Genomic DNA, 64,331 nt, shown 5'->3' on the forward strand with positions numbered 1-64,331 from the left:
ATTATCTTTTTAGGGATAAACAGTTTTTATCTAAAAATTTGTTAAATATATATATATTTTTTATTAATTTAGTACTCAATAACTTAAAAAGATTTAGAAATCAGGATCTAACTTCGTAATTTTGGCAGTCCAACCTATGTCACGTTTTGCTTGATACTACAATATTAAACTACTGCAGTTCCCACAAACGGTTGGTGACCGTCAGTCCGCTAACGGCACAAACTCAGATTAGTTGCACGTTGCAAACTTGACTTGTTTGAAAACATCCAATTGAGTGCTTCTTTGAAGTTGGTTCACCATGCTACTAACACTAAATACTAGGCTTTTTATCTGCTGCAGAATTCGAAAACTCATGACATGGCTATTTTTATATATCTTACCATAGTGTCCTATTTGTCTAACCCACCCATCAGGTACAGCATGTACCACTAGACAAAAGTTCTTGGGCTAAATCTTACCAAACAATGTTAATTAAAATAGTGTTATTGTAGAATATCCCTAACGCAAAAGTGATACAAATGGCAGAAATGCCACCATATGTCTTTTTAAAAAATTACTCTTTAGATTTTGTACCTATTTTAAGGAACTTTGCAAATATAACCTATGTAACGGACAATCATTTTCATACGCTCTTCTTCTTCTTCCTCCTCCTATAAATCTTCTACATATTTTTTTCTTCCATTTGAAGTGATTCCTATAATCCTTGTAGTTTCTTTAATAGGTGCAATTTGTAGCTTGAAAGATAGACCTTCTCGGTATAATATATATATCAAATTATTATCAGAATGATAAGAATTGTTTGAAAGACCCAATACGTAGTTTTTTATGAAAAATAAAAAACGAAGAATTGATATTATGACTTTATTGACCTGGCCAGGAAAAAAAAATTATATTTTATTTTACATCATCCCCAAAACAAATTGCACTTGCTTAGGTTAAAACTGTCCTATTCATCAAAGACCCTTTCCAAATCCATGCAGGCAATTTGCATTTTGTTGGGTGATCAACAGGAGCAAGAAAGCAAAGAATGCAAATTTAGGAGGAAAAAAGTGATCGGGCATGGAAAAGAAAAAGAGTTTTAGTCATGACAAAAAAGTTTGGAATAAGAAAGCAAAGGGTTTTGATTAAAGGATAAACTTATAAATAATTTAACAAGATATATACTTTAAATAGCTAGTATCAAGTTGTGGTTATCTGGGAAAGCTTACAACTTTAAATAGCTAGTATCAAGTTGTGGCTATCTGGCAAAGCTTACAAGCAATTGAACCAACACAACTTTAAATAGCTAGTATCAAGTTGTGGCTATCTGGAAAAATTACAAACAATTGAACCAACATAGATTTCCTATTTTTCCGGTTGTATAATAGACCCAACGCCTAATGGGTTGGAGACTTCAAAAGTTTAGCCCAGCCGAACCCTTTATTTGAAAAAGGCCTCGAAAATAAAATGTTAATTACAGCAAATATAATGTGTAAATATACCTAATTGTTTATTTCATTTGGATAGCTAAAACCGTCACATTTCCTCCTAAAGATCATTCCTAGTTATACCTTAATATTGAAAATCCTGATGACCCATCAATTATAGTATGTTTATTGTGTACACCACATTTATTAAAAGAGCTTGAGATAAGTACAAAAAATTTATGCAAAGAAAAAACGTAACTTTCTTGAATTCATTGTAATATCGATTAACGAATTTGAATAAATCAGCAGACGCTGGACACACATTCAATCACCTTTTAAATCTACACTGTTAATTCATCTCGTCTCATAAAATAAAATGCGTTTTGAATATTCTGCATACACACAACCCCTCTGATTAGATTTAAAGATAATTTTCGAGATAATTAATATAACATAGGAACATGTCTAACAAATCTAGAACCATGGTACGTAATTTCCAAGGCATACTTGCCCCAATAGCCTCAGTAAGTTTGCTTGCAATTTGACAGCATGAACGAACTTCATACATTGCAAATTTCACCTCTTCCTCTGACAGAACCAAAGAGGATTGCCAGTTAGGACGCATTGATCCAAGAATAATAGGTCTATTTACATCGAGTCCAAGTGTACTATTTAGCAACTTTGGCTTCTTACGAACCATAGTAGCCAAATAACTAATATCCACTGTTCTCTCATCTATTATTTTCGAATAACCTACAGAATTATGTTGCTATCTTTCTACGATCTACAAAAGTTATATTTGTGTCTTTCGGGAGCGTATAATTAAGGGAATTGTGAATCCCATTAACAGAGGTTACCATGCGCTTAAAATCAAGGATCAGGCACCGTTTTTTCACATAAAACAGCAACAAATCTCCACCATTTAGGACATCAATTCCAACAAATTAAATGGATTTTTACATGATTCCAATTCGCTCATTAGGTCGTCAATGCCATCGGACACAGTGGCATTACAATCTGCAACTCTTGTTACGACAGTGTCATGACCATGTTTCACCTTGTAAATGCTCATTTAGAGAAGCCAAGAAAGGGGCAATCGATCTGACATTTTCTCTACTCAATTGCTGGTAAGTAGGTCATTTCTCATTACTGTTAATGAGTATTACTCCTATTATATATTGGTAATTTGGACATATCAAGAGTCACATTTTCTTGTTGGATGTGCCTACCAAATTCTCTTTACTTGATTTAGGATTAAGTGAATCAATAATTAGGGGCTTTAATTAGCAATAAAGTATTCCCTCTAGGTCATGTGTGGTACTTTTTTTTTTTGGGGGGGGGGGGGGGGGGGGGGGGCGCAGTTTTAATTTATTATTCCCTTTATTTCTTTTTACTAGTCTCTTAATTATACTAAAAACATTTCATTTTAATAAATTAAGGCATCTTTTTTTTCACAATATTATCCTAAACATTAAATAACTATATAAAGTATTAGTAGTCAAAGTTAAATTTTCATAACACAACATGTTCAATTTGGTAAAACAAACCGTTAATAAATGATTTCTTATAGGGAGTATCAAGTCAGTATAGAATAGAGATAAGAGTCAAAAACACACCCTAACTATCACTTTTTTTTTTTTTTTAGTTTCATACCTAAACTATCATACGTAAGGTTGAAAAAGCCTCTAAACTATCACTATCTAGCTTTGCAAAACATACCTTAACCTAAATGTGTGAGCTCACTCTCCAAAAGGCAAGTGAAGCTAAAATTTTCTCAAAAAAATTGTATAAGTAATGTTATGGTGGCACCTACATAAAAATTAAAAAATAATATTTTTCTATTAAAAAAAATCTGGATTTTTTAAAAAAATAATAATTTTTGTAAAAAAAATATCAAAAAATTTAGGAAATCAGAAAAAAAAAAGATTTAAAAAATGGAAAATTTATTTTTTTTAAATAAAATAAGAAAACTGATTATTTAGTTTTCAAAATTTTTTAAAAAAAATTCAACTTTTCCATTTTTTAAACTATTTTTTTTCTATAATTTTTGATAATTTTTTACAAAAATTATTATTTTTCAGTTTGTTTTTTAAAACAAATAGTTTTTTTTTTTAAATTTCCATGTAGGTGCCATTGTGACATTATTTATTCACGTGGACAACACTTGACAACATTTTTATATAAAATGGAGAGTGTAGATCACATGTCATTCAAGAATAATTTGAGGTGTGTTTTGCAAACTAGATAGTGATAGTTTAGGTATGAAACTAAAAAAAAAATGATAGTTGGGGTGTGTTTTTGACCCTTATCTCTGTAGAATCAGTAAAAAAGGAGAAGAGGGAATAGCTGACAATATTTTTCCATTGTCCAAGGTTTTCGCAGAAAAAATACACATTTCTTTTTCTATTTGGCGAACGTGGTCTATTAGTTGACAATATTTTCTCCATTTTGAAAGTCATGATAGATGTCATCAATCCAATTTAAATATAGTATTCTCGCTCTCATATATATATGTATGCCTAATTTGTAATCGATGAACATTTAATTTTCAATCGCGAAAAATAGCAAGCATGATAACTGATAAGGATGGCCGTAACCGTTTAATCACCAAAATCATGGTAGTATAGGCCGCCCTTGTGACTTACATATGTCAAAGTTAATTGCACAAAAATTAAATTGCTAATGAAGAGACAAAAAGGAAGAAGAAGTATATTAAGAATCTGTAAATATATTATTTCACCAATTTACAAATTCTTCACCACCAAAGAATCATCTTCTAATGATGGCACAATAGTATCAATGTAAACATCAGGAAGGGAAGTTAAAATAATATATGGAATGGAGAAACAAAAGCGCCTTAACTAGCAAATGTATATCCATTCCATGTTTATCTTAGTATATTATATATATAATATATATATAGTCGCAATTAAAAGACGAAATGTTCACCGAGTATTAGTAGTTTATATATATTTTATTTTCTCTGCGATGCTTGCAAATTACGGTTTCCATTCCATGGTTACGTTGCATGGTACAGCCATGCAACTAGAATAGACGTTTTAACGACGTTTGCATCTGGTGATTTTGCTGCAGCCACGCCTATAAGGCCTAACCTGCTGCATGCGGGTGCACTGGTAGTAAGATGCGCCGCGACGGTCGCACGGTATAGCGTTCTTCGCCATGGCCCGGTAGCTGATGTGGTCATCCCGTCTCCAGAGGGTCCTCCGGGCCGACTCTGACGGCATCATCATCTCTTCATCCTCGAACAATGTGTCCCCGACGCGACCTGCAGTCAGTTCCTGAAGCCCCCCGTCAGTGTTCTGACGGGTGACTACACTGACTGCAGGGTCGTTGAAGTGGGAGGAGAGGGACGACTCAGCCACCATGGCGAATGCCAGGGTGGCAAGGAGCATGACAACAAAGATTGGTCGAACAGCCATCTTTGAAAGTGGAATGATGTGAGAACTAGAAAGATGGGGAAATGATCAATGCGACTCTTGTTGTTTCTTTTATTTTATTGTTCGTTTTGTGTTTTATTTTGTTTTGCCCTTCCTTTAGAATGGAAACATGGGGGGAAGAGGAAATTAAAGGATGGGTGAAAGTTGAAAGTGAAATGAAGAAGAAATAAGGTGAAGCTTATTGTGGAGGTTTGGGAAGTGTTTGTGGAGGAGATTTTTTTTGGTAAAAGCTTGTGGTTTGTGGTCTTTGAATTTTCGTGACTAAGCGTAATTCACGTATTTACGTACATAGAAATAGTGGTTTGTTTGAATTATTGTCTTTTTTTCGTGTGTTATGTTAATTTATTTAAGTAGTTTATAGTGATGGACCATACTTGAATTTTTTTTTTTAATATTTTTTTTCTTTCTTCCTTTTCTTGGTTAGACATCCGCTCTTGTATTGTTTTATGCATGTGGAATTATGGAAGTAAATTTGGAACATAGCGTTACTACATTTTCACTTTTTATTTGTTTGGCACCAAAGAAGTTAGGAATACTAACAACCTGCCCATGCTTGGCTGACAAGAGCTATTAATTTGTTCGCAAGGTGTAAATTTTGCTTCTGATGGTGCTGATAAAGATTTAAACTTCGTGAATTTTTGTAACTTTAGCACACTGTTGGAGTTTTACATGAAAGAGTTTCAAACTCGAGTACATTATATGTGCTGGACTTTTTTGTTGTTTTAAGTAAAAATATTTTTGTTCAAATTTTATTTACCACATTAAACATCAGCTAAAGTCTAAATAGTTTTGGAACTGTGGTTAATCGTTGATTAACGGTCTGAGAATTGGCTATTTGTCCAATTTTCTCCGGTGAAATCATTGAAGCAGAAAACTTCTTGGGCTAGTCTACACTAGGCCTATTTGTCTGCCCCACATGGTCACACTCACACATGATGAATCCAGAATCTATCTGAAAACATAGTACTAAAACAAAAAACAAAAAAATACAATTAATTTAGACATTCTCGTTCGCCCTGCACTAGATTTTCTTTTCTTGTCTTTTGCACTTAATTCTGTGAATTTTGAATATTTAAGCAAGTTTTTAGCCTCCATGTCTCTCATGTACTTTCAACGTTATAATCTTTCTGGATTTTTGTCATTTGCTTTCTTTTGGACAATGCTTTTTTTGGAATTTCTAATAACAACCTCGATTTATCCTTAAACTCTGGTCGGTACCACAATTTTGTTTGAAGTGGCCTTTAATAAAATGGGACACGATGTCACTAAAATGAATTATATGATGTTCTCCTTATTAGTCTTTGGGTCCCCATATCAACGAGTACATAAAAAATGGGACACGATGTACTAAAATGAGATGAATTATATGATTTTCTACTTATGAATCTTTGGGTCCCCATATCAATGAGTACGTAAAAAATTTATACTGTAATATATATATATATATATATATATATATATATATATATATATATATATATGTGCGTGTAATCGGTGTGTTTTTTTTTAAAAATAATTTGGTATTCGAAATTCAATGGCCTAACTAATTCAAACTCGCGTCGTGTAATGCCCAATTAAAGGACGAAATGCTCCTTACCATAAGTTTTTCATTCTCAAGACTTAAACACAAGATCTCTCGTTAAGGAGGGATCCAATTCATTCTACCAAAATAGTTGTTGATTTTAAATGATGATTAAAAATTAAATAAACATGTTTAAATTTCTGAAAATGATGATGTTGATTCCATCCAAACTGAGGAAGTGATCTATTATGCCACTTATAATTTGAATAGAAGAAAATAGAAAAATTACCACTTTTTGAACCGCTAATCAAGCTTTAGCTAGTATTTCGAAATTATTCAAAGTTTAGTCGCTTTTACCGCAAAATGACTTCTTGATCAGCGGTAATGCTTCCGTTACACTGTAAGCCTTATACTACTAAATCACTGAACATAGCTTTAATTCATGCTAATCAATGTTTTGGGATTTGCTAATTTACTCTCCTTTAATAGAACGTAGCTTTAAAGGAACTCACGTTTAATATTTTGGGATTTGCAAACTTGTACACCTTTTACTTTCTTGATCACGGTAATTCATGAAGTGAACCTTGTTTTATATTTATGTCTTTTCGACAGATCTAAGTACGAAATAAGAATACGTTTCAAGTTTTCTATCTTTAGCTTTCCATCTATCCTACCAGCAATTTCAGCGTTAATTTCTTAAAGATCCTAATTTAGTCTTTTATACTACCAGCATAGTTTAATAATACTCCAACAGGTTAGTCGTACTGGAGATATCCGGTTAAGTAACTTTAGTGTGATATGGGTATAAAAAGTGACTTTTCTACTACTAAAAGAGCATGATTTTAATTTTCAATCGTGGAGTGCAGCAATGTGATCACAGATAAGTGTGACATTGGGTGGGGAAAAAAAAAAAAAAAAAAGGTTAATGGCATTGCGTTTGAACCGTTTCCTCGTGGACGAGCCTAGTAAATAGGTTAATTGAATTAGTTTCTGATTAATTGTCGCATTTAATAATAATGAGACCAATAATAATTCATCCGTTGGCATCTTAGAAAAATAAAAACAGTCAAGGACGAGAAGTTTAGTTTGTACGGTTGGTAAGGACTTTTAATGCGAGCAATAAAACACCATTTAATTAGGAAGAGTGGTCAATAAAAAAGGTGGTAACGTAAACACATGCGTCAATGCGAACTAATTTTACTTTATTAGCACCGAAAATAAATAATAGAGTAATACAATACTGTTAAGCCATATAGTACTTCAAATAAGTTATTGTCAATCATCAATCACCTACTTCTTTTATTTTTATGGTAGATATTGAATGTATATAGTGAACTTTTCTAGGCATTTCTTGCACAACAGTTGTACGTTTTTTTTTTTTTTTTTTTTTTTGGTTGGACAAAAGAGTTAATTAATTACTTGTAACTTGCTTAATTACGTCCGCCACTGATTAAACTATATTACTTGCTCCGTTCATTTTTATTTGTCATGTATTGACTTATAATATTCCCTCTCCGGATCAAAAAGAGTTTTCACTTACCTTTTTTTTTTTTTTTTTTTTTGGTTAAAAAGAGTGTACACACTTACCAAATCAAGAAACAAGTATCCTTATTCTTCCAAAATTGCCCTTATTAAGTGTTAATTGATTAAATCCCAATAGCTATTTAATTAGGGGTAGTTTAGTCAAATTATCTTTTTTTTTTTCTAGGAGTTAATATTTTCTTAAGGGACGTGCAAATAGCTAAGTATACACTCTTTTTTATCCGGAAGGAATACCTATTAAGGAGTTAAAATAGAATGATAATTTTACAATTACCCTTTGAATATAATAAATGCAACGTTTCAGGAAATGCACTTATAAGTGATTATAATAAATAATAAAGGTAAATTAGGAACTTAATAAGGGTAAATTAGAAACTAAGTGTTAAATTTTGTCTTGATTTTTTAAACCGCACAAATAAAAGTGAACATCTAATTTTAGTATAGAGGATAAGTAAAACAAAACTGAGTATAGCGAGCTCTAAACTATGAAATATGCCAAGGTAAAGAGTAAATAAGAAGAAAATTACTATATACTTATATATTAAAGTTCTTGGTAAGACACCAAAAAGAAAAAAGTATAATAAAAAAAAAAAACAAAAAAACAACTAGAGAGACTTTGATTATCTAAAGTCTAAAACACTCCCAACCCAACTGTGATTCAAGAAAACAAAATTAACTAACACAAACAAGAAAGAGGAAAACCAAAACCAAATCAAGTGATAGTAACCCGGAGACAGAACAAAGTGTTTATGGTAATTTATGGGTCAAAATTATTAGCAATTCCCTAAGGTGAAATAACAAATCCTCCCAAAACCAGAGTCAAGAGGAGTGACATTGTTGATATCACAACAACTGAAGGAGTATTTGCCTTCTCTGCTGATGATTGAGAATTGATGGGTGAGCTAGCTGGTGAATCAATGTCTGCCGGAATATTTCCGCCGGTGGCAGGAGCAATACTTTCCGTCGGAGAACTCGTTGCTGATCTTGTTGTGCTTGATGACGTGGGAGATGAAACTGAAGAAGATTCGTTGGACGGTTTGCCTTTTGTTGGTGAAACAGAAGGTACTTCTGACGTTGTTGAGGGTTCATGAGATGTTGGAGATAGGTGTGAACTAGAACTAGGGGATTTCTTGGAAGTTGTGGGCGTTGGAGCCTTTTCGGGTGCATGAGCATTCGGGGTTAGGTGTGACCTAGGACTAGCAGGAACATGTGAGGATGCAGGTGTTGGCGCCTTTACGGGTGCATGGGAAGATGAGTGAGAACCAGCAGGCGCATGTGACGACTTGGATGGAGCCTTTTCTGGTGCATGAGCTGTAGAAGGTTGTTGTGTAACAGTACCTCGAGGCACATTCGATGATTTCGGTGCATGGAAAGATGAGCGGGAACCAGCAGGCGCACGTGACGACTTGGATGGAACCTTTTCTGGTGCATGAGCCGTAGAAGGTGCATTTGAGCCAGTACCTCGAGGAATATTGGATACAGGTGTTGGAGCCTTTACGGGTGCATGGCCTGTTGGAGATGAGTGTGAACCAGCAGGCGCATGTGACAACTCTGATGAAGCCTTTTCTGGTGCATAAGCTGTTGAAGGTGGGTGTGAACTAGTACCTCCAGGAACACTGGATATGGGTGTTGGCGCCTTTTCAGGTGCATGGTTAGTTGGAGATGAGTGGGATCCAGCAGGTGACGCTGCGGTTGGAGCTTTTCCAGGTGCATGAGCTGTCAGAAAAATAGGAAAACAGAATTGAATAAAAGCTTCAACGTGAAATACCATTGCCTTTAAAGAGAAAAAAATACAAACAGGTTCCTTCAGGATCTAACAAAGCCTCAATATACTACGAATTGACACAATCATTTCCAAAAAAGGCCTAAAGTTATAGAAATGAAAGAATATATTCAATATAGTATCTTATCTCATGAATAAACACATTATATAAAATTGAAAATACCAAGGCTTTCAATATATAAGCCTTCAAACTCACTTCATTCATATATTACAAACCAGCTAGAGGAAGGTGATTGAGAACCAATACCTCGAGGCAGATTCAGTGATGACGGTTTTGGCGCCTTACCAGGTGCATGAGCAATTGGAGATGCGTGGGAGCTAGCAGGAACTGGTGACGCCCCAATTGGAGTCTTGGCTGGTGCATGAGCTGCTCGAGATTGGTGTGAACTTGGACTTTGGGACACATGCGACAATGCAGGTGTTTGAGCCTTTTCGGGTGCATGTGCTGCTGGAGATAAGTGGGAGCCAGCAGGGGAAATGGACACACCACTTGGAACCTTTCCTGGTGCATGAGCCATAGGAGATAAATGTGACACATGCGACGATGTCGGTGTGGGAGCCTTTGTAGGCACGTGAGCCGTCGGAGCTAAATGGGAACTAGAAGGCACATGAGACGATTCTGGTGATGGGGCCTTTTCGGGTGCACTGGATGCTGGAGATGAGTGAGAACTAGTTGGAACAGGCGATGCCAATGTTGGAGCAACCCCTGGAGAATGAGTCGTTAGAGGTGGGTGTAAGCTAATTCCTCGAGGCACGTGCAACGGTGTTGGTGCCTTTCCTGGTGCATGGCCCGTAGTCGATGAGTGAGAACCTGTAGGGACAAGTGACACCCCTTTTTGAGCCTTTTCAGGTGCATGGGCCATGGGAGATGCTACCGTGGTTTTACCTGTAGGAGAATCAGAACTCGGATCCCCTTTTGGTGACGGTGAAACGTGTGTGGATGATCCTTCATGAGCCTCTGGAGCCGGAGAAGGAGGTTGTGGTCTAACAGCTAGAACAACAATAGCCATCTTTTGTCCTTCTTTACACTTACCCTTATTACTACTAATAAAATAAAAAGGACCCGAACGATCAAATTTGAAAACAGAGTTTCCATCTTCCATTTTCTTGATTGGATTTTCTGTGTTGCACTTATCATAATCATCTTTATTTACTTCCAACACTGAATCTGATCCTTTATTATACTTAAACACTGTCACACGTACAAACAAGAAAATAAAAACAATTACACAAAGATCAATTTATGAAATTTTGGTGCTAACAAATTAAACAGTACATATATGATTATACTTACAAAGAGTGTCATTCACTTGAAATCTCATTTGTTGAGCCCATTGATTGTAAGGTTCAAGAGGGTTGAAAATCCAACCATCTATGCCTCCAATGTCGAATTGATAAGCGTTCGAAGAGCTAGACCAAAAAATCAGCAGTAGCACCAATATTGGAACATGTTTCTGTAAAGCCATGGAGAATTAATTTTTCTTCTGTTTCAAAATGTGTAAAGAGATTTTTCTATCTCTGATATAATAACTGTGTAAGTATTAAAAGTGTCACAAAGACAGAGAAATAAAGAAGGGAAAGAGGTTCAGGGACACTGATGAAATGTTATGTGAAAAGAGGGACAAATGAAATGGACAAGAAACTGCAATTGTGAAGAAGAGAGAGGAAGTTGAAACTGAAATAAAGGTTTCAGGGTGATTAGGCTATTATATAGTTTATGCAATTGCAAATGCGAAAAAAAAGTTGATTGTAGTATATAAATATTTTTTGATAAGCACATGGATTAAAGTAACGTACATGATGTTATAAGGGAATTTAATTTAATTACACGGACTTTAAGGTTGACTGTTAGCTTTTAATATTACAATGGCCAAATTGATTGGCTATTGCCGCAGATTTTGGCCAAGAAATTGGCTTTGCTCGTATTTTTCATCAAATCAATGTCTAATTAGTGAAAAGAACAAAGGCCTCGCTTGTGGAGTTATCTGATTTTTAATACAGGGGCCTCTACTTGGTTCATTATTAGTTGTAGGATTTAACATAAAAATGATGATGAATAAATCAGTTTTTCCTATATTTTCCAGGTTTAATATTGATGAGTGAAAATACCTTTTCTAAAATTGGAAGGTTTTTGTTTTGAAAATTAGATAGATTTTTTCTTGTGTTGTAAAAATTAATACTAACAATGTCCGGAACAACAAGTGATGTGAAATAAGAGTTTGAATGTTTGTATAGAAAAAGTGTTTTGCCCATAATAAGAAATTAGCTGCATTTTCCATTGTCGGGCGACATTTTATTGAAGTTTACTTCAACAAACACTTTCCTCATAATACAAATGTGACATTTTTTTGGACAACACAACGAGCCTACAAAATATACTATCGATAAAGCATAGCATGTTTCACAAGATTGTCTTACCTTTATCTCTACTTTTGATGCCACACTTCCTTTACATATTGTAATACTTTCCTCCGTCTGCTTTGAGTGTTCATTACTATGTCAACTGTCCTATTTTCATAAGAATCAATGGGATTATTTCAAATTGTTTAAATGGGCTAGAGACGATTTGCGCTAGATCTAGTGTGAAATGAGTGACCTTGAAGTGCTGGTCGCGTAAGGCGACCGAGCCAGGCCTCCAGCCCACTTGAACAATTTGAGAAAGGGGAATTTACACATTTGGTCGCTAAGCCAAAAATATTAATAACTGCTAACTGATATACATGTATTATACATTAATTGTACGTATGAAAATAGAAAACTTGTATACGCCCTGAGGAAAGGATGCAGAGCAGTAGTAGGGGCATTAAGACCGGAGCTTTTTGTAGCGCTAATAGGAATGCAAGTAAATGAATCTCATCCCTGGTGAGTGAAATGCTTACGCCTCTTCAGAGATAGGGGTTGGATAGTACAGCCTAAAACAAATCAATTGAACCCATCTTTTTTTTTTTTTGGTTGCCTATACGGGGAAAATGTTCAAAGTTCTAAAATAGTAAAGGTTAGAGAAGCATAGTTCCATCTTGATTTGTAATCTCGAAAAACTGCCAGAGTTGGTTTTGGTAAAACATACCAAACTTAAGCATGAGCACTCAGTAGTTGAGCTTACAGAATCAGTTAACCTGAGAAATGGATGATACATAGATATCATCATTCACCATTATCAAACCATAATCATTTCAAACATGAATAAATAAATAAAAAAAAAAGTGGTAATCATTGTTAAGCCTTCATTAAGGGGAATGCCACGAAAATACCAAGTTCGATTTTACCTTTTTGAGCCCCTTTTATTTTCAGTATAGGAAATTTATCTGAAGTTGGAAGAAGTTGAACAAGAAAAGTTGGAATTGCACAGAAAAGCCTGGACTTGCCACGAGAAAAGCTATAAAGTAAGATGAGAAAAATACATCCGCTAGGAATCACATTGGCAGTCATTGTATACATCCCTGTCACTATTTTTTCGTTTTTTATTGATACCTGAGGAAGATTGAAGTGGTATTACAAGAGGGAGCCTGTTTGATCAAGTTATAGTTGTTTCACAAATTCCAAGTGCAAGGAGTTCAGAGTCGAGGTGATCCTTCTGTTTTCGCGGCAGCATCACAGTAATCGTAAGTATGAGTGATCATTAACTTATTAGATTAGGTTCTCTAAATTACCTGTCCCATACTGACATCATTTGCTGTTACACCAGAATGGGTCCTTCCATTAGGGGTGTATAAAGTAAACCGATAAACCGCGCCAAACCGATAAAATCGAGGTTAAACCAAGAAAAAACCCGAAGAAAAAAAAAACCCGTTAATTGGTTTGGTTTGGTTTTTAAGTTAAAAAAGTTAAACCAAACCAGGACAGACATTACATGAATTCAATTTTTAAAATGTTTTATACATAAAAATATTTATTTGTAATGTAATTTATAAATATTTCTTAAATTTTTTAGTAATTTTTTATCTATTATCATATTATTCAAGCTTGAACTTAGAATTTGAATGTCAATAAGTTTTATATCTTATGGATGTTAAGAAATAAAGTCCAAACCAAAACCAACTCAACACTAATGCTAACAAAAGAAATCAATTTACCACTAGGAATAACAATAATGTTGGATAGCTATTCTTTAGTTTTGGATAATTAATTTAGAGAGTGAAAATACATAACTTAAGTTTTTTTTTTTGTGTCATGTAATTAATACTTATTAGCTGTACTTATTTTAGCATGACTTAGTATTTTTAGATTATGGTCATTTTCTCTATGACTTGTTAATTAACAATATTTATTTTAACTGATTTTATTAGCTTTTGTTGAATATTTTAATACAATGCCATCACTCTTCTCACATTTTGTGTTATTTTCTTAAGAAACATCTTAATTATATAATTGTATCTTACTAGGACTAAAAAATATTTGAAGTAAAAGTTATATATTTTGTATCAAGACTATTTCAAAAAAAAAAACGAAAAACCCGGAGAAAACCCGACCCAGAGGTTGAAAAATCCGAATTTTATTGGTTTGGTTTGATTTGGTGTATAAATATAAAAACCCGACGCAATTGTTTTGATTTGGTGTTTAAAAAATCCGAACCAACTCGGTCCATGTACACCCATACCTTCCATTATAAACATCTCTATTAAATGCATTAGATTTTACAATCTAATATCACGAATCATGTTATAGTATTATGTAGATATTCTCATCATCAGTTTTAGCATAATCAACACACGAAGTTATCAAGAAAGGAGTAAGGGATCTAAACACAGATTTCTGACCACTCTTCGACGGCTCCAGTCAGCTCACACGGACTGTTAGTTGACGGACAAAACAATACATCCATCCTGTAGGAAAATGAAATTTAAAATCTTACGTAATAAAAATATGATGAAATGCATCTGCATACTACTGCCAGACAAACATATTGCATATATGGATAACGCCATAACTATAAGGGTGAAACAACGGTGTTGAAATTATAAAGCGGAATCTCAGTAAGCATGTATACATGGAACGGATGAAGAGAGAACACAACTCCTCAATCCAGTAGCCAAAATACTGCATCAATGTGACGGGCATACTATTGACATTAGTGATCCACAACCTTCACACAGATATGAACAAGATGAGATGTAGAGGAATAATGAAGAAGAAAGACGAAAAGAAAAGAAACAAGATGAGATGTCGAGGAACAATGAAGAAGAAAGACGAAAAGAAGAGAAACAATGAACTCAGTTCTTTGTACTTCGTACTTTGTCTCTGAAGGATACTGAAGGATATTAGGGATTTGTCTGAATTGAAGAATTAGGGATCATTTCCCTTACATAGTTCTGGGCCCAATATTTTGGGCTTAATACACATTTGGGTCACAATACAAAATGGACCAATATTACAATATCCTCACACATCTCATCAAAGACAAAGACTAGGCCCAAGTGTATCGGATGAAAATAATGAAAAAAGTTTATCGCATTGAAAACAACAAAAATAGTAGTCGTACAAAACAACAAAAATAGTACCTCCGTACACAACTTTTGTACAATATTTTGAATTTACATTTTATTTCTAGTAGACCTAAATAATTCATTTGATTTGTTAGAGACAAGTTTGTGAGTAGTACATAGTACATTATCTAGTCTACAAATACATAGCCTTGTATAGATTTTAAACGGAAGAAGAAAATATACAACAGATTTCTACTATTTTTTATTTTCTGAGATGGTATCAGAGCAAAGAAAGCTCCTGTGACCTGAATCATTTCTTCTTCTTTCAAAAATCTCATTTCTTTGTTTTCTTCATACTCACTTAAGCAATGGGAGAAACTTAAGGAAATGTCACAACCGGAAATGCTAACTTGCATTGACCCTAGTAACCCACTCACATATTCATTCTTCCGACAATTTCATCTTTGATGGAAGAGGTTTTCAAGGATTCCTTATTGCTCTTTTTCCGCCAAGAATAAACTTGGTTTTATAAATGTTTGATAAGCATAAAAATAACTTTACTTAATTCTCTATCAAAGGACATAAACATATAGTGTCATTTACTCTAAGATCGCTAAAGATCTTTACGTCTCCGGAACAAAGATTTGGACAATCAAATGGTGCTAAACTCTTTCATTTTGCAAAAAGAGTTAAGTGACATTTATCTATTAAAATCAAAAGGCTATGAGCTGATTCATTGAACACAGATAACAAATGCACAGAATCGTATCCGCATCTCATGGGGGAAAGGAAAAGCTAACTAAGTCTAGAAGATGAGAGATTGATTAAGTTTCTCATGGGGTTAAACAAAACCTATGGTCCAATTAGGAGATAGCATCCTTGATTAAGCCTTTGCCCAATCTCAACCATGCCTACTCACCGCTTTTGCAAGAAGGAAAACCAAAGAGAATCATACATCGCTATAATGGTTCATCGACCGTGTCTTTTATGGCAAAAACAAGCATATGGAACTAACCAACTCAAAATCATGTCACCAATCATGCCTATGCTACGTAAACAAACCATCCGGTCAAGGGGTGGGAAAACAAATCAAACAAGGTTTCAACCTAAACAAACCAACTCCGTTTTGTACTTACCGCAAGAAACTAATCATACTGTGCAAGGCCGTTATTGATTGATTTTAAGTTCACATTCTTTTATTTTGAAGAGATGTAATGATGAGTCAAGACACAAATAATGTTGTGAATCAGCTAACCAAAGAACAATACAATCGTCGTTTCAATGCTACAGAGAAAGAAAGACGAGTTCAACCTACCGGAAAATATAACTTATACACTTTCTCTTACCTCCTAGCTTTAAGAATTTAGCTAGATTCAGGAGCTTCGAGCACGTGTGCTTCAACCCTAAAGTTTTCGCTTTCTTTGACTCCTCTCTCGATCCTATGTTCATTATTTTACCAAATTCCTACTAAAATAAACATTACCCATAAAGGAAGTATTTTTGCCGATGTTGTTCTAGAAAATGTCCTATATGTTCCTTCTTTAAATACAATTTAATGTATAAATTTGTTAAACAATTTCAATCAACCCTTTTATTCACTCCTATCGATGTATGAAGGAGCCACAAGTTTTGCAATTGGACTCTTTCTTCTCCAACCTCATAGTACCACTAGGAGTTTTTATTTTAAGGAAAACAAATGTAGTTACTCTCAAATACAAGTCATAGCTTTCCTTTTCTATTCAATCAAACTCTAATGTAAATATTTTTTGCCTTTTCACGCAACGAAATACATTAGTTCTTTCAAATTTCCTTCAAACTCTACATATGCTTGTGATGTTTGTCCCATGGCAAGTCTAGGTTATCTTTTCCTACTAGTCATATCAAATCCAAAAGGATTTTTGAACTAATCTCATTGATACTTGGGTCCATATAAAGAACCCACACATGAAGGTTTCAAATATTTTCTCACTGTTGTTGATGATTATAGTAGAGCAACTTGGACTCATTTATTGAAGACCAAAAGTAATGCTTTTCCAGTTCTACAAAACTTTATATCTATGGTGGAAAGGCAATTTGATCTTAAGGTTAAAATAATAAGGTCTGACAATGCTTTTGAGTTGGGGAAAAGCACAATGGTCCCCGATTATCTACTTTCTAAAGGAATAATCCATCAGACTTCCTGTGTCTCTACTCCACAACAGAATGGAGTTGTAGAGAGAAAACACAGGCATTTATTAGAAGTGGCCAGGGGATTATTTTTTCAGTCTCATGTTCCTGTGAAATATTGGGGAGAATGTTTGTTGACGACCTTTATTTGATCAATAGAATACCTTCCAAGGTTCTACATGGAAAACCCCTTTTTGAGGTTCTATTTCAAAGAAAACTCGATTATGAAAGACTTAGAGTGTTTGTCATTTTGGTTTATGTGTCTACTTTTACCTTGTAACAGGGAAAATTTGAACCAGAGCTAAGTCTTGTGTCTTTCTAGGATACTCAGATAATCAAAAAGGTTATAAGTGTTTGGATTTGGAAACCAGGAAAATCATTGTATCCAGAGATGTGAAATTTCAGGAGGAGTGTTTTCCTTTTGCTACTGTTTCATCAACTCCATCAACTATCTTTCCTCTTTCTCATCACTACAGGATACTTGATGAGTCAACAACACTTGAACCTAACTCCAGTCCACAAAACAGCACTGAAGATAGCTCTCTCACTCCACCTAGACTGCCTATCACCCCCACATATTCCACCTCACTTTTTAATCCTACTGATCCTACATCTCCCTCTCCTATATCTCCTTCCACCCGTCTCCTACCGTTTTTCCACTTCTCTGCCTAGAAGACACTCCAGAGGCTACTAAGATGCCTAGTTATTTAAATGATTATGTATGTGATGATATTATTCTTACCAATGTTTCTAGGGCCTGTTTTACCACACCAGTACAGCCTCCTACTTTTTCTTTCTCGACCTCACATAACCAACATATTCTCACCTCCATTTCTCAGCATTTGAGCCTACAAACTATTTTCAGTTGCTAATCATTAAATGAAATTAGCTATGGACAAGGGAAATGAAGCCTTAGAAAACAATAAGACTTGGGACATAGTTGTTTTGCCATCTGGGTCTATAAAGTTAAACATCTATCGATGGGGTTATTAGATTTTGTTCGAGGTGACATTCAAAAGGAGGGAATCGACTATAATGAGACTTTTTCCCCAGTTATTAAAATGACTACCATTAGATGTCTTATTGCAGCAGCAGTTAAGAAGAACTGGCCTATTTTTCAATTAGACGTCAATAATGCCTTTTTACATGGGGACTTACAGGAAGAAGTCTACATGAGGTTTCCCCAAGGACTGCCTTCCCCAAGTCCACACCATGTTTGTAAGCTCTCCCTCTATGGTTTGAAGCAAGCTCAGTATGCTCGGCTTGCGGGTGCTCTTAGTTTCAAAGGGTACTCTTCTTCGTTAAACGATTACTCATTATTTTTCACATGTTACCTAATTCACGTCGATGACATTGTGATTACCGGAAATCATTCATTGCAACACTCAAACACTTTCTAAATTCGAATTTTGCATCAAAGATCTAGGGAATCTACATTATTTTCTTGGTATTGAAATATTAAGAGAACAACATGGGTTGATTAACGGCCACTACCTCTGAATTGCTTTCGGAATTCGATCGCTCCCACCTTGCTGAAAGTATCTTCCCTTTCGGACCCTTCTATTAAATTAGGGATTGATTCTCCCCATTAGATGATCCCACAGACGACTCGTGGGGAAACTCAACTATCTTACCCATACGCGTCCAGATCTATCTTTTCCTGTGCTGATACTTAGCGAGTATATGCAAAAACCCCATCTTGCTCACTACTCTGCAGCCTTTAGAGTGCTTCGATACCTTAAAGACAACCCCAATCAAGGTCTTTTCATGAATTCCAAACCATCTTTTGATCTACTTGCTTTTTGCGATCTCCGGGCTTCACGAAAATGAGGTTCACCCATTTCATGGAAGTCGAAAAAAACACTGATCTCCGCCGAGGCGTATGCGCCGAGTAACCGCCGAAATCACTTGGTTGACTCGTCTTCTTGCATCCGCGCTCGACACCCTTACCGGTTCCCGTCCACTCCGATGCATAGCCCGAAACCCCCGTTTTCCACGAAAGAACCAAGCACGTCGATCTCGATACAACTACTCACTTTCGTTCCATCCAAAGCCCGAACGATTTCTTCACCAAACCCCTAATCCCATCGATTCGTTTCTCTCCCCTCCAACTCGAGGGGGTATTGACATTAGTGATCCACAACCTTCGCACGTATATGAACAAGATGAGATGTAGAGGAATAATGAAGAAGAAAGACGAAAAGAAAAGAAACAAGATGAGATGTCGAGGAACAATGAAGAAGAAAGACGAAAAGAAAAGAAACAAGATGAGATGTCGAGGAACAATGAAGAAGAAAGACGAAAAGAAGAGAAACAATGAACTCGAGTACTTCGTACTTTGTCTATGTATTAGGGATTTGTCAATTGAAGAATTAGGGATCATTTCCCTTACATAGAATTTTGAATACACATTTGGGTCACAATACAAAATGGACCAATATTACATATCCGGGGCTTACATCTCAATGTAAGACAACTTAGGCCCAAGTGTATCGGATATGAAAAATAACCTTATCGATTGGAAAAACAACAAAATAGTAGTATTGACAAAACAACAAAAATAGTACCTGTACACAACCTGTACAATATTTTGAATTTACATTTTATTTCTAGTAGACACTTGTAAATAATTCATTTGATTTGTTAGAGACAGCTGTAGTAGTACATAGTACATTATCTAGTCTACAAATACCTGAAGCATCCAGTGATCAATTTTTCCTACAAATATTTAGACACACATGTGACTCTTCGTACTTCTTGTTGATTCAACAGAAATAATGATGAAACGATCATTATTTTTCTTCAAGGATGTCTAGACCTTAATTTTTCTTTAAGTCTTCAAGAACAAGCAAATCAGGATGATTTCTGTATCTGTTCTTCGATTCGAGATTGGAGAATGACCTTTTCACAAGGGGATTTAGCTTAATCCTTGTTATATAGAAGCTAACGTGCAGTAATGGTGCAATGAATTGAAGCTCTCGTCTCTTAACAGGAGAAGCCCTTAATCAATGTTTCCTCTCTGGCTCATAGCTCATGTACATGCAAAAAGTGTTGCACCATCAAATCAAGTATTACTTGAACACAATCAAATGGAGTTAAGCTATGATCATGAAAACAAGTAGCCACATAAAAAAAGTAAAGGAAGTGAGGAAATCAATGAAATTGAAATTTGCATCAGAAGCAGTAAACATAAATAGGACATACCCAAAATATTACTTGTTCATTGGAAGATTACTAGGTTGTTAACAAAATGGCTTGCGTGACAACGAGCCAGTTGCTCAAGAAACAATCATCAAACGAAAAAAGAACGACCTAATCAATTAGGACATAAGAGAAACTTCACCTACAATTGATGCAACCCCATGATCTATACCTGAATGTTCCTCTCACATCAATATGCACTTCTTCAAAGTAACTGTGCTCGACTAACAGGTCAATATTCTATGCCTTCGATTGATTCATACAAGTAGACACATGAAAAATGGAACGAATAAAAGAAATGCAGTTCTGGAGACTATGCAATGCAAGTAATTTGGCAATGTGAAAATGATCAAGATACTTCTATAGGGCCTAATGTAGCAGCGGAATTGTTGTCATACCAGATAGCATCAAGAAAACAGTAGGAAGTCATCAGGCTCTAAAGTAAATTATACAAGAAACATAGATGCAAAACATAATAACTTGGCAGAAATTGCACAAAGGAAATACTAAACTATCTCTATCTCTGGATAAATATTTGAGATCTCAAAGTTGTTCCCCACAACAGTCTTGAGTGAGTAAAAGCTGGGAATGTATGCAGTAACTGAAGTGTCACCACCGTAAACATTGACCTTCCTAAAAAACTTCTCTTTTGGGTTGTAAGAAATGAACTCTCCTGTGAGAGAGCCATTTTGCAACAAGATTTCTCCATCTTTCCGAATTATGATTGGTATACATATCTGATGAAGAATATCAGGACGAATACTGCGATCTTTAACATCGAAATTCGATCTCCTTCATTGATATTTGGCCCAAATATCATGTTTTGTGTCATTTTACATCCTCTCTTATGACTTTTATCCTTAATTCATGATGCAATCCATGTCGTTATATTTCAATAGATACGATGATGACAAACGATGGAAAAGCTGATTGATTTTGGAGCATATGACGATTAGACGAGGTACGAGTCGAAGATCCTAAAGGATGAACTAAAAGGAAAATAATTTCCGCTTTTCTTTCGCATCGCCCCAACTTTTCCTTCCTCATCGCGGGAGGCCTAGTCCGCTATCCAAGCACCAAGACTAGGATTAGGTTTACTTATTTTTTGTTTTTACCCTAGACTATATATAGACGTTTTATTAGTGAAAACGGTGTCTTTGGGATTATTCAAAGACTTGTAAGCCACCTTCTATTTTCTCTCTCTAGGTTTATTTTATTTTTCATCTTTTTCAACCCTAGATTATTCATGAATTCTTTTGTCTATGATCGAATCATGAGTAGCTAAACTTCTTAATTCTAGGGTTGTGGCGAAAGACTTGAAAGTTGGTTTGATGACAATTATTATCTATTGATTTTTCATATTTTGGGTTGCTTATTTATTCTTGATCTTAATTGTTTGATTATCTGGCCAATGAACTAATATGCAGAATTCGGTACGTAATAAGAATAAATAGAGTTTGTTCGATTTAATCGTTTCGCTGATAGACATATACCCTTTAGCCCTACTTAGTTGAATACGGAGAAATAAATGCGTTCTTATTACCTCGATGACCATAGAGATATAGGCGTTATAATAACATCTATGGCTTGTGAGTAGTTCGAGAGAATATCATAAAGTATAATTAACCCGTCAACTAGTAACCCAGGAAATAAAATAGGTGGAATTGTCCGAAGATCAACCGGATTGTCGAAAGCCATGACTTCTTTCTCTCATCCGTAATTCTTATAATCTTTGTCAAGATATTCCCAGTCAAAAACACCCATCACAAATTGTTTACTTTTCGTTTTAGTACAATAAACATCTTGATTTTCACTTTCTTGAATAGTTTCATCCGAATTTGAATTATATCTAAGTCTACTGTGGGATCGATGTCTGACTCCCAATATTATATATAAACATTCATCCACCATATATCAAGATGCTTGCTCTTGCGACTATCAAACAGACACAATTTATCCCCCAACTTCGCTAGTCCCAAGCACCAAGACGGAGTTTCTAAACCAGGCGGAGCTGGCAAAGGCTTCACCTTTTCTGTCCCAATATCGAAGGAGTAAATGCTGGCCATAGCATGAGGATCGTCATCATTAATCCAATGAAGAGCACCATTAACAGTGACATCGCCAAACATTCTCCATAGAGTGCCAAATGATCCCGTTCAAGGAAATGGACCTTCGCCCAGAATTCTCCATTTCTCATCAACTCCAAGAGTGTAAAACCTCTAGTTCAGTTACTTCAGGACGACCGCGATACTTTTTAAGTACCGATCTCAATACTATAAACTTGCCAGAGGCTTGACTAGAACAGAATCCATAAACAGCACTACGATTTCTTTTCTCCCATTCGAGCAGACTAAGCTTGACATACTCACCCAAAAGAGGATTGCAAATGTACACAAATTGGTTTTCATGCCAAGAGTCGCCGACCAATATACTAATGAATCCATAACATGATCCAATTAGTGTCGAATTAAATCTAGAATAATGTTCAACCCAAAAATTAGCCCCTGTCACCCTTAGGTCAGGCAGGTGAAATTCAGTGCTCAAATTAATGGGTCTGTTTCTGGGGCAAGAAACATAATCATAATCTGCTTTGAGCTCAAGAAGTGGATATAGAGAGTTACCCGAAAACAATATGCAGGGAAAAGGGGATCTTGTGTGATACATGTTAAGAAATAAAGGGTCAGAGGTTATATTATACAAACTTGTACAAACCATCATAACGCGAAAAATGGACTTGATTGGCAATCTTGAAAGAATCTCCACCATAATCACCCTCGGAAGGTCCATAAGTTTGGTTCGAGAGACTTCATATTTTCTTCTTCGTTTGCAAACGTTCTTGCCAAAGACATGAACTTTCTTTTGGTGTTTTCCTTTACGTTTAGGAAAATGGGAAGTTTGAGCTACTAATGTATGATTCTTGAAATTTAGCAATGGGTTTGAGACAGTGCCCGGAACATTGAAAAGCTTGGTGGTATTCTTGGCATCCATTTTTCTCTGGTTTTCTTTCAGTGAACAAAGATAGCAAAACCAAGTTATGACTTATGAGAGCTTTGGCCAGGTAATTTTTGGCGCAAAAAATGGCTTTGAGGCCTTAGGAATGGCGGGAATATGATGTAGGGTAATCCCCACAAATTAAAATGGGCATTGACAGAAATTTTTTAAAAGGACTAATATATAGTATTAAAAAATTTAAATTAGAGACTAATATATAGTATTAAAAAATTTAAATTAGACACACTTGATAAAACATTTGGTGTGTAAAAAGTTTGTTGTGAAGGAGAAATTTGAGTAGAAACTCGTACGGTAAACTATGTATAAAGCTAAATTAAGAATTACTTTCTATGTCCTAATTTATGTGACATACTTTTTTTTTTATTCTATCACAAAAAGAATGTCACTTTTTTATATTTATAAATAATTTAACTTTATCAGATGATTTAAAGGCACACAAATATCTAAAACTTGTTTTGGACAACAAATTTCAAGGGTCTTCATTTCTTTCTTGAATTCAGTGTAAGTCAAATGATGTCAAATAAATTGAAACGGAACAAACAATATAAAGAGAGGAGAGGGGGATAAATTATTGAATAAAAACAGCAACACAAGAATTAAATTATTTAATATACAAATACGTTCCTAAAATGATTCATATATAACAATTTTTTCATTATTAATCTGTGTACAACTAGTATGTGACCAAAGGACCCCTTATATACATTATACATATACATTTTTGTTATTACGAGATAATATTGGCAGCCACGAATAACTTGACTGACCTGAAATTTGAAATGGGTGCACTTGGCAATATGATCTAGTGATGACATTTCTATTTTGTTTACCGAATCAAATAAAATTTCACCCAACTCCATAACTAGAATGTATGAAATACGTACGAAAGGAGGAAGCAATCCAAGGTCACATACCCAGACGGAAACTAAGCTCCCACTCACGACCCGTGTAACAAGATACGCCAAGTAACAAGTAAGAAGTGTAGAACAATAAGTTCATAGGGATCACCGTTGTATTTGTATATATATTATTCCTAGTAATAATAGTATCCTTATTACCAAAAAAAAAAAAAACACAACACAGTAGGTTGACAAGGAGCATTCTTTATCTTTTGTCATAACTCAAATAAGCCAGGAATCAACCGGCTGAGTCATTGTACACAATCTTGTCACTTTTTTTTTTTTTCCTCTTTTATTGATACCTGAGGAAAATAAAAGTGGTATTACACGAGGGAGCCTGTTTCAACAAGTTGCAGTTGTTCCACAAATTCCAAGTGCAATGAGCTCAGAGTCGAGGCGATCCTCCTGCTTTGGCGGCAGCATCACGGTAATTATATACACCGATGCCTCGCTTTTTACCAAGTCTACCAGCATCAACATACTGCACAAGGAGAGGGCATGGGGCATATTTATCGTCCCCTAAACCAACATGAAGAACTTTCATGACTGACAAACAAACATCCAATCCAATAAAATCTGCAAGTTCCAGAGGACCCATAGGATGGTTGGTTCCCAGTTTCATTCCCGTATCAATATCTTCTTTTGTTGCAACTCCAGTATATAGTGTATGAAACGCTTCATTTATCATAGGCATTAGAATTCGGTTTACAATGAAGCCAGAATAATCCTGAGAGCAGATAACTGTCTTACCAAACCTGCAAACACTCGATAGTCAGCAATTAGTTGCATATTTCTTCCCCTTGCCAGAGGCTAAGAGACTATGTTTCAATTCATCTAATACATTGGAAATAAGAGATACTGTCTAATTTTCGTCCATGTGGCTTATGAAGCATAAAAGAAAAAGTTTATGTAGAGATGGTTATTCCCGTAGGCATGTCATATGTGACTGTCAATCTGAAAGCGTAAAAATTCAAGGCAGAAAATTTCTTAAAGGAATGCCGAGGAGAAATGCGTATCTTTCTAGATCCTAGTTGCAGGGTTTTCCTATCAGTCACCTCTCTGCCAGGCATTTAGTGGCACAATATGTGTCTTCTGATGTATCTGCACCCCGAATAATCTCAACCAGCTTCATAATGGGCGGAGGATTCATAAAGTGCATGCCGATCACCTGCCCATGAAAACACAAAAAAGAGAAAAGCTACATGAACAGTGACAGAGCTCTAAGCATGCAGTTGATGGTTGGCGTAACTGGAGCTTACTTTAAAGAGGCACAGAGACAAATGATTACAGGTGCCTAATTAGTTGTCAGCTTGTTTAGAGGAGTTGATATTCCTTAAAAGTACCAGAATTTAGCAGATGAGTATAAATTTAAGAAAATTAACAAATATATACAAGACACACATAAACAGTACACACGTATGGCCTCCAATCATTACAATCACTTTAAGAGCCAAAAAAGCTATCAAATAGAATTGACCAGTGCATTCTACATAATATGCAACAAACGTACAGAGGGATAATTTCTGTTCTATCCGTGAATTGAACTCTTTAACTTCTTTATGAGCTAATGAATTCTCCTTCATACAATCACTCAAAAATAACGTTTCCTGACAGTTATTTCGACCATCACTTTACTAGCATATTTCTTCATCCTTATTCATATCTATGTGACATTCCAATCTTCGCCTTTTAGCAGCAATTGAGAAGTATTGGTAGTCCCATGCTTTCTGGTTAGTAGGAACATTAAGCCTTCAATTTTACCACCCACTTTATTCACCTAAAGAAAGATAATTCCCTCATCTGCCATTGTTATAATATTCTATATGTTATTCCTCAGATATAAAGGCAATCTCATCAAAAAGTAAATTGATGTGTGTTTACATGTGATGCCTACTAGAGATGGGACATACAAACTAGTGCAACCATAATACAACAAGAAGAAATCCTACCAGTAAGGGCAGGAGTGCCTAGATGTTGAGATTTCACAAGTCTAAAAGGAAAGAAAACAAGATACAGATAAATTCCACGCATCGACTTTCTGAAGGATTAAAAAAACGAAGTGAGCAAGATACTTGTGCAATGTTCTTGGTATTTTCCTGAACTTCAACCCACATATTTGCATTTCAACAAAGTTGTCCTGTTTTCAATAAGTTCCATATGCCAGCATTCAGTATATAATTTATCGACAGCTGAATGAAGCAAACCTGGGAGGGTCGGCTTGTTGCAGATGCTAGACGAGTAATGGAAATGGAGCTTGTATTAGAAGCCAAGATAGCAGAGCTCTTTACAATCTTATCCAAGTTGGCAAATAAAGTTTTCTTCACTTGTTCAGATTCCACAATAGCCTCGACAACAAGATCAACTGAATGTAAATCTTCCAAGCGGGATGAACAACGAAGACATTTTACAGCATCAACACTTGTTTCCTGTTTTATCAGGAGATTATCAAACACAAGACTCAGCACTGTTCACATTTCTTAGAGATTAATCTCAAATAAACCCAAAAAAACAGCACGTTCATAGAGTAGGCAATACTTTAAGCTTCAAAAATCTCATTCCCCTGTCCGATCTGATACACACTATTACAACTTTGGAAATCAAATGAGTTTTTCTTTCACTAAAACTTGTAAACATTCCTTTTACCATGTTTACAATAAAAATTTGTGATTATAGAAGTAGTATTTTGCAGTGTTATCAAAGGCGAAAAGCGTAAAATAGCTCTAAGGTCCATTGGGGTTTTCAAGCGTGGGCTTCCATTGGGGTTTTCAAGCGTGGGCTTTAATGAAGTAAGGCACAAATGGAGAAAAACTACAGATATGTATGTGTAGTCCAAAGACTAATAATTATAAGCATGAAATAACAAATATATGGACAAAGAAATGGAAAATATTACAATAAAGTAAAATATCAATTGTTAAGTGTCACCTCTTCATGATTACACTCATTGGCAAGGAAAAGTATGCCTTAGAGCCTTGATGACGATGTTACGACACTGAAGCGCCCATTCAGCGAGGCAAAGCGCTCAACATGTTTTACGCCTTGCTTCAGACCTTTGACAACACTACTAGTTTGTCTATTTTTTAAAATTCATAATTATATACTGATCATACATGATTATACACATATTATACATAAATATACATATGCCGGGTATTTTTAGTTTAAGTATTACTTGGCTCCATCCAATTTATACAAAGGTTGACCTATTTAGGGAGTCAAACAGTTCTTTATTCGAATTATTAATTATGCAGATTTATAATATTTTTATGTAGTTTTTAAATATGTAAATTCTATTATAAAATACTCCAATAATCTGTGTTTGGAAATGTAGTCAAATAAAGAGATGTTTGACTCCCCAAATAGGTCAACCCAGGGGTGAATCCATGTGCAAAATATGGGTCATGTGAACACACGATCACCCGACTATACTCGATATATTATGTATATAATCTTTAAAATATTAATTGAAGAAACCCATGATCAAACTAGACTGAGTGGAGCACTCGTTAAGTGCTGGGTTTAAGGTTGTGGGATCGAACCTACTAAATGCATTTTTGCATCTTTTTTTAAAAAAAGAAATATTCTGGGGTGAACTCATCCTCCTGAAATCCTAAATTCACCTTTGGGTCAACCCTCGTAGAAATTGGGACGGAGGGAGTATTAGGTGGGCGACTATTTAGATTAGTTCTTCAAAATTCAGCTCCTACAAATTTTACTAAATATGAAGGAAGGAGAGTAATACCTGAGAGATTTGTCCTTTGGAAAGGAGGCGTTGAATATTATTGTTAATAGATTTTTGGGCTTTAATAAGAGCTTCAGAATCTGTATCGTAAAGCCAAACATCGATGCCGTTAACCGCACCGAGTTGAGCAATACCGGAACCCATTTGACCAGCACCAACAACTCCCATTCTTGAAATATTAGCCATGTCTGAAAATCAGATGATCACCACCAACAAGTCACCTAAGTGTCGTTTTATTATTAAGTCATATAAGAGTACACGACTACTAGTAGAAGTAGAAAGTCCTTTTCTAGGAAGGAAAAAAAGACAAAAATAAAAAAACTTATCCTGTCTTGGGTGCACACCAATTTAATTTTTTTTTTTTTTTTTTTGGGTTAATAAGGTTTCTATTGCTATTAGTAAATGACTTAATAACCTTTTAAACTTGTAAGTAAATTTTATTTAGATATTTAAATTACAAAAAAAAAAGGGGATAATTTCTATGTCTATTTTTTTATATTTACACCACTAGAATATATGATGATAAAGCGTTTCTATCAGACACTTTTAGCTGAAATTTTAAAAGAAAAAAAGGGGATAATTATGGTCTATGTCTATTTTTTAAAATATTTACACCACGTAGACATACTTTGAGTTTGTTACCCGATTTACCTCATATTTGCGTATAAAAACACCTTTTATACACTATTATACGTGGTGGATACATTATTTTTATTTTTTTTATTATTTAAATAGATTTTAAAATTAATTTTTTTGACATGGCTTATTTTATTGGTCTATTTTTTTCATGTCACGAAGTAATTGCATGTGCTGTGGCACCGAATTCGGGCTAAGATTTGACTCAAGACAAGGGTATTTTTGAGTAGTGTTAAAACCCCTTAACCGATAAAGACATGAAACGTTGACTATCGGGACCCTCGAACAAGTAAGATTAAAATGAGTATACGGAAAAATGTCATTTGAACACTTGAAAGTTATGGAGTTTTGCGCCTTTCCAATGCGTTATGGAGGTCAAACGGACATACGTAAAAAAAGTTATGCCCGTTTTAACAAAGCATGAGAGACCAAATTTTTTCTTTTTTAAAAATTTTTAATCATTAAAAATTAATTTTAACAAAACCTATATTTAAAATTCTATTTAAATAATTAAAAAAATTGAAAAACCCAACCCATCCTTCCAATAGCCCATGTAGTTCTATCTACGTCGTTTCTTCCCCATTTCATAATCCATAAATTATGATTCTCTACTAAAAACTGGTTTACATACCATACGCTCCCACTTCAAAATCTATTTAAACAAATCTCCGAATCGAAAAACGATATCATTTTTTTATATTATTTAAATAGATTTTACAAGTTCGGCGGGATTCAAGATATCCATATACAAGTTATATTCGGAAAACGTGAAGTGGTTGTTTTATCGGAGATGGGATGGGTTGTCCGGAACGATATCTCATAATTTTTTTTTAATTATTTAAATAGATTTTAAAATTAATTTTTGCTTGTTAACATGACTTATTTTTATTATATATGTATTCTATTTTTCCATGTCACGGTTACAAGTGTATTGCATGCATGTGCAGTGACGTCCTTTATTGCCGAGGTTCAAACGACATTCTAACTTTATCTTATGTTCGAGGGTTCGGGGTTTAGTCAATCTTTATTTTACTAGTTGCCTAAAAATGTAAATCGTTTTCCGGTCAAGATTCATGATTAGAGGTTTCCATCTATGACTTTGACCTAATTCTTTCCCTCCAGGTATAATGATGTACAATATTATATAGTATAATATTGTATTGGGCTATATGACGTAATAATAATTAAAAGCTAGTATATATTATTGAAAATTTCCCAAAAGAAATTGCGCTTATTCTCAAAATTTGGCTATCTTTATTTTACATTTTAATAATTTGGTTTAACACATAGTTTAAACTTGAGTTTCCAGTCAAAAAAATTCGTACACTTCTTTCATATGACATCTTTTACAAACAAAAAGTTTTCCGAGTATGTCTAATTTTAATTTATTAAATTATATATTATGTCTTTTAATTTAAATTTTTCTACCAATACCGCATCATCAGCATCTCAAACTTCCCCTTTTCCTAAACCTAAAAGACAACACCAAAAGAAAGTTAGCTTATAAGTTGCTGAATTGTTTTATATGATCGTGCTTTTTTTGAATATTTGACTGGCCAACTTATAAAGTATTTGTATTTAAAATAAGCCAAAAAAAGTAAGTTGATCCGGATTGGTGGGGAGAGGATAAAAAATAAAAAAAAACTTATAAGCTTAAAAAAATTAAGTTAGAAAAAAAATAATTTGAGCTACCCAACTTTTTTTTTTTTTTAACTTATAAGTTATTTTCAGTTTATAAACTGTTTTTTTTTTAAGTCCATTCAAACAGGCTCAAAGTCCCTTCAACCAAAATTATGGACTTTCCAAGGGTGATTATAGTGAAAATTCTTTCAAGATTGCCAATCAGGTCCATTTTTTGCGTTAAGATGGTTTGTAGAATTTTGTATGGTGTAATCTCTGACCCTTTATTTGTTAACATGTATCATACTAGATTTCCTTTTCCCTGCATCTTGTTTTCGGATCATAACTCTGAATATTCACTTCTTGAGCTCAAAGCAGATTATGATTATGATTCTTGCCCCCCAAAACAGACCCATTGTGTTGAGCACTAAATTTCACCTCCCTCAAGTAGATGAACAATATTCGAGACTAATTGGATCATGTTATGGGTTTATTTGTATATTGGTTGGTCACTATTGGGATAAAACCCAATCTGTCTACATTAGCAATCCTCTTTTGGGTGAGTATGTCAAGCTTAGTGTGCCCAAATGGGGGAAAAGACATCGTGGGGTTGTTTATGGATTTTGTTCTAGTCAAGCCTCTGGCCCGTATAAAGTATTGAGATCATTACTTAAAAAGTATCGTGGTCTTCCTGAAATAACTGAACTAGAGGTTTACACTCTTGGAGTTGATGAAAAATGGAGAATTTTGGGTGAAGGTCTGTTTCCTAAAAGGGGATCATTTGGCAATTTCACTGTTAATGGTGCTCTTCATTGGTTGAATTATGAAGATCCTCATGCTAAGGCGAGCATTTACTCCTTCGACATTGGGACAGAAAAGGTGAAGCCTTTGCCAGCTCCACCTGGTTTAGAAACTCATCGTTCTACTTGAGACTCGTGAAATTGGGGGAGTTTTTGTGTCTGTCTGATAGTTGCAAGTACGACCATCTTGATATATGGGGGATGAAGGAGTATGGAATTTCTGAATCTTGGGTTAAAGATCGCATTTCGATGAGCAGTATTCGTCCTGGTATCATTCACCAGATATGTATACCAACCATAATTTGGAAAGATGGAGAAATCTTGTTTCAAAATGGCTTTGGCACAGGAGAGTTCATTTCTTACAACCCGAAAGAGAAGTTCTTTAGGAAGGTCTATGTTTACTGTGATAATGCTGCAGGCAGCAACTAGCACACCCGTTCTTTCCTTTTAAGTTACGTTCTCTATCCTTCTTTTCAGTTTCGTTCCGCTACTCATTGACACATGCATTTATTGTCTTCCTTCACTCACTTTTATGTGACTTCTCTGCTGATGATTCTCCGATTCGTTTATTGCTGAAGAATCAAAGGGCACCAAACGTACGCTCATCATTTTCTTTTGTTTTTTGGTCCTTTAATTCTAGCAATCTCTGGTGGTATATTACTACTACACTAAATAGCAGTGTATTGCCAAAACATTCTTTTACTTTAAACTTTTATGTGTCTCTCTGCATAGACAAACTATACCGTTTCTTACATTTTTATAAGATAGTGTACTCCCAATTGAACATATTTCATAAACATATCCTAACATACTAAATGGTTATTTTCAGGTTTACACTCTTGGAGTTGATGAGAAATGGAGAATTCTAGGTGAAGTTCCGTTTTTTCGATGGGGAACATTTGGCAATGTCACTGTTAATGGTGCTCTTCATTGGATTAATGATGTAGATCCTTATGCTATGCCCACCATTTACTCCTTCGGTATTGGGACAGAAAAAGTGAAGCCTTTGCCAGCTCCACCAGGTTTAGAAACTCCATCCATCTGCTGGAGACTCGCTAAGTTGGGGGATTTTTTGTGTCTTTCTGATGATCACGAAAGTGGTCGATGAAGGAGTATGGAGTTTCCGAATCTTGGGTTAAAAATCGCATTTCGATGAGCAGTATTCATCCTGATATCACTCATCAGAGATGGACACCAATGATAATTTGGAAAGATGGAGAAATCTTGTTGCATAATGGCTATGACACAGGAGATCTCATCTCTTACAACCCAAAAGAGAAGTGTTTTAGGAAGATCGATGTTTACGGTGGTGAAGCTGCAGCTAGTACATGCATTCCCAGCTTTTACTCACTCAAGGCTATTGTGGGGAACAACTTTGAGATCTCAAATGTCTATCCAAAGATAGAGATAGTTTATAATTTACTTTGCGTAATTTCTTCCAAGTTATTATGTTTTGCATCTACGTTTCTTGTATAATTTACTTTAAAGCCTGATGAATTCATACTGTTTTCTGGATGATATCTACTTGTATGAATCAAATGAAGGAACAGAATATTGACTTGTTAGGTGATCACAGTTACTTTGAACAAGTGCATATTGATGTACTTTGCAAGCTTTGTTTTGATGTGAGGGAAACATTCAGGTTAGATGACGGGGTTGCATCAATTGTAAGTGAAGTTTCTCTTAAGTCCTGATCGTTTAGGTCGTTCTTTTTACGTCTGATGATTGTCTCTTGAGCAACTGGCTAGTTGTCAAACAAGCCATTTTCTTACAACCTAGTAATCTTCCAATGAACAATTATATTTTGGCTATATATATTTATTCTTGACTGCTTCTTCCGATTCAAATTTCAATTTTCATTACTTCTCCTCACTTCCTTTACTTTTATCTGACTGCTTGTTTTCATGATCATAGCTTAACTCCATTTGATTGTGTTCAAGTAATATTTGAAGGTGCAACACATTTTGCATGTACATGAGCTATGAGCCAGAGAGAAAACATTGATTAAGGGGTACACCCTTTATGATGAGAATGCTTCAATTCATTACACCATTCTGATTACTGCACATTAGCTTCTATATAACAAGGATTAAGGTAAATCCCCTTGTGAAAATGTCTTTCTCCAATCACGAAATCGAAGAATAGATACAGCTTTTCATGCCTGAGTCACAGGTCGTGAGATGTAGGAAACTCATGCAACATCATCTACCTTCTTCAATTTCCAACTTCAGGGCTATTTTTCTCTCTTTCCACTGACTAGCCTAATAGGAAACCCTGCAAATTTCAGCAAAATATCTGCCTATGTGACACAAAATGAAGTTCTTTTCCTACTTCACACTGCTGAAGAAACTTTGATGTATAATGCACGATTCAGGCTTCGTGGAGGTGATGATATAGCCAAAGATAAGAGTATCAACGCTCTTGAATGAGCTTGGTTTGGACCATGTTGCCTGTACGAAAGTTGGGAGTGAACTAAATAGGTCAATTTCGGGTGGTGAGAAGCGTAGAGTGGCAATTAGTGTTGAATTAGTCCATGATGCTGTTGTTCTGCTCGAAAAAACAACTTTAGGGCTTGATTCTGCTTTAGCTTTCCATTTAATGTATCTGCTAACACCATGGCTAAAAATCAAGGTAAGACAATCATCCTAACACAGGATCTCTAGCAATTTTCTTAGTTTCAGGACCAAACAACTTTTCTTGGCCAAGGTAATGTAAGCACTACTTGTGGGGCTTATTTTGAGATCAATATTCTTAAATGCTTATAACAACCAAAAGAATATGGAGCTGCAATCTTAGGTTGTATTCTTTGTTTTCAGTCTCATATTCTTGCTGTCATCCAACATGGAAGCTCTACCGATTTTGTTAGATTATACAACGGAATAATATACATATAATGTATTATACTAATAAGGATATAGACATCTAGGAGAGCCTAAAGAATTTATACCTATAACAATATTTTTATGGAATAATGAAAAGAAGTTGAGAATAAGGAGGAAGTAGAGAAGGTAAGAAAAAAGGAAAAAAATCTTTGCGGGGAATAAGGAGAAGCTGCCTTTTTTAAAAAAATAAAATTTAATTTACTATAAAACAATATAGCAAACACTAGTGTTCCCTTTTCCCCTTCTGATAGTGGCTCTTCTCTATGCTATACCAGTTTATTGGCTAGTCAGATTGAGATACGAATCCGGTGCATTTGTGTACTATACTCTGGTCTCATGGAGTATTTTCGCGATGGGGAATTTATTAGTGGGAGCCTGTTCCGCACTAGTACTAAACTTCCTCCTTGGAATGTCATTTATTGGTTGCCTAATAGGTGCATTTTTCCTGTTCTCTGGATACTTTATACCGAAGGAATCAATTCACATGTTGTGGCTATTTGTGCACTATCTGAGTCTTTCTAAATATCCATTTAAATGCTTCTTGATTCAAACTGAAGTGCATACAGAAAGTGGATGGAGTGTGCCTAATGTATGGTGAAAAGATTGACTAACAAAATTCCATTCATATACTAATTGAATGACTATCTTGAATGTTTCTGGTGAAAAGAATGACTGACAAAATTCCAAAAGGACATAAATAATGCAGTTACAAGGTAAAGATACACTTGATGACTGACTTGTCAACTATGTAGCTGTGTTGCTCGGACTCTCCAAAAATGTTGCCATACACATATCGGATCCTTCAAAAAATGCACTACTTTTGGAGGATACAACACACACCGGTCAGTCGTTTTGAAGTGTCATCAACGAGTAGTATTATCCAAGGAGAGTAATATTGTTTTACAGAGAAGATTAATACTATTTGCTATGTTGTGGAAGAGGACAACTTCAGTGCTTGATATTTTATTGCAGTAAAAGGACTTCACATTGTCCTCCTCAAGAGGGGCAAACAACTAGTGTGCGTATAACTTGAAAGAAGATTGTTTCTTCTTATTTTACATGTTTTTATTTGTCTTCTACACACTTATGCGAGAAGATGGTTTCCCTTTTTCTTTTATTGCTAGCTATTTTCTGATGAGTTATACCTTTTGATCTTTTGATCATTTTCTTGACATACAAAGAAGTCTGGGGAAAGATGGCGACCGGACTCCTCTTCTCTGAAAGTTTAATGTTTATTTGATTGACTTAAAGATCTTTCTTAATATTTCACTAAGTCGTGCCACAAGGGGTGTTGGTAATGATTTTCTTCCCACCCGAAAATCGTAATTAGCCGAGAGAAAGACATTCATTTATTCCCCAAGCACGTTGGAGAGAGATATTTCCGAACGAATTAGCTCCTTGGTAATGATTTAATATACAAATAAATTTTTTTTTCAAGTTCTCCTCTATTTCATCTTCCCTATTGGATTTAAGTTCATCTCTGAGGTCCCAAGAATGCCCGACTAACCGTACTCTATCGGACGCCAATTCAGGTTATATTAGTAGCACTAGTTTTGATTCTCAAATCAGGCTGGGCCGAGCCTTTAGGTTGTTTAAGTGTTAGTTTCTTCCGGGACAAAGCTAATACAAAAAGTATAAGTTCAACAAGATAAAGTAACTTTAGTTTAAACTTTGTATATTTATTCACTTAATACGTACATATAATAAATTTCAAAATTCAAAAACTTCAAATTCTGAATTCACAGGATTCACTTCCCTCACCTATACAACTTCTCGCTTTTCTAAATAGCACAATAAAATAGCTTGCCTCCACAAAAAGTAGAAAGCATATGAAATGTATGGCTATCATGAATATGCGCCACTGTGGGTGAAAACCATCAATTGTACAATTGGATTGGACATTTGCCACTTTTGACTTTCTACATAAGAGCCTGCCAATAAAGTTGAGTTTTGATCATGAAGTCATAGCCATTCCTAAAATTCATCCAACTCATGGACCCTCTACAAAAAGGTTGTTGAAACATGAGTGAGGGTGATCATCAATTTTTGCCTTATTTTTGCACTCAGTTTCTGAACATAATAATCTTATGTTTGCAGATTAAGTTTGTATATTCTTTTTTCTTTGGTTTAATGCACATGTGGCCTCCTAAACTTGTCTTTTTTTCTTTTCTTTTTTCCATTTTGGCATCTCAAGTAATCAAGTAAGTGTTGTTTCTATTGAACCCCTGAACTCGTCCTCAAATGTGTCTATTAAACACAACCTGACTTACATAGTATTCCATCTTCAAAGGTAGCAACATGTTAATATATATTATAATTTAATTATGTCATCTTTTAGCTAGGATTAACAACAATTGAGAGGGGGAAAAAGAATAACTCTTAATTAAGCTGGTTGTGAAAGAGCAAAACCAGCAGAAACCGACACATTCATGACCCAAAGAATAGCTTACCACTTGTCTAAAATATTACTCCACCTTCATTTCCCCAATTTAATTTTTGGTTTAATAAAAATCATATTTAGGAGATTTGATAAATACACCTTAGGACGAGCTCACGGTTCAATAAGAACAACACTTAGTTGAGGTGCTAAAATGAAAAAAATGGCAAGTTTAGAGGCCACATATACATTAATCCTTTTTCTTTATACTCCCTCTGTCCCAAAAAGATTGTTCTCCTTTTCTTTCTAACTTTCCAAAAAAGATTGCTCTCCTTTCTTTCTAATCAAAAAGGTTGTCCCTTTCTATATTTAAACAATTTAACTTTATGACATAATTTACAGCCACACGAATATCTAAGGCTTGTTTTGGACTACACATTTCAAAAGTATTCTTTTATTTCTTAAATTTTGTGTCAAGTCAAAAGAGGATAATTTTTTTAGGACGAAGGGAGTATTATTTTTACTTGCTTGTAGTTGTGTACAATAACAAGAAACCTAACATCACATTTCATTTCAATTAGGTCAGATGTAGCCTTTTGGCTATGAGTTCGTCTGAATGAGAACTTTGAACACGGAACAAATATATATGTAAAATCTATTAAAATCTTAAAAATTATTAGATCTGAACTCATAATTTTAACGGTATAATGAATTTAGAGTAAGTTAAATTCATTAAAATTTAAATTTTGAATCTGTCAATGCTTCCGATCAGATTATAGCTTTAAGAAATGATGTGAGATGCTTCTCTCTTTTCTTGGTTACTCTTGCTCGTCCATTGTCTTTCGATATTATTTGCTTCTTAAACGTCGTACATTTTTACAATTTTTTTTTTGGCCTACGTCATGAGAAGGAATTGAAGTTGTAGCCCAATAGTAGTAGTTCTATCTTATATTACTCAGGAAAATGGTTGTAATCACTTGAAAACGATCTCCATCTTTCTTTACCTCTTAATCCACTATCTACTAGCTTACTTCAAAAAGAGCTTAAGTTTTACACATTTGCGATGCACAAATATATTGAGACCACCATATCCTTTATAAGATGATTAGAAGTAAACTTCACGATAAAACATTAATTGGTAACTTCAAAGAAATGGTAACTTACTTTCCTATAGTAAGACAAATTGTACTAATAATATAACAAAAATTCGATGTTAAAATATACAACTTAAACCGATAAAATATATATATAAAAAAGAGAAAATAGTTATGTTTAGAGCGTATTATGAAATATAGCTACAATTTGCATATTTACAAATATAGCTACAGTTATTGTATCAAAGCGAAAAGAAGGCAGTATAGGCGGGTATCAAATGCGTGTATGTATCAAATAAAGAGCTCTATCAAGCGATCGCTGTATCAATCGGATAAGATAACGTATCGGTATCGAAAGAGTCGATCGCGCATACTGTATCAACACTGATAACTATGTTTCGTAAATACAGTAACTGCATTTTATAATTTTAAAAATTATAATTACATTTCGCAAATACTGTCTAAATATTTGCCACATCGTCTAATTTTGTTCTGAAAATGAAATGAGAGGTACAGGAAACAAAAAGCTAAGAAAATAAGTGAGCATGGGGGTTGGGTGGGTTTCACACTAGACACGTAAGGCAACCGGGTTATAGTAATTGACCCGACAATTAGTGTGAGTTTGGTAACCAATCACCTGCTATTCCCCGTGACTTCCGCCTACCCCGCCGCTCTATGCCACCGGCTATTTCCAGTGTTTTCACTTCTTTTGACCTTCGCGCCAGCAATTAATGCTCTCACTTAATTAAAGTACTCCTACTATGTATATTTCTAATAATGGAGTAACACACGCATCTCCTCACAAATCATACTCACAATAGTTGACTTTTAACCGTTTGTTATTTATGTATAGTATATCATCAAATACTCTTTCCGTTCACTTTTAATTGTCCAGTATTTTAAAAATAAATTTTTCCAGTATTTTAAAAATAAATTTTTACTTTTACTTGTCACTTTTAGCAAATCAAGAGAAGACAATTTATTTTTTCATGTTTTACCCATAATATTAATTACTCACTTCAAATCATTTTTCAAATTCAATAAAAATATGCATCAATTAATATGAGTACATTGGTAAATTATGTACTCTATTTATTATTTTTTAAACAATGTGAAAATTTTAAAATGGACAAGTAAAAGTGAACGGAGAGAGTACTAAGCTAAGTCTAACTCGCATAATTGAAAAAAAATCAAATTTAAGCCGACGCGATATTTGTCTTATTTACAAAATTTATTTAAAAATTACAATTTGCGACGAGGCAAAAAGTACAAAAAACGGGGGGAAAAAAAAAACAAGAACTCTAGAGGAAATCTCAAAGAAGAGAAATTCCATATGTATAAGTTCACTCGAACGCTAAATGTAATTCATTGATCAGTAAGCTAGTATTAGCAAGTGAATCTGGTTCCTCTCCATTATATTGTGATTTTTATTTTTTCAAGTGCATATTTGGATGGACAACATTATCTCGTTCAATTTAGTCTCGTGCTAGTATGAGATTGCGAAAACTGAGACATTTTCAACGGGTGTAACAATCGACTTAAGTTTTTTCTTATTTCGGACAAGAAAAAGGTTAGATTTGAAGTTTAATTCTTGTTGATGAGAGTAATTATTTTTAATTTATTTTTTAAATTAGATTTTAATTCTTGTTGATGAGAGTACTTGTTTTTACTTTATTTATTAAATTACGGAGAAGCATCCCGATATATGAAAGTTGTCTAAATCGTTAAATAAAAAAAGAAACGTCTTGAAGATGCAACTAAAATAAGAAAAAAGGTTACGTTTAATAAAATTTATGAAAAGAAAAAATATATTAGCCAAAACCCAACGTAGCTTCATTATTCTTGCCAGTCCATAGTTTTGACTCCACAACTGTCCTTTTCTTTCTTTTGAGCTGTAATAGTGTATTTGCTGACCTTGTTCACATTTAATTTCCTATATATCTTATGTTATATTGATCTTATTATTATAATGTGCTCATGCAAGCGTTATTCTTTGTTATTTGCATCACGCACTACGACATTTAATTTTTTGAAAAGATAATGACATTTATGATTCAAGATAGAAAAAGAAAATGAAACCGTACGTCCATGAAATTGCTTTTTTATTCAATATTGGCAACTTCAGTGGATTTGGACTATCTTTTAATCGTTTAATGTATATATGTCACGTTTCAAAAGTCCAAAGTGTTCATCGAGTTTCTTCTACGAAACCTATAGGAATAATTGCAAGTAGACTAGTAAAGTAATTGCAAGTAGACTAGTAAAGGTATGTGTGGTACTTTCCAATTTCTTGACTCTATATATGCATTGACAACCATGCTATAGCTAAGAAAAGAAAAGGTAAAAAGGCAAATAAATCGATGGAACTCTAATTATTGGCAAAATACATAGACATTTCCTTTAAGGAGCGGTAATAATTGTCATTTAAATACTTAAATTGAGTTATGTACTTATTAGCCACCTGAATTCACTTCATAATGTGTCTATTGAGACACTCATGACTAAAAAATAAACAAAATTGGAGCGGGTGGACTTCACACATAGCGACATTGCACAATTATCGAATAAAAGAAAGCCACATGAATTTTGACTCTAACTATAACTATTCCAAAAAAAAAAAAAAAAAACTTGAGAAAACAATAAACAAAAAACACTTTTCATAAAGCGTTATCAAACCCGACGCCCCTCCCTACTTTCCTTGTCCCCCGTATTACCTTATTCTCCTTCCTAGACCCCCATCCACACTCCCCCCCCCCCCCCCACGTGCTATGTCATCCTCTTTCCCGTACCCCTATTTTTTGCGCCCCCCCCCCCCCCCCCCCCCCCCCAAAACCACCAAAACTAGCGCAACATACAACTATCTGTTATATTGCGGTCTCCAAGTGTGCTTGTTCCTCTCCCCTATCCCTATCATGAAGTATTTGCAAAATAATTATGATTCGATGAGAAGAAAAAGAAGGTGTTAAGAAACCCTCCTGACTCAGATCGCATGTCACCAACCAGCGTCCTTTGCTGCCTTCATCTTCCATGGCATCCTCTTTCTCAGATCCTCTCCCCAATTATCATCTTTCAACTCCTATAACACCTCTCTATTTTATAATTTTTTCTTCAGAATCTCTTCCCCTACCCCGTTGCATTCTTCTTAGCCCTAATAAATGTATATTTTCATAATTAATACTTCCATAATTGTTTATCAACTAAGAGTCTGGAGAAGAGAGAAGATGAGGAAAAAAGGTATATATATACGTATGGATAAAGTAGTTTCAAAGAAAGACCGTGGCAAAGTAGGAAATACGTGCGGAGGGCACCGAGGGAGAGATATGGGGAGTTCAGAGAAAAAGCAAAAAATAAGCTTTTTTACTTATCACACAGTATACTTCAAGTGAAATTCACCTCACGTGTCATGTCAGCGTGCGTTATGCTCAATAGGCATATTATAAAGTGAGTTCATGTGCTCAATATCTACAAAGGCTCAATTTAGGTATCTAGCCCTCCTAAACTAACGCAACATACAACTATTTGTTATATTGAGGTCTCTAAATGTGTTTGTTCTTCTCCCCCAATCCCTAGCTTGAAGTCTTTGTGAAATAACACTGATTTGAATAAGAAGAAACGAGAAGGTTTTAAGAAACCCTCCTGGCTCAGGTCGCATGTCACCTGCCACTGCCCCTTGCCACCTTCCTTTTCCATGGCATCCTCTTCTTCACATCCTCTTCCCCATCATCCTCTTTCAACTCCTATAACACATTTCTCTCTATTTTACATTTTTTTCCCTTTAGAATCTCTTCCCCCACCCCCACCCTCCTGTTGCATTCTTCTTTCCCCTAGAAGATGCGTATTTTCATAATTAATACTTCCAGAATTTCTTATCCACTAAGAGTCAAAGAGAGAAGACGAAGAACGACGGATATCACAAAAAGTGGCGGCGGAACCGGGGGGGGGGTATGGTGATAAAGACGGTAGCAAAGGTGAGAAAATATAGTGGTGGAGGTAGTAGTGATGAGAGATCAAAGGAGTGAAGAGAAAGAGCAAAAAAAAAAAAAAAAAAAATCTTACTTATCACGCGTTATACAACAAGTGAAATTCACCTTGTATGTCATGTCAGCCTGCGTTATGCTCAATAGGCATATTATAAAGTGAGTTCATGTGGTCAATATATGCAAAGGCTCAATTTATGTATCTACCCCTCCCAATTTAAAACATACAATTATCTGTTATATTGCGGTCTCCAAGTGTACTTGTTCCCCTCCCCCTATCCCTATCTTGAAGTATTTGTGAAATAACTCAGATTCGATGAGAAGAGAAAAAAAAGGTGTTAAGAAACGCTCCTGGCTCGGATCGCATGTCACCTATTGCCTTCCCCTTCCATGGCATCCTCTTCCTTAGATCCTCTCCCCCGTCATCCTCTTTCAACTCCGACGACACCTTTCTCTCTATTTTACTATTTCTTCTTCAGAGTCGATCTCTTCCCCCACCCCGTTGCATTCTTCTTTCCCCTAGTAAATGCATATTTTCATAATTAACACTTCCATAATTGCTTATCAATTAAGAGTCGAGAGAGAGATGAGAGGAGGAGAAGGAAGAAGAAAAGAAGGTTAAGATGGATATATAAAGGGGGCGCAGGGGGGGTGGAGAGAGATAGGGCGAGTATGGTGGTAAAGATGGTGGCAGGAGTGAGGAAATATGTTAGTGGAGGTGGTAGTGATGAGAGATCGGAGGAGTTAAAAGAAAGAGCAAAACGAATTAATTTTTGTTTACTTATCACGCGTTATACTACAAGTGAAATTCACCTTGTGTGTCATGTCAACGCTTTTTATGCTCAATAGGCATATTATAAAGTGAGTTCATATGGTCAATATATACAAAGACTCATTTAGGCATCTATGTTATAGTTATTGCCAACTTAAAGGGACTATTTTTGTATTTCACCCAAATTATTCAGAGTGCAAAATAATCATATGTTATATTCCACTTTTGACGTCTTATTAAAAGCTGCCTTCCATGAGTTCCATCATTTATGTTTAATCGCATCTTTATATTTTCATCTAGCTACCAAGTGGGATACATGTTCTTCATCCAATGCTCTTCAACTTTACATAGTAACACGATCATGCATTTCATGTGCTTACTTCTCTGAAATCAATATGCCACTTTTTCCCACAAAGCTTGTACTATTTTAGAGTTTGAGGCAATTAGGCCTTAAAATAAGAACTGATATCGGATAAATTTGTCGATTAAATTGTCCGTTTCTGAAGGCTTGTTAGTACTTACTCAAAATTAATGAACAATTGGTACTTGTGATTTTAGTAGACGTAATTTGCTCACCACATTGATTCTTTAACTATTAAGAGATAATTAGTATTAAAACTTATCTTTATTTTACGTAAAGTCGCTACCAATTAAAGTTGAGTTTAGACTGTAACATGATATTCCATCTCGTATCGCTTATAAGCTATCAATCTCACTCGAAATCCTTTTCTTTTAACTTATGCACTCCATAATTCATTGTTCACTTAATGTATTCATATAAAAATCAGAAACACGATAGTTATATCAAAAGAAGTTAAAATGATGTGAAATCTCAATTACATTGATCTTAATTATTACTCAATACTTTAGAGGCTCGATTAAACTCGATTAGATCAGCTCGACCCTGAGCCCTACATCAATATTTTCCTACCAATAAAAGTTAAGTCCAGACTGTAACATGATACTCAATCTCGTATCACTTATCAGCTATCAATTTCACCTGAAATCCTTTTCTGAACTTATCTATAATCCATTATTCACTCAATGTGCGCGTGAGTTATTCCCGATACATGATACACATATGTAGAAAGAAACATTAAAATGCTGTGAAATCTCAATTAAGTTGGGCTTAATCATCACTCAATACTTTAGCAGCTCGATTAGACTCGATTCGATCAGCTCGACCCTCAGCCCTACATTAATCTTTTACAACTAGTACCTTCACACCAAAATTAATTTTAAAAAAGAAAAATTAAAAGAATAGTGGGGCGTTATGCACGCGAGGTACTGCGCGTGGGAATGTAGAAGGAAATTTCTGGTCCTCGTAAGACCGCACCAAATTAATGTGCTAAGCAAGTGTGTTCATGTATGTGTAGGAGATAGAGACAAATAATGGGGTGTTAGACAGCAATGTTTGACTTTGGTGATGTACAAACTGTGAAATTTTTAGCAAAGACAAAAATTGCAATACCCTTGAAGGAAAGTCAGCTCTTTGTTGTCACTATTTTCAAATCACTATACACCAGTTTCTTTTGTTTTTTTGTTTGATTGACAATGCCACACAACCCTTAAAAAGACTCTTTATTTTACTTTGTCTAATCTTAAAACTGTTCCTTTGATTTGAAATAACAATCTTTATAATACTCACTACTAGAGTAGTACTATCCTTTCTCCTTTTCTTTATTAGAATTAGATTCTGTCTTTCTCTTTCTCTCTCTTTTTGTACTTCTTCTTTAATTTTTTTTTTTTTTTAAATGAGTTGAGACGCCGTGTTTATACAGTTTATAAAGTGGGGTTCTTGCTTCATTTACAAGTGATAGGGTGTTTAAAAATTTCACCTTTTTTGTTTTTTTCTTGGTTTATCACTGCTAGTACTAGGCTTTGAATTTAGAAATTTATATATTTATTTATTTCTTATCTGGGGTAAAGGGTTCTTTAATTCATGCAAGTAGTTAGAACCTTGCTTTAATTACAAGTAGTTGGTCAGCCTTTTTTCTTTGAGATTTTTGAGGTGTTTTTGGGATTCACGTTTTGAAGTTTCTACAACTATAATAAGGTGCACTCTTGATTTTTCAGTCTTGGGATCTGAATTGATTTTGGTGTTAGGGATCTGAAAAGGTCCTTTTTTGGTGCTAATTTGCTAGTGGAGCTTCCTGTTTATGTGAAAGGTGGAAACTTTCTTTATTTGGAACTGTGAAGAATTGTTATACATGGTGGTGGAATCTTGATTTGAGCTGTTATATATATTTTCTTCTATGTCTTCAGTAAAGGTAATCCAGGAACTTTTACCAATGAGTTTCCTGAATTGGGTATTTTTGGGTTTTCTTTTATCTACATGTTTGAGTCTTGAAACCTCAGTTCAAAATTGTCATCCATATGATTTGTTGGCATTGAAAGAATTTGCTGGCAATTTAACTGATGGGGTTATTCTATCAGCTTGGTCTGATGAACCTAATTGTTGTAAATGGGATGGGGTTTTATGTGGCAATGGCAATAGTTCTGTTGAAAGTAGAGTTGTGAAGTTAAATTTGTCAAGGAAAGGCTTAAGAGGTGTGATTTCACTGTCCCTGGAAAAATTGGATCAGTTGAAATTGCTCGATCTTTCGCGCAATCACTTGGAAGGTGGATTTCCTTTGGATTTATCCAAATTGAAGCAGTTGGAAGTGCTTGATTTGAGCCATAATGTGTTGCTTGGACCAGTATTGAGGGCGTTCGAGGGATTGGAATCGATCCACTCTCTCAATATATCGAGCAATTTGTTCACTGGAAATTTCAGTGAGTTTGGTGAATTGACTGAATTCCCTAACCTTGTTGCATTTAACATAAGCAACAATTCCTTTACTGGTGGCTTTAAGTTTGAAATTTGCAGCTTTTCCAAGAAGATTAAGGTTCTGGATATATCACTCAATCATTTTACTGGTGACCTTTTAGGCTTGGAAAATTGCAGTTCATATCTCCAGCAGTTGCATGTTGATTCCAATAATCTCGGAGGTCGCCTTCCGGACTTCTTGTATTCGATGACATCTTTGGAGCAACTTTCACTGGCTGGAAATAATTTCTCTGGCCAGTTAAGCCCACAGCTTAGTAAGCTTTCCAAACTGAAATCCCTAGTTTTATCTGTAAATCATTTTCATGGTTTGCTTCCTAATGTGTTTGGTAATTTGACTCAGTTAGAGCAGTTAGCTGCACATTCTAATAGATTTTCTGGGCCATTACCGTCTACGATTTCATATCTTTCTAAGCTTAGGGTGCTTGATCTTAGGAACAATTCTTTGTCTGGTCCTATTGATCTTGATTTTACTAATTTGACAAGTCTTTGTACTCTTGACCTTGCAACTAACCGTTTCATAGGTAACCTTCCAGTCTCGTTGTCTAGTTGTCAAGAGTTGAAAATCTTGAGTTTTGCCAAAAATGAACTCACCGGGCCAATTCCTGAGACTTATGCAAACCTTTCGTCCCTTGTGTTCCTCTCGTTGTCCAATAATACCCTTTCAAATTTGTCTGGAGCTCTATCTGTTCTGCAGCACTGCGGAAATCTTTCGACTCTTATTCTCACCAGGAACTTCCATGGTGAAGAGATTCCGAAAAATGTGAGCAAGTTCGAGAATCTGATGATATTTGCATTGGGGAACTGCGGTTTAGACGGGCAAATTCCGACATGGTTATACAATTGCAGTAAATTGCAAGTGCTTGATCTGTCATGGAATCATTTGGATGGCAATATTCCTCCTTGGATTGGTGAAATGGAGAAGTTATTCTACTTGGATTTCTCAAATAATTCACTCACTGGTGAAATCCCGAAAAATTTGACTGATCTAAAAAGCCTCATTTCACCACATAGCTATGCATCTAGTCTGAATTCTCCAACTGGTATTCCGTTGTTTGTCAAGAGGAATCAGAGCGGTAGTGGCTTGCAGTACAATCAGGCTTCGAGTTTCCCTCCGTCTATCTACTTGAGTAATAACAGACTAAATGGGACAATCTGGCCCGAAATAGGTCATCTGAAACAACTTCATGTTTTGGATCTTAGTAGAAACAACATTACTGGTACTATACCTAGCTCGATTTCAAATATGGCGAACCTTGAAGTTTTGGACCTTTCCAGTAATGATCTTTACGGATCAATTCCTGCTTCACTCAACAAGCTCACGTTCCTTTCAAAATTCAATGTAGCTAATAATCACTTGCAGGGAGCGATTCCTACTGGTGGTCAGTTCTTCAGCTTTCCCGCCTCGAGCTTTGAGGGCAATTCTGGACTTTGTGGAAAAATTATATCTCCTTGTTCTGTTAGCAATTTGGGCCTTCAACCGGCAAGTCCTTCTGCTTCTAGGAGTAAGCTTGGCCGAAACGGAATTATTGGAATTACAGTCAGCATAGGGATAGGAATTGCACTTCTTCTTGCAATAGTCCTGCTGAAATTGTCTAGAAGAGATGCCGGCCACCAGATTGGGGATTTCGAGGAAGATTTCAGCAGACCGCCCCGATTTTCTGATGCTTTTGTTCCTTCAAAGTTGGTACTATTCCAGAATTCTGATTGCAAGGAACTGACCGTTGCAGACTTGTTGAAATCTACAAACAACTTCAGCCAGTCGAACATTGTTGGATGTGGAGGATTTGGTCTAGTTTACAAGGCGGAACTTCCTAATGGCATGAAAACTGCCATCAAGAGGCTTTCCGGGGATTGTGGGCAAATGGAGCGTGAATTCCAAGCTGAAGTCGAGGCCCTCTCGAGAGCTCAGCACAAAAACCTTGTATCCCTTCAGGGATACTGTCAGCACGGGAGTGATCGGTTGCTAATATATTCTTACATGGAGAACGGAAGCTTGGACTACTGGCTACATGAAAGGGTCGACGGGAACTCATTAACATGGGACGTTAGGTTAAATATCGCACAAGGAGCAGCTCGTGGATTAGCTTATCTGCACAAGGAACCAAATATAGTTCATCGCGACATTAAAACGAGCAACATTCTTTTGAACGAGAGATTCGAAGCTCATTTAGCTGATTTCGGACTATCAAGGTTGCTGCGTCCCTATGATACTCATGTCACTACGGATCTGGTTGGAACCTTGGGATACATTCCTCCCGAATATAGTCAAACTTTGACTGCTACTTTTAGGGGCGACGTTTACAGCTTCGGTGTTGTTCTTCTTGAGCTTCTGACAGGCAAACGTCCCGTGGAAGTATGCAGGGGAAAAAGTTGCAGGGACTTGGTGGGATGGGTTTTTCAACTGAAATCCGAGAACAGGGTGGAGGAAATATTCGATACATCGATATGGGATACAAGTTACGAGAAGCAGCTTTTGGATGTGCTAAGCATAGCTTGTAGATGTATAGTGCAAGATCCACGGCAGAGGCCCTCGATTGATCAAGTTGTGTTATGGCTTGATGCAATTGGAACTGGAAAAGACAGATGAGAATCATCTACTTTTTTTCCTTGTAGACTTAGCTTCTTTTGCTTACAAAGTGAAAAATGTAAAGCAGCAGAAAATTTTAATTTTATAGAGTTGGTTTATAAAACTTATGAATTGCTTTTTGATTCACTTTACTTCATACACAATATCCTTAGTACAATACAGAAATAGTGACAGTTGTGTTTGTATACATATGCTTAACTTGGGCTCAAGTTCTTTACCAAGATACAACAATATTATACTTCATTATGGGCAAGTTCATCTTTTTTTCTCTAATCTGAACAGATATAAATTTACTTTCATGAGTTCTGTTTTTTCTGATCATGGTACAGTAGAAACAGAACCGGACTTTTAAGGTGCTCAATGAAACACTCTCTTACACGTAATACTAGCTAGTGTAACTGACGACGGATTCTATTCCAGATGATACTTACATATGATGCTGTATTTCACAAAGTAGTGACATTATATTTTAACGGTTCTAAGTAGCTTTTTATGGAGGTGTGATGCTAAGAATTTCCTTTTATTTTGCTATTGTTTCAGTTTTGTATATTTGATCGTTGCTTTTGCCAATTTGTACAGAGGAGGTGAGTGGTGATCTTGTATTCTTTTTTTTTTAAAACCATGCTGATAGCGAATCAGCTTTTGCGTACCTCGACTACAGTCAGGAGGTACCTGCCATCTGCGATCAACATAGGTATACCAAGACTTGGATAGACGAGAAGAGATCACCTAGTAATATTACCTTATAAATCTAGCTACACTGTAGATTATTGCATTTTAATGTTCATCAACGTGCACGTATACTATATAAATTCCATCTAATCTAAATCTTGAACTAGGCTTCACATCTTTTGTGGTTAACTCCAGTCTTGTTTCCTGTTTCTATTGGTAAATTTTCTTTAAAGTAACTGTATTATGTATCACTTAGGTGCAACTTGCAAGTATCTTTTTACCTTCATTCTCTCAATATTCATGAGTTCTACTTAAACTTAACCAAAATATAAACCATTCACTCCTCTTCCAATCCTTTACTATTGATGGGCACAATTATGTTCACTTGTAAATATTGTAAAAATGCTAAAATAAAGAAAATAAAGGAAAGACTATAGTTTATACTTATAGTAATTACGAGGAAATGATCTATTGGTCTTCTATAGTCAATTACAATTTTAATGGAAGAAATGACCTTGCATGTATTTTATTTACTCATCCATTTTATATTATTTTTTGCACGTACCTTTGGTGAAAAATGTCATCTCACTGAAGTCTAAAGTAAGGTTCTTAATGGAGCATAAAATCGACCGTGAAAGGGCCCTGCCTAAGTAGAGTCTGCTGCTTGTTGACTTTGTGCATAGTTAGAAAAAATACTCGTTGGTGTGAAATAGACCAAACAAAGACAAGACTTTGTTTATTTTTCTTTAATTAATGATGTCTCTTTCCTGGGATCGGCCAATGTCATGACATGCATGCGTGCCAATGATAAAGTCACTTTAGCCAAAAGTTTGTTTCCAGTTGTACAAGTTGATAATTGAAATGTAACATATATATCCTCAAAGGCTTCACTATCCTCGACTCAGAGGCGGATACAGGATTTGAAGCTTGTGAGTTCGCAGTTAGTAGTGTCTGTTGTTACTGGGTTCTAAGCTTAAATTTCTTATATATTTGAAGGGGTTCACATTATAAATACAAGGTTCGGATAAAAGTCGTGGGTTCCCGTGAACCCACACCCAATGGTGTGGATCCGCCCCTTCCTGGGGTCCATCGTAATTAGTATTATTAGGTTGACTGATGATCACATCTCTAACTTCAGGAAAAATTGTAATATGTGCCTCACACAACTGATATTAGTTGTGTAAGGTTCCATTTTGTGAGATAAAAGACCCATTAGCGTAAGATGTGGGTTCATTTTTTTTGTCTCACAAAAAGGTGCCTTACACAACTAATGTCGGTTGTGTGAGGCACATAGTAAAACTTTTCCTAACTTCAGCTTAACACTACTCCCTCTGGTCCAAAAATCAAGATATAGTTAATTACTTTCTTTGTTTTAATTTGTTTGCCTGATTTTAACTTGACATGAAAATTAAGAAAGTAAAGAAAACTTTTGGATAATCTTATTGTCTTAAACTAAAGATATATAGAAGGTATCATAATGTTGTAATCTTATTGTCTTATATTTTACTATGACTTTCCTTTACTATTACTTTATTTTCTTGATTTTAATCTTTTACTTTTAGAATTGGATTTCAAGTTAGTGACTTCTAATTTATCCTTTCTTCGTTTTGAATCAAAAATAGAAGAGTTGAGTAAATCAAAAATCCAAAGGAGGTTCATGGCCAAGGGGAAAGATGTCCAAGTAACGGTGATTTTAGAATGTACTAGATGTGTTCGAAACAATGTTGATAAGGATCAAGAGGTATTTTCAGATATATTACTCAAAAGAACCGGCACAATACGCCTAATCTATTAGAATTGAAATTTTTTTGTCCCTATTGTTACAAACATACGATTCATGGCGAGATAAAGAAATAGAGTGAACCAAGTACCTGTGTCTTACCCTTTCAAGGAAGGGGAAAAAAAAGACATTATATATGTTACATGTCATGTGGAAAGTTGAAATTAAAGAATTGTCAAAAAGGGAAGAGACATTCTTTTTTAAACGGACTAAAGAGGAAAGTAAGAAAACAAATTAAAACAGAGGGATTATTAGTTTTCATCTTTATCTTCACTCCGTAAATGTGGAGAGATATTAATGTGATGAAAAGGAGAGTAATATTAATTAAGATAAAAAAATAAATAAGAATAATTTAATTAAATTATCCTTTTAGTTAACCTTTTCCTAGAGTACGTAAAAAAATATAATAAGTAAAATGGACAGGAGGAAGTATTGTTTTGGCTTAAATAAATATTTATGTCAAGCCAAATATTTGATTTCACACAATTTTTCATTTGGGAAGGATGCCAACCATTGTGTAGAATACTAAAATGTCTATAGGTAGGAAAATTGGTCATGAAAACTATTACTCGCCCAACGGCCCAACCAATTTAAGTTTGGGCGATTAATGACATTTATCCATTAACGCAGTGTATTTTATTCATCTAGTTATAATCATTAAGTTATCTGGGGGAAAACTTTTTTATTTGATATGTTAATAGGGAAAAGGAAGCTAGTAATTAATTATATAAATTATAAAAATGAAGTTAAGATATTAAAACTTGGTAAGAATCCAGCAGTAGGTTATGATACACCATTTAGTTCACCTTGACCTAATAAATAATGTTTAACCGACTTAGTGACTCATAAATATATCAATTCAACTTATTTTATCCCATTCAATTTAGCTTGACCAGCCAATTGAATACTCTTAATTAAGTGTAGATCTAGCGGTACGTACTTGAATATAAGATGTGTCATTGTGCCAAATAATTGGTGCCCTTAGCATGTTTCGACATGTATAAGGTTTGGACATAGCACACGTGTAACGTACGTGTCACTGTCTTTGTGTTCTCCTTCTCTTAGGCATCTAAGTTTATTATTAAAGCTCGAGGAGAGATCCGTATAATATCTCCAAACATTAATTTTCCATTAGTCTTTTTTTAAAAAGAAGATAAAAATGTTGACAAGAAAGGGCGGTGCTGCCACAATTTTGAATGTCCTTCAGCGTACTTCAATCAAAGGAATCTCCCTTGCGCCCTTTACCTCTGCATCCAAAAATGACTTTAAGGTAGTGTGCAAATGTTTGAGTTAATTTGTATACGCTTATAGTGTAAAGATTCAGCTTAATTTAACATGTTATAGCGGCCACTATTTCTTACTTTTATTAAGTTATTAATTATTGCTCAACATAAAAAAGTATCTATAATTATTTTATGTAAGTAGCTTAATTATGTAAATATATTAAGTGCACATATATAATTTAAAAGCATCTTATTTTATGAGGGAAATAAGTACCCGAGATCGTATGGATGCTAAATTGTACTTTTACCAGTGTGTTCAGGCCTTTTAAGCAGATACGGTTAGCCTTTTAGTTTCAAAATACATGTGTAAATCAAAGTTGTAATTTCATTGTTACAGATTAATGATGGGCAAACTTACACAAATCACTACCTTATTGTACCTTATTGTCGAAATATTTTCGCTGTATTGACTATACATGTTCAGTTGTATCTGATGTCACATGTATTTTGAACTTTATTTGATATATGATGAAATACTTTCGAAGTTATGAAAAATATGTAAGAAAAGTAATGTGATTGGCCGGGTTCGAACCTGGGTAGGCAGGGGCAAAGCCACACACAATAACTACTCCAGCCACAGAAGCTTGAACTATTTTGGTATAGCTAAGAATGAAAATTTACAAAATCACTGTAGCTACTAAATATTAATAAATTAAAAGGTAGTTATTATCAATAATTACCTCTTAGAAGTAGCTATTTTTAATGATATAATGGAGTAATGTACGCGGTGGCATTAATTCCTAGTAATTAGTCCCTATATATATTTTACTTTTTATGGCATTATTACTATTTGAAACGCCTTTCAAAATGCTACATGGCATAAAGCTAAGATAGGCAAAAAAAAAAAAAAAAAAAAGGAACGATTTTTTTAATTTGTGTTAATATTTCATAATACTTGTGTATTTATAAATTTTAGAAACTGGTGTCTTAAATATGTGGTAGTATTTGTGTAATTATATAACTTTCTCATTTAATTTGAAGATTTTTAATTTCTTTTGGAACTGAAGGTGACACAGAATGACAGAAAGTATGACGAAAGGAGTATTAATAACTGCCGTTGGTGTCGATAGTTTCAATTTTTTTTGAAGATTTATGTTTGAATTCATACACACAAAAGTTAATTAAGTAGTTCAGCGTTGACCTTTTTATTTATTTATAAAATGTTGGATTTGTCTAATGTGTAGTTTAATGTATAGATTCGCCCCGTGGACGAAACTACAGGCAGGAGGGACGAGAGGACAAGTTCAGTGGAGGGAAGCCTGAAAGAAGGAGCAGCAAAAGCAATGGAGACGGGCCTAAACATAGGAGAAAAGGCGAAAAAGAGCATGGATGAGGCATGGGATGCTGCCAAGGAGACAACCAAGAATGTCAAAGATGCTGTAGTTGATGATGCTAATGATGAAAGAATGAAGAAGGGATATGAGTATCCACCTACTGATACTCATACAGAAAGCTTGAGGAAACGTGCTGCTGGTTATGATTTGAGAGATCGTGATTAGCTACGTATTTAGCAAGTTGCTTGGTAGTTAATGTTGAATTTCTTTTTGCATTTCGAGTTTTCGAGCAAAAGCTAAACTATACATGTATGGTTCTTATCTTTCTAGGACCCTTGTGTTTCAATTTCTATTTATATGCCCTAATTTGACTTGGGGGGAGTTTGAAGTATGTAGGTTAAGCAGTAAACGGAGATACTTGAAACGTATCATAACATGTGTGCTCTTACAAAAGCTTGTCATGTTAGGAAGTTAAAATATAATTTAAGAAGTTGATGAATTTAGAGTCATTTTTTGTTGAAACATACGTACTAATGAGATACTTTTTGGAACGGAAGAAGTGACAATTGCCATATTATTGGGAGTCCTTAGTCGATGCAATGGGACAATCGATGTATACACAAATCGTATTATTTAATTATGATGAATGAATTATGGTTAAGTTGTAGATATGTACCTAAGAAGATACATAAGGGTGGTCTAGTACGTTTTGGAGGACTGGTTTAAATCTCATTGGCCAAAAAGGGATGCTAGGGACTCCCATGAGTTTGATTTGGGGAGCGGTTTCCCACCTGGGATCTGTTTCTCTCCCCAGCAGTTTTCTCATCAGAGTTCGTCGACTTGATACGCCAGTATGGTTACGTATTGCCCCGTGTGATTTACGCTTATTACGGTGAAGAGTGTTATTATTCTAAAAGTGCGGCTATAGGTATTCTTTTCTCCTCCAAAGAAATTTTCTAATCGTAGAAATCGTCGCACTACTCATTATGCACAAGCGGATTTAGAATTTAATATCTAGGGGTTCAACATTTTAAATTTTTAGCACTAAACTATTATATTTCTAAAGTTACGGGTTCATATTTACTATTTATTTTAATTTTAGTAATTTTTTACACATAAATTTATAACCCGCATCGAAAGTTTGGGGTTCAATTGAACCCCAAGTTATAGTGCTCCATCCGCCTCTGCCAGTCATGTCTAGTGTGATTTACATGTCCCGTATAGTTTACAAGCTATTGCAGAGTGAGCACGTTACCATTCAGGTGCGGCTGCGGGTTTTCTAGAAAAAAAAAAAAAAAAAAAGGGATGCTAGGTGATTCCTTTTATCTATTCAAAAGCATCAATGCCCAGAATAATTAATATACACGTGACGAAAAAGAAACAAAAAGATAAAAACTTTCCATCTATCTAAAAGCATTAATTGGCAGAATTATTAGTGTAATGGTCCCGATATATATTCATATTGGACGGCATTTTGGACCCTGTATAGATCGTGTACCAATAGCTTCCAAACAAATCAAGGAAGGTTAGGTTGATCATTAAAATTCGAAGTCTGCCACTGCTCATTCCCAACTCAGACAAGCTTATTTGCTCAAAGCAGCGTAGTGCATTAGACTTTACCTTGACAATATAAGAGGGATTCAGACGCCACATTATTTAATTGCTATTCTGGCAGCACCATCATTTAGTCGTTAATATTGAAGTGATCCTTTAATAGTATGGTCCATATTTATCCAAGTAATTAAAATGATGCTGTTAGCTAGGCATATTTGGTTTAAATCATCGTGACAGTATAACAAGTGAACCTTTTTTTTTTTTTTAACTATCAAAAGTAACCGCTTGTAATGAGTGGAACAATTTATCTAGGAAAGTTAAACAGGTAAAATCCTAGTATGATTACGAAGAGGTAGGTGGAACAGCATGGTCCATATAATGGTTCTTTTATCTTTCCTCTAACTTTGGAACAGGCAACTCCTGCTAGGCATGCTTTCGAGGACCCCCCCCCCCCCCTTGCTACTTCGATCATCGACTCTCTGTAGTACGTGTTGGATCCTAGTCATTCGTTACCCCACAAATGTTATAGTATTATTTTTGATTTATAATTTTGGTGTCCAATTCGGTTTAACGACTAATTTTATGGAATATCTACTACGTTCCACACGTACGGGATAGTTTATGCTCCAAGATTTGGACAGACACAAAGAATATAGTATGACCCTATTTACGAGAGATGATCAAATGAAAGTAAAGCTGGAGATTTGTAAATAAAGAAACACAAATAATCTCTGTATGATTTATTTGCTTACATTTAAATTATAAACGGACACGAGAGATTATTTTCTCTATATATATGGACCATCTCCAAGAGAGAAATTAGAGAAAGGGCAGTTGTGGTCACTAGCTGAGGCAGAAATTCGAATAAGGGAATCTAAAAAAAAATAAAAAATTACTGTACTTGAAATTCAAACTTGCATACTAAAGCAATTTTTTTACCATCTTTTGAGACACCAATAAGAACTTCTCTAATATGAGAGTAATTCAAAATTTATATGTGTATATACACCGAAATTTTTATTTTCCTTCTTTGGAAGTGTATGATAAGCTACTACAGTATAATTTTTTTTTTTATAACCAATGAGATTCAAGTGAACTCCTGGTTGTGGTTGTGGTTATAGTTGTGGTCCTCACAAGCTTTTTTCACCTTTTGTCCTAGCATGCCTAGGCTACATTCATTATGTATTCTTTAAGCAAACTTCATCTCTCTTCTTGGGCTATTGGAATCTTCATAATTCAAGGAAAACATGGCAACCCAAATCCATGGTAGGCCATTGAAGAACACAGCAATTGCCACAAAGGATTTGGTTGAAAAAGACACTGAATTTGAGGAGGATGATGAAGCAGAGGAAGAAGATGAAAGTGTTCTAATTGGAGGGAGTAATCACTTGAAGAGAAAAAGATTGAATCTTGAAAAGAAGAAAGGATCAATTAGTGATGGTGGTGTTGATGGAGGGGTGGTGATGCAAGTGCAACACAGTTGTCAAGTGGAGAAATGTGGGGTTGATTTGAGTGGTGCTAAGAAGTACTATAAAAGGCACAAAGTTTGTCAAGTTCATGCCAAAGCTCCTATTGTTCTGGTTGCTGGTTTAAGGCAGAGGTTCTGTCAACAATGCAGCAGGTACCTTCTTCAAAACTCTTATCTCAATTTTGTATTTCTAGCCAATTTGGAGTGCATTTTGCTATATGTCTCATGCCATTTTCATTGCTTAATCTCTCAATAATGTTAGGTCTTAGCCATGTGCAAGAGAAAATTTCTAGTAGCTTATGAGTATAATAATGAAAGGGGGTTCAATAGTTTAAAACAAAATCAATCATGTATAGATAATTTGTCAATTCTATTGACACCAGGTAAACTTATAGTGTATTGCCAAAGGTTTTTGGGTCACATGTTCAAATTAGCTTTCTTTTATTCTTCCCCTTGTTAGAATTCAACAAGGAAATGTTTCAACGTAACCCCTAATGATTTGAATAAAAGGAAATGATCCTGCAAAAATGTCTGGTTCTCTTTTGAGATTTTTTAGATCTGTTGAAAGGTTTAACATAAAACTAGATTTTAATGGGCCAGAAAGCAGTTGACCTGAAATCTGGTTATCTTCATCCTCTGATACTAAGGTAAAATGCAACTTTGAAGATCAGGATTCAGTCTCCGATGTCCTCTGCTCGAGATAGTACACTATTAACCTTACAAACTAATTACTACTCAGAATCCTTACGAAATTCACACGCATACAGGAGACAGGCAAACGTACAATCCGTGATCTGATATGCTTATTCACGCTCAACTTTAAGTGATCTTCCCTATAGCATAGCATATTTTTCTGTAGCTACTCCTGTATCAGCATTTTGAAAGACTAGCCTTTTGCAACTTACCAATTACCACATAACATGTGGGATACACGAGCATGGACTGAGAATGAAACTTCACGTCAATGCAACTTACCAATTACCATAACATCGTTTCACATCTCAAAGTGCTCAACCTCTTGCTAATCGAATTTCTATTCAAAAACCTCCTCCGAGAACTTGTAGAAAAAAGGATTTCCCGTGGCACAGCAGCTTAGCATTTGAAGCTCAGCCAAACACTGCGTGAATAAGAGAAATGCTCAAACGAAAAATCACAACCCCCATCCCCCACAAACCCCCCCCCCCCCCCCACACACACACACACCAATATTACCGATTTGCTTGGAATTTTAAGCAAAATAGCACTATAATTTCTGCTTGACTATTCATTATGTGACAGGTTCCATGAGCTCTCAGAATTTGATGGCACTAAAAGGAGTTGTCGCCGGCGTTTGGCTGGACATAATGAGCGGCGTCGCAAAACACCACTGGCCATTAAGCTGGAAGAAAACCAATGCAGGCAGATCAATGGGGAACCCAGGCCACAGATGGAGACCTTGTCCAGCAGAGATACCTCTTTCAACAATTATCACATCCACTAAGATGAATGCTTACTCTCTTCTGTCAAACCGTAGGATCTTTCTTATCCCTTTGTGTTGTTAATTTATAGTCAGACCTAACACTAGATGTATGTTCAGTTACTGCTACAACTGCAGCTGTCACAAGAGCTCCTATCTTTGAGTTCTCATGGATGAATTCCAAATATGTATGGTACAATATCAGTGTATTACGCCTTCAATGCTCGTAATGGAACTTTCTTGCATGCATTGTCATACAAATAGTGCTAGTAGAACATGTATTTCACTACTTTATTTGCAGGATTCAGATAATGTTAATACTACAACGGAGAAGCAAGATGATTGTAGCAACAACATTCCTTTTATTTGCAGTTTGCAAACAGACCTAGATGGTGGAACATAAATGTGTATTTAGTAACATAACCATTGACAAAAGCAAGAACTACATTTTAAACAAACTCTATGTCGCAGACATCTACTTGGTTTTCAGCAATCCAAGTTTTAAGTTGCGCAGGTTTCTTCATTTCCCAAGAGTCCACACAAGCTAAACTTACTGGAATCTTACAACTATACAGGATATATCATCGGTACTTCCGTTTGCAAGGGCTTGTTCAATGAGGTGCTTTGCAGCTGACCTTGCATCCTTGATATTCTTTATGCACTCCGCAGCTTCCTCATTTGACAGTACCTGTCATTTCACTCACAAGTTAGAACAAGTTACACAAATAAAACTAGCAATCATGTCATGCGCATCAGATTATAAAGGGACAGTAATAAAAATTATGCCCTGTTAATATTTGTCACAAAGATTGCATTCATAAGCTGTATTGCAATGGATCTCATTTATGAACAAGCCAACAAATGTACTCCAGTCTTGGTAACTAACTTTTCTGAAGAGAGTATTATATTTCTTCTGTCTAAGGCGACCTCCTATTTTGAACCTGTTCATATAGTTAAACAAGACGATCGGACATAATTCACATAACGAGGGGTCTGGAAATGGAAGTAGCTAACCTTCCATACGCCATCACTGGCCAAGATGAGAAACTCCGTATTATCATCTATGAGCTCTACCACCACATCTGGCTCCGAACTAAGATGTACTTTCAAGCTCTTGTCACCAAATGCTCTTGCTACTGCTAACTGCCCATCAACCCGGGGAACATCACCTGAAGAGAGGAATGTTAAATGAAAAACAGAAAAACCAAAATTCAAGCACAATAGAAAAGAAGCACCGGCACTCATGCCCCTACTTCCATCTCCACTTCTGGTTATCAAACGAGGACATGGTCCAGAACCACTTACTTGCAAACTTTCAAACGTCAACCGGAAAAAACCGGTCATCCAAATACTAAATAGTTGAAATTTCTCAACAAAGTTCAAGGAAAGAAGTTCCACATGCTATTTGCCCTTTTTCCTAAGCAACCAACCCTGTATTTGCAAACATACTACGCCATTAACTCCTCTAAAATGACAGTATTATTGTATTAATATGTTCGAAACAACATTCACATTTGCATCACCAACTTAATGTCGATAAGTTATTGGATTCAGCAGATTTCCACATTCTCTACATCCAAAGCTATTTGCAGAGCTTTCTAATCGAAGTAGTCTACAAACGCAACCCTTCGCCCAATAAGTACATAAATAAGTCTAGTAAAGGAAAAACTCATTGGAACACTAGGGGAGCTTCCCTCCCACCATTGATGCATAAATGAGGGTACCAAATTGGTAGTGATTGAATTTCTTGTATTTCCTCCGGACTCTACAATAAAATTACCAACTCAATAATAAAACTACGAATTATAGTTTCGCACCTGGAAAATTGGTCACAAAACCACCTCTATCCTCAATGATCTTCCTTTCTCTGTCAGCATCATGGTCAATGGACAGCTGCTTGGCTACTCCATTCTTGTAAATGACAGCACGAGAATCTCCGACATTAGCTACAACTAGTTTCTGACCATTAATCAATATGGCTGTAACCGCAGTGGACCCTCCTTTACCCAAATCAGCAGCCTTATCCAAGATAGTTGTATCTGTTATGCGGTATGCTCTCCTGATTGCAGACGCCGGTTCAGCCCAGAAGTTAGGCTACATAAAGCAACAGAAAATACGATGAGAAAAATCACATTTTCTCAAAGGAAAGTAATACATATAAATTGAAACAGAGGGAGCAACATGAAAGCATTACCTCATTCAAAATATTGTTAAACAGGTGAGATCGGAGGTAATCAGGAATCTCATGGCTTAAATGGCCATCAAATATTGCAAATAGTCCAAGCTCGTTATCGTCAACTTGCTTAAACTGTGCAAAAACATAGTCTTCCATGGCGTGATGCGATTTTCCCTCAACCATGTGATACCCATGGGTTATGTGCTTTGACATTTTGCTCTTTCCTCTTCCGCTATCAGATGAACTTAAACCGACCTTTTCCTGCAGAACGAAAGAACCGTGTCACAGCACTTATATGCATCAGGAAATTCACGATACAATTTGGAATAATACACCACAATGGCAACATTCTGCATAAGCTGAGATATACTGAATAGGCACAAACCACAATCGAACAATCATATATAGGCAATGCCACTTAGGTTAAAAGGCATAAAGCTTAAGATAGATAGTTTGATACAAGAGGAATAAGTTCTTAATGCAACTATTCAGTCCCCCTCTTTTACCAACAGCAATTATGCCTCAATCTCAAACAAGTTGGTCCGCTATATGAATCCACACGTTTTCATTTAAACTCATACCATATCATCAGCGGCGGAGCTAGAGGAGTGGAAGGGCTCATCCGATCCCCCTTAAAGTCATTTTTTTAAAATTATAAAGTAGATGATGAAACCTTTATTAAAATTCCTGCCTCCGCCGCTGCATATCATCATCATACTAAATACATAGTCCCCCTCTTTTATCATCAAAAAAAAGATTCTACCTACTTTGTCTAAGCCTTAAGTTCTCATTATGAGATTTGTTAAACTCCCATACAATTCACCATTTCATCATCATATATGACTGAGCAGTGGGCATAAACTTCTTTTTTTTTCTGAACAAAATAACACCACATAACTGCCCTACACTAGGATTTCCATCTAGAGAGGGATATTTCAAATTTCAAGAGGCAAATTGTGACACTTACTAGCCAACTGTTCAACTGCTAAGCTATTTGATTTTTAAGGAAGCCACAGATCATTTCAGTTGTGTGACAATTTGTGAAATTTACCCTAAGTTTGGATCACCAAGTTCAAAATGCACACTTTGATGGCTAAATTTATATAAGTTATTTTGAAGGGAACATCATAACAAACGCAAATTATCTAATAACTCTAATTTAACAAAATTAATCACCGAACATAATTAATCAATCAAGATTCCCTCTTTAATTTTACATAACTAAAACTAATGAAAAAAATAAAAGATTCTCTATACGGATCACATCAAGCCAGTAACCAAAAAAAAAAAAAAAAAATCAAGATCATAGCCATTCTGAGTAATATCAATATCCAAAACGAAATTAACTCTGTTGCTTCACCCTTAGGCTTTAAAAATACAACTGAATTAATTTACAATAATTAATTAAGATCGAGAGTAATATAGATAGATCAGGGTATTAATTATGTTTAAGTGCCTTAAATTAGATAAAAGTACCTTAATTTTGTGCATGATGTCTTTGCTGCCAGTCATGGTGCAAAATTACGCTGAATAAATACGTATAGTATTATAGCAATGGAGTTGAAAAGGTGGAATACGTAAGAGGAGAAAGAAAAACAAATGAAGACAAAAAGTATAGAAGAAGATTAAAAAAGGAAAGTGACAAGTGTAGAGGGCAAAAAGGATGACAAGGTTCCTATGATTGACACGTACTTGTTTCTTGGCTACAATTTTGCTGACTCTTCTCCATCCTTTGCTTTCTTTCTTCATTTTCCTTTTCCAATTGGCTTTAAATGATAATCATCTGTTATTGGTTGGAATTTTCGGTTAGGGATATCAGGTTGTTACAATCGTATTCTGGTGTATTAGTTTGACAAATACAATATTTAGATAGATTATATTATTTTTAATCATTTTTTAATATCGTCAACAATAACAATATTCTCAACGTAATTTCATAAATGGGGTATGAAAGATTAGAGTGGAGAAAAGGACACACAGTGGCCTTTCGGCCCGAAGTAATCCCACGTTTGGGCCTAATACCGCAAACTGGCCTTTCGGCCCAAAGTAATCCCACGCGCTAGCCAGTCCAGCAACCCAAACACTTTTTTTTTTAAAAAATCAGACTTTAGTCGCCAAAAAGATAAAAAGAGTCGCCACTAAAGGCTTGCTACAAAAAAATCAGCGCCACTAAAGGCTTGCTACAGAAAAATCAGACCACAAGGGTCTATTGTACGCAGCCCTTCCCCGAACCCTGCGCATAGCCGGAGCTTAGTGCACCGGGCTACCCTTTTTATACAGTATATAAAATGTATCATTCTTGTATAGAAAGTATATAAAATGCATCATTCTTGTATAGAAAGTGTATATAAACTGTATCATTCTTGTATAGAAAGTGTATATAAACTATATCATTCTTGTATAGAAAGTGTATCATACATATAAAAAATGTATCATACATATACAGTAGTGATGAATATTCTATATGTTATACCCCATTTAGACCGAGTCAGAGCGGAGTACAACATATTGGTGATTCCTATATTGTTTTATTTAAGGAGTCGCCACCTAATTTATTTTAAGGGTGAATTAGGACACCTAATTATTAACTAGTTATTGCTAAACTAAACTCTATTTTTTTAAGGTCTCACGAACCTAATAATTCCTAGGTAAGGGTTCTAATTATCCTAAAGGGAAGGGTTTAGGCATCCTTTAAGATCCGCTAGATACGGTTACCGACCAAACTTGGGTTAATATTAGAAATTAAGACGAAGTACAGTAAATTAGTATCTTATAAATAATTTAAGAAAAAGGTATTTCATAAAAGTATATAAGTAATTAAAATAGAGGACTTTGCAAATAAATAAATTAATGTATTTTTCTAGACTTAATAAAGAAATAGCTATTCTCAAAAAGGACTGAAAATCATTTTTTATAAATCATATAGCTTAATGTCGTTTGTTTACGAATAAAAGCACTTCCATAATATCTTATATGAATTTAAGAAACTGCACCTAAATTAATCGCTTTTTCTAAAAATTTAACAGTTTTGGGTTTTGAGTGAGAATTACGTTATATGAATATGTTAATGATGAAAGCCGAGTTTATTCTAAAAATATGACGTACAAAAGGACATAGGTTTTTTACAAAAATTGGTTCCATGGATTAATTCTTCTTCGGACTTGACAAAACGTAGCCGCCTTTCTATATTAATTCGATATATAAAAAAAAACTTCAGCCCATACTTGTTTAACAATTGATATCTTATACGAGACTTCCAACATGAAGAAAATTTAGCGAAAACGTTATACATACTTAGAGTCTAATAAAATAAAAAAAAGTTATAGGTATTAGACGGGATTTTAAAATAACTAATGAACTACTAATTTCCCCTTTATAAACTACCCTTTTCTAAACTCATAATGTTCTAAGGACGATGATCTTAAGATAACCAAAATGAACGTATATAAGGAGACGAAATTAATTGGTCTGAGGCGAGCTAAAAATGACAATAGCCTCTCTCCTTGCTTCGTTAGAATATTTTTCACAAGGAGGGAATGAATTGAAGAGTAGACACGGATCCCAAATCGAGCAGCGATATCGAATCTCAAAATGAGAAATTCTGTGGCGGCGAGAGTTTTCTTATGAAGACTCCATTTACTCCCGCAGTGTACATGAAAAGGAAAATATAATAAGGATTAGGAATATACATAACTGTTAAATGAGGCAAATATAAGCACATACTTTACTCACACGGAGATGCACAGGATCTAGACTAGGTGTATTTTGCAATATTCAATCATTTAGAGAACTCAGATCAGGCATTTTTGCATATATAGCATGCGCAGAACTTAAACAATGTATATTGGCGGCATATAAACACATACAGAGCCTAAACATGGCATATTTGCAATATACAAACACATACTGAACTCAGAAGGACATTTTGTAGTATTCAGGTACACACAGAACAAAACAAACAAACTTGCAAGTGTACGTCATATACAGAACTCAGGTGAGGCATATGGGAAATATTCATGCATATACAGGACCAATATAATGCATACTTGCACACATATAGAGATCAGAGATTAGGCAAGGTATATTTTGCAGTATAAAACACTTAAATCCCACATATATCATAGCTAAGTATCAATCAAACATGCATAACATATAGGGCTCGAGGTATTAGACATACGAACTAAGCATGATGAACTTAAGCTACCACAAAAGCAATTGGTCCTTATAACCAAATGGAATAGATCAGACTAAACCAAAGGAAACAGGAATTCAAACACCTTCAATTGAGCATGGTAGAATCAGGCTAAGTGAGACAAAGAAGATAAACATCATGTTTGGCATGCTGGACTTGGATCAAGTAAAGAGAAAGGAAACTAGAACATTATGACTGAACATGCCCAATTTACATTAAACAAGAGGCAAGAAATCTAAAGCCACAACTAAACATGATAAAACTCATCCAATAAGAAACAGGGACTAAAATGCCATAGCTACAATATAATGCTATACTGAGCGAGAAATAGGCAGCCAAATGCTTAAACACATAAAACACCAAATAAACCAAACAACACAGCACAATAAAAATACATAAAAAATAAAAGGGGTAGGGGATTACACATTCAAACATAGTCAGCTTGGCAAAGGAGACTACATAGGTCAAACAGGCACTTAACAACAGCATATTTGGGTTAATTTACAGCATTTCTTTGTCATTTAACCAAATTATATTTCGACTTTAACACAATAACTTAACTGACCAGATTATAAAATGGGATTAGATCATATGCTTGGGAAGGTAGCAGGTAGAAAATAGACTAATATACACATGACAGATTTCAAACAGGTTTCAAACTGACAAACTAAGGCCTACAGTTAACCAAATGAGGTGTGTACAACACCTCTTATGCAAAATTATAGATGTAAGCTGATTGATATGGTT

The 64,331-nt window shown here is 35.2% G+C and overlaps 8 protein-coding genes, 1 long non-coding RNA gene and 1 pseudogene across 10 annotated transcripts; 5 read left to right on the forward strand and 5 right to left on the reverse strand.

Annotated features, from left to right (window-relative positions):
- Nucleotides 1–4,095: 4,095 nt before the first annotated feature.
- Nucleotides 4,096–5,038, reverse strand: LOC132036998 (protein RALF-like 19). The gene has a single exon (XM_059427430.1). It carries the CDS (start codon nucleotides 4,844–4,846, stop codon nucleotides 4,466–4,468), a length of 381 nt encoding a protein of 126 aa, XP_059283413.1. The 5' UTR covers nucleotides 4,847–5,038; the 3' UTR covers nucleotides 4,096–4,465.
- Nucleotides 5,039–8,124: 3,086 nt separating this feature from the next.
- Nucleotides 8,125–9,699, reverse strand: LOC132038299 (early nodulin-like protein 1). Its single transcript, XM_059428984.1, has one exon. The coding sequence runs from the start codon at nucleotides 9,697–9,699 to the stop codon at nucleotides 8,713–8,715; it is 987 nt and encodes a 328-aa protein (XP_059284967.1). The 3' UTR covers nucleotides 8,125–8,712.
- Nucleotides 9,700–9,908: 209 nt separating this feature from the next.
- Nucleotides 9,909–14,636, reverse strand: LOC132038301 (early nodulin-like protein 2). Its single transcript, XM_059428985.1, has 2 exons — nucleotides 14,528–14,636; nucleotides 9,909–10,879 (listed from the first exon to the last, which is right to left on the reverse strand). Exons 1-2 carry the CDS (start codon nucleotides 14,634–14,636, stop codon nucleotides 9,909–9,911), a joined length of 1,080 nt encoding a protein of 359 aa, XP_059284968.1.
- A 9,869-nt stretch (nucleotides 14,637–24,505) lies between these two features.
- Nucleotides 24,506–28,457, reverse strand: LOC132036019 (uncharacterized). The gene is made up of 4 exons (XM_059426241.1): nucleotides 28,155–28,457; nucleotides 26,617–26,838; nucleotides 25,468–25,580; nucleotides 24,506–25,167 (listed from the first exon to the last, which is right to left on the reverse strand). Exons 1-4 carry the CDS (start codon nucleotides 28,338–28,340, stop codon nucleotides 24,798–24,800), a joined length of 891 nt encoding a protein of 296 aa, XP_059282224.1. The 5' UTR covers nucleotides 28,341–28,457; the 3' UTR covers nucleotides 24,506–24,797.
- A 2,121-nt stretch (nucleotides 28,458–30,578) lies between these two features.
- On the forward strand, nucleotides 30,579–32,775 carry LOC132037396 (uncharacterized). Its single transcript, XR_009409865.1, has 2 exons — nucleotides 30,579–30,636; nucleotides 32,040–32,775. It is a non-coding gene; the product is annotated as an uncharacterized LOC132037396 (long non-coding RNA).
- An 82-nt stretch (nucleotides 32,776–32,857) lies between these two features.
- Nucleotides 32,858–42,136, forward strand: LOC132038302 (ABC transporter G family member 6-like; annotated as a pseudogene).
- Nucleotides 42,137–43,762: 1,626 nt separating this feature from the next.
- On the forward strand, nucleotides 43,763–47,994 carry LOC132035916 (phytosulfokine receptor 2). The gene has a single exon (XM_059426079.1). It carries the CDS (start codon nucleotides 44,568–44,570, stop codon nucleotides 47,727–47,729), a length of 3,162 nt encoding a protein of 1,053 aa, XP_059282062.1. The 5' UTR covers nucleotides 43,763–44,567; the 3' UTR covers nucleotides 47,730–47,994.
- Nucleotides 47,995–51,268: 3,274 nt separating this feature from the next.
- On the forward strand, nucleotides 51,269–53,132 carry LOC132037996 (uncharacterized). Its single transcript, XM_059428712.1, has 2 exons — nucleotides 51,269–51,451; nucleotides 52,661–53,132. Exons 1-2 carry the CDS (start codon nucleotides 51,341–51,343, stop codon nucleotides 52,961–52,963), a joined length of 414 nt encoding a protein of 137 aa, XP_059284695.1. The 5' UTR covers nucleotides 51,269–51,340; the 3' UTR covers nucleotides 52,964–53,132.
- Nucleotides 53,133–55,439: 2,307 nt separating this feature from the next.
- Nucleotides 55,440–57,471, forward strand: LOC132037995 (squamosa promoter-binding protein 1). Its single transcript, XM_059428711.1, has 2 exons — nucleotides 55,440–55,913; nucleotides 57,039–57,471. Exons 1-2 carry the CDS (start codon nucleotides 55,540–55,542, stop codon nucleotides 57,238–57,240), a joined length of 576 nt encoding a protein of 191 aa, XP_059284694.1. The 5' UTR covers nucleotides 55,440–55,539; the 3' UTR covers nucleotides 57,241–57,471.
- Nucleotides 57,472–57,558: 87 nt separating this feature from the next.
- Nucleotides 57,559–61,067, reverse strand: LOC132037994 (probable protein phosphatase 2C 39). 2 transcript variants are annotated; one of them, XM_059428709.1, is made up of 5 exons: nucleotides 60,869–61,067; nucleotides 59,411–59,653; nucleotides 59,034–59,310; nucleotides 58,231–58,385; nucleotides 57,559–57,904 (listed from the first exon to the last, which is right to left on the reverse strand). In XM_059428709.1, exons 1-5 carry the CDS (start codon nucleotides 60,902–60,904, stop codon nucleotides 57,767–57,769), a joined length of 849 nt encoding a protein of 282 aa, XP_059284692.1. In that variant the 5' UTR covers nucleotides 60,905–61,067; the 3' UTR covers nucleotides 57,559–57,766. The 2 variants fall into 2 exon arrangements, with proteins under 2 accessions (XP_059284692.1, XP_059284693.1); XM_059428710.1 differs by having other exon boundaries at nucleotides 60,849–61,066.
- Nucleotides 61,068–64,331: the final 3,264 nt, after the last annotated feature.

This window comes from Lycium ferocissimum, chromosome 11 (genome assembly GCF_029784015.1).
Source record: "Lycium ferocissimum isolate CSIRO_LF1 chromosome 11, AGI_CSIRO_Lferr_CH_V1, whole genome shotgun sequence".
NCBI lineage: Eukaryota > Viridiplantae > Streptophyta > Magnoliopsida > Solanales > Solanaceae > Lycium > Lycium ferocissimum.

Excerpts from the sequence above, each read along its gene's own strand:
- LOC132038301 (XM_059428985.1), bottom strand. The coding sequence starts at position 14,636 with ATGGCGTTATCCATATATGCAATATGTTTGTCTGGCAGTAGTATGCAG. Across the intron at positions 10,880-14,527 it reads CATTTTCCTACAGGATGGAT|ATTCAGTGTTGGAAGTAAAT; the intron begins GTATTGTTTTGT and ends ATAAAGGATCAG.
- LOC132036998 (XM_059427430.1), bottom strand. The coding sequence starts at position 4,846 with ATGGCTGTTCGACCAATCTTTGTTGTCATGCTCCTTGCCACCCTGGCA.
- LOC132037996 (XM_059428712.1), top strand. The coding sequence starts at position 51,341 with ATGTTGACAAGAAAGGGCGGTGCTGCCACAATTTTGAATGTCCTTCAG. Across the intron at positions 51,452-52,660 it reads CATCCAAAAATGACTTTAAG|ATTCGCCCCGTGGACGAAAC; the intron begins GTAGTGTGCAAA and ends TTTAATGTATAG.
- LOC132035916 (XM_059426079.1), top strand. The coding sequence starts at position 44,568 with ATGTCTTCAGTAAAGGTAATCCAGGAACTTTTACCAATGAGTTTCCTG.
- LOC132037995 (XM_059428711.1), top strand. The coding sequence starts at position 55,540 with ATGGCAACCCAAATCCATGGTAGGCCATTGAAGAACACAGCAATTGCC. Across the intron at positions 55,914-57,038 it reads TTCTGTCAACAATGCAGCAG|GTTCCATGAGCTCTCAGAAT; the intron begins GTACCTTCTTCA and ends ATTATGTGACAG.
- LOC132038299 (XM_059428984.1), bottom strand. The coding sequence starts at position 9,699 with ATGGTATTTCACGTTGAAGCTTTTATTCAATTCTGTTTTCCTATTTTT.
- LOC132037994 (XM_059428709.1), bottom strand. The coding sequence starts at position 60,904 with ATGACTGGCAGCAAAGACATCATGCACAAAATTAAG. Across the intron at positions 58,386-59,033 it reads TTTTGTGACCAATTTTCCAG|GTGATGTTCCCCGGGTTGAT; the intron begins GTGCGAAACTAT and ends TCCTCTCTTCAG. Across the intron at positions 57,905-58,230 it reads CCAGTGATGGCGTATGGAAG|GTACTGTCAAATGAGGAAGC; the intron begins GTTAGCTACTTC and ends GTGAAATGACAG.
- LOC132036019 (XM_059426241.1), bottom strand. The coding sequence starts at position 28,340 with ATGGCTAATATTTCAAGAATGGGAGTTGTTGGTGCTGGTCAAATGGGT. Across the intron at positions 26,839-28,154 it reads CCAAAGGACAAATCTCTCAG|GAAACAAGTGTTGATGCTGT; the intron begins GTATTACTCTCC and ends CTGATAAAACAG. Across the intron at positions 25,168-25,467 it reads ACTAAATGCCTGGCAGAGAG|GTTTGGTAAGACAGTTATCT; the intron begins GTGACTGATAGG and ends GAGTGTTTGCAG.